This window comes from Vigna unguiculata, chromosome 4, assembly GCF_004118075.2.
Source record: "Vigna unguiculata cultivar IT97K-499-35 chromosome 4, ASM411807v1, whole genome shotgun sequence".
Lineage (NCBI taxonomy): Eukaryota > Viridiplantae > Streptophyta > Magnoliopsida > Fabales > Fabaceae > Vigna > Vigna unguiculata.
In genome coordinates this window covers 24,297,160-24,369,248 of record NC_040282.1, presented here as the reverse complement: position 1 = coordinate 24,369,248, position 72,089 = coordinate 24,297,160, and the positions used below count along the sequence as shown (strand labels likewise).

Below are 72,089 nucleotides of genomic sequence, written 5' to 3'. Positions count from 1 at the left end.
GCTTGTGTGATATGTGTCCAACATGCACTAATGAATGAGAAAATTTTCAAAAGGTAAAAACAACTCACCAGCCACCTGGGAGAATCAGGGATGAAGGGAAGAGTCAGAAGGTGCACAATAGAAGGAACAGTTCCTGACATAAAGACAAAAAATTATATCAGTTACATGGAAACCTTTTTAATTTGGTTTTGTGAAAAAGAGCAACACAAGGAGGGCGAACCGCGCGCGGACAGCTCGTAGACGGTGCACGGAGGACGAGCGAACAACTAGCGGACAATGCGAACGGCACGCGGACGGCATGCGAACAGTGCAGAGGACGCGCGGACAACTCGTGGACGGTGCGGGGAGGATGAGCGGATAGCTCACGGACGCCGCGCGGACAGTGCGGACGGCACGCTGACGGCATGCGAACAGTGAAAACGACACGCGAACGATGAGCGGATGGCGAGCGGACGACAAGTGGACAACGAGCGAACGACGAGAGGAAGGTGAGCGAATGGCATGAGAACGGTGCGCGAATGATTGTTTCGAGAAAGAAACTATGCTTCTGAATGTTGGAGAAAATAAAGACGAGAAAGAGAAAAAGAAAAGAGGGAAGGAAAAAAATTAGGGTTTTGAAGATATTATGATAGGTATCCGTAAATCTGTCATAATATATTTTTAACATAATTTCAATTTTGCCACCGTGCCCATCAACTATGATAGGTCCTCTACACCTGTCATAATAAATTTTCCCTTCTCACTTATTATGATAGATTCCTTTTTACTAGTCATAATAACTGTTACTTTTATTACAAAAATGCCACCGGTGAACTTATTATGATAGGTGGCTTATACCTGTCCTAATAAGTCGTCATAGATTCCTCTTTTCCACTAGTGTGGGAGTTTTGAACTCAGGAAATGCGAAGCATCTTTGTGAGTCGCCACTCAACCAAATAAAAAAAAACGCTTCCCCTTTTTGATGTTGTGAAGCTATACAATGTAACCACAAAGATAAAACGCCCGGAACCTTAGCTGGGACATGAAGAACGCGTGTCTGGAGCAACCGTGTGTAAGTCCCTTCTGTTTTCATTGACCGTATATTACGATTGGAAAATCAAAGTATACCCAGAGGTAGTAAAAAAAATGGGAGTTTATATTCTGATTGTTAAATAGATTGAGGTCTAAAATAATTTTAAAATATTTAAAATTAGAAAACAAAGGAACAGGCATCGGTTACAGAAGATAACCGAAGCTTATATTTCAATTAACGACTTTGGTTCTTCAAACATTCGAAGTTCAAAATAATTCAAAAATATTTAAAATAAAAAAAATAAAGGAATAGGCTGATACAACACGGGCTTTATTGATGAAGAGGCCCACTAGAGTGCACAAGAAACCTAATTGACTGAAGGATTTTGTTTAAAAAAAAAAGAAATGTTTTTTCAGTAGTTTAAATATGCTTGTTTTATGAACGAGGCTTTTAGGCCCAATATGCATTTTCTTTCCTCTGTAAGCTACTGGACCACAAGTTCCCTATTTAAGGGATTGGAACGTAATGGAATAGGGAGAGATAAATCTTTTTAACCTAGTTTTTTTTTCTTTTCCTTCCCTTACCTCTTAGCAAAACTGTAGCAGGTGCCTAACATTGGTGCTTTCATCGATTTCTCCATGCCTCCCAAACCACAATCCAAAGAACTAGAGGACATCCTCAATGCCATCCAGAATCGCTTGACCGCCATCCAAACCCAGATGGAGACCCAAGAACAATGCCAATCTGCCCTAGAAACCAAAAACGAGTCCCTCCACTCCTCACTTTCATTTCTCATAGACCAGGTATCTTCCTTACCTCCCCCCAACCCAACAACCATACCCTCACCCTTTCATAGTTCATCCATGCATTCTATCCATAACTACCAGCAACCCCATATAGGCACAACCTCTACGTCCATCCCTTTTATTCCTGACTCCTTCAATAGTCATCTCCACACTGCTACCACTATGACTACACAACCTATTACCAACCAACCCCCACCACCATTCATACGTCCCCCCAAACTCCAACTAGCCTTCTTCGAAGGTCCTGATCCACTAGATTGGTTATTTCAAGCAGACCAATATTTCACTTTTTACCAAATAACCCCAGAGAAACGTCTCTCTATGATGGCATTTAACATGAAGGGAGAAGCCCTTAGCTGGTTCAAGTGGATGCATCACGACAATCTGCTCACCGATTGGCACTCATTCACCCGCGCACTTGAACTTCGTTTTAGCCCCTCCTCGTACACGAACCACCAAGCCGAACTCTTCAAATTACAACAACACGGGTCAGTTTCTGAATAACAAACATGCTTTGAGAAACTATCTAATTGCGTTATTGGTTTATCCTCAGACACCATCCTAAACTGTTTCATTTCTGGCCTTCAACCTGAAATTCGAAGGGAACTTACCATCCTTCACCCATACTCCATATCCCAAGCCATAAGGTTGGCAAAATTAATAGAGGATAAGATTAAAGATTCTAAGCCCAAATATCCTCGGCCCCAACCCCATAACCCTACCCATATCCACCCGCAACAAAACCCTAATAACCGCATTCCTCAACATCAACCAACCACTCCTCACCTACCAATCAAACGCCTCACACCCGCACAGCTTCAAGAACGGCGAACTCAAGGACTATGCTATAATTGTGATGAAAAGTTCACCCCAGGCCATAAATGCTCCACTGCGCGATTCTTGCTGCTAATGGACCATCCTGAATCCCCAATTGACCCACCTATAGACCCACCACCAACTAACCCTAACATTCCTGAAGTGGAAGACACCATTCATTATCTCTCACCCCAGGCTTTCTCTGGTAACCCATCTCCAAAAACCCTTAAATTTACTGGGCTCATACACAATCTTCCTGTTACAGTATTGGTTGACTCAGGCAGCTCCCACAATATTTTACAACCCAGAATTGCTCACCATCTCCATCTACCCATCAAACCTACCCCACCTTTTTCCGTCATTGTTGGCGATGGTGCCCTTATTAGTCAATATCTCTATCTAGGATTTCCTATTCACTATATCCCTTTTCAAACATTCGAAGTTCAAGATAATTCAAAAATATTTAAAATAAAAAAAATAAAGGAATAGGCATTGGTCTCGTGGGATAACCGAAATCTATTCGTGATTATATGTTTTCGTTCTCTAAAAAAGAAAAATATATGATTGATCATTGCCTATGAAGAATCGATAGACAATATTACTTAACAGATTCATAATCTGTAATTTTTGTATCAATTATTATGGTTTATTATTATATTATATATATATATGTATGTGTTTAACTATTTGTATTTTCAACTTTTGCAAAGTTATTTAATGTTAACTGCTCCATATCTTCTTCCATATACGAAAATCTTTGGCATTTAATTACTGTCAGACACAAAAATGTCATATCATCTCTCTGCATTTTTAAAATTTATTATATTAATTTAAATATAACACTTTCCAGAAGATTTTTCATACACATCCCTTATAATACTTATTTTAATTTCTAATTATTTCAAAAACTTTTCAAATATGGTTTTTCAATGTCGATTGATATGACATTTTCCACTGCTTGATTAACTTTATATATCTTCCACCTTCCACGAGATTTTTTTCTGTTGTAACCATTCGTCATTTCATTACATATTTAATTGTACGATTTATATTAATTTTTATTAAAAAATTTAACGTTATTAACTTAAATAATCCAACACAGTTGCTTCTCCTCGAAGTTTCTAGGTCTTTTGTACAACACACTTTTTTTTTTACTTTTTGTAGAATTATTCATCCAAACCACGTTTCACACCCATTAACGAATTCTTACAAGCCATTAACGTTTCCAGTCATCAAAGGTATGTACTTCATTTGTTTTTATATACAAATATAGTAGTGTTGCTATACAGAAGAAATGAATTGAGCTTTGCAGTTCTAAGTTTTCGTCTAAGTAATTAGGGTTTGCTATAACTTTTTTCTACATTAATTCTTTCGTGAATGCTTTATACACCAGTATGTATTTGCAGATTTTCATTCTTTCCACATTACTGATTTAATTAACGGTTCACTGCTCAATGCATCACGCCAACAATTTATGTAGTCACTTTAAAGTAATATGTTTCATGCTTCATCTTCATCAGAATGCTTTTCTATTAATTTTCCTTTTCTATGAAACCTGTGAATAAATCAATATGATTATTTAATTTCTTCTGACATCAATAGTTGTTTTTTGCAGTTTTCACCAATATATATTGGCATGACTTCTGTCAAGATATCTATTTCTATTAACAACGTATGGTTATCAGTTTCTCAAAAGGTTACTACTCCATGTTTGAAGAGTCCTTATTTGAATATTTTGTACTTTTTGCTTTCTTCTACCATTTCAAATTTTATCAGCGACTAACATCTGAACCTTTATTTTTTTCAAAAATTGCCATATCCATGTTTTGATTAATCCTTACACTTCTTTTACTATCCTTTGACCAATCAAAAATATATTCTTCTATAGGTGCTTTGAACCTTTTATTTAGTTCTATTTTTTTAGTTGTATGAATTGCATTTTTGTCTTATTAGTTCTTATTTTCTCTATGTGAGTATAAATATGTCACGAATCTAATACTGACTTTTTTACTTCTCATTTTTCAATATTGTTGTTGTGAGTTCAACATGTCTCTCTGTGAAGTTCCAAACCAAAGCCAGAACGTAAGCAAAGTAACTCCACAGAAGGAAAACTGGAATATCATCGTTAGGGTCATTCGTTCATGGTTTGTTCCTGATTTTAGTAAACAGAGGTGTCCTTTTTCCATGGAGTTGGTTATTCAAGACAAAGAGGTTATTATTCCTATAATTCTTTACATGCTTCCATTAGACGTACTTTAGTTTACAAATTCGAATGAATAAAATATGTGTATGTTAAACATATTTATAGTTATATTTATATATCTTCTATTCATCTGTTTCAGGGTTCTAAAATACATTCTTCAATTAGACGTACTCTAATTTACAAATTTCAGAAGAAATTTCTGAAGGCCATGTTTATGCCATACAAAATTTCAGTGTGGCTCCGAATTCTGGAATATACAGAACTACACACCACCCTTATAAGATAAATTTCCAGTTTGGTACAAAAGTTTCTTTGCTTAATGTTAACTTGGTTCCTGATATGAAACCACAATACACACCTTTGTCCTTATTAACAACCACTGGATTTGATACTGATTATTTAGTTGGTAAGTTAATATTTTTAGTTCTTCTACCATTCATATTTTTTTTTATAAACATTTATTGTTAAAGTATATGATATAACATTTATGAATGATATTTTAGATATCTCGGGATTACTAGTCGGAGTGGGGACTGAAAGAGAATTGCAAGTTGATGGAAAGACAACAAAATTAAATGTCATAGCAATAGAAGCTGATGGTTATTCTATATCTATACTATACTACATTTCTTTTATATTTCTGTTGAAATAATGATTTCACATAACATTTATTGAATCTTTAGGTTTCGAATAGAATGTACTTTGTTTGGTATTTATGTGGATGAACTGAATGTATTTCTTTCAAGTGGAGAAGTACAAAATGCTGCTGTAAGTATAGAATTTGCGAAAGTCAAAACTTTTCAAGGTAAAATTTTGTTATTACTTTTACAAAGTAGATAGTACTACTTATTCCATGTTACTCTCACATACACTATATTTTTAAATATAGATAAGGTTCAAGTTCAAAATTGTAAGTTCTGTACCCGTATTAAGTACAATGTTAACTTCAAGGAAGCATCTGAACTAAAATCAAGATAATATTCAAATTGTTCTTCAGTTTATTCAAACTTTATAATCCATTTTTGTAACTATATTTTGGTAACTTTATAATGCAAGATTATCCTTTATTACCTCAACTTGATCTTTCAGATCTACATACATTCAATAATAGATTTATTGTTTATGAGAACAACTATATTTTGTATTCCACAGAATGTTTGAGAACAATGAATCTCCCTCTCAAGGATTAACGCAACTTTCTCAGAGTTCCAAAAATACTATGGAAGAGGACTTTTTAACACTTACACCTAGGACCACCATTCAAGGTCTAAAAGATTGTAAAGAGGTTAGAATCATTTTTTTATTTTTTTATCAAATTTTGTTGTTCACAATAATGTCTTCATTAATGTTTTTTATATTGAAAGGTCACTTACATATTGTTTGGAACAATTAAGCATATTTTGGGTGACGATGACTGGTGGTATACTGCTTGTGTGTGCAATAAAATTGTTTATCCAGATTCCAAGATGTTCTTTTGTGAGAAGTGTAACAAGCATGTTATAAAAGTCTTTCCAAGGTTAACTTATTGTTTATTAATATTAATGTTAATTAAAAACAACATTGTAATTACAACTTTTGTTCATTAATTTTTTTATTCAATTTTCAGATATAGGATTAAGATCCGAGTTATTCACTCTTCCGATTCAACCACATTTGTTCTGTTTGATAGGGATGAAACCACCCTTTTTAAAAAAACTTGTGCTGATATGTTAGACACTCATGATAAGGTATACTCTTCAATATATCCACTTATATATGTACATACACAATTGTTCTGCAAATGATATTAAATTATTTTGTTTTTGTAGATTAATGCTTCTAGAAATTTGCCTAAGGAGTTTGATCAATTAGTTATAAAAGTCTGTTGTTTAAAGTCGAAAGTAGGAACAATCAGAATTTTGAACTTGAGCAGTCTTTCAGAGTGAAGAAAGTATGTGTTGATGATGATATAATTCAAAAGTTCAATGATTCTTCCATGAAATCTGTGGTAAGATATAATTTCCGATGTAATTCGGTAGATTAAAGATTTCACTTATCTTTGTCTTTTTTATAATCTCATTTTTTTTACCTATTTGAAGGATGTTTATGCTGGGAATGGTGAGTTTAGCAGGGAAAAAATGCGTGTAGTCAACGAGTCCACCGTTCATATTGCAGAGGTATAGAAATGATATAAATTTTATTTTTAATGATGTTTCATTTTATTAATTTTATTAATGTTAACAATTTATAACATGTACTGTAGGATTTATTAGTCCGATTTACCAAAGAAATAATTGAGTCTGGATCCCAATCACCTGACCTAATCGAAAATAATCCAACCAATGATGATGCTAACAGTTCACTTAAGAGAAAATCTGGAAAGAAGACTGCATCACTTGACTCCATCGAAGAAGACAATGTTCCATTGAAGCTTCTAAAAAGAAATATTAAGAAGGAAAAACCAGTTAATTGAGATATGATTTTAGTTATTCAATTTCTAGACAATTTTTTTTATGTCTTTCCTTTTGGGACTATAATATGTCTACGCATCGTTTTGTCTTTAATTTCATCTGAACTACAACTTCTATGTTCAATTTGATGATAACTATTATGTGCTTATTGGTTACAATATTTAGAATTATATTTTTTTCATCGTTGGTCCATAAGATATTGTTGACATTTTTAAATTTTGGTCAACAAATATGACTGCCAGCTACATCAAAACTTATCAAAATTGATGTTATTTTGTATCATGATGTAATTAAAGTCATAAACACAAAACTTTTGTGAAAAAGGAATTTATAAATTTCAAGTTAGTATTTATATTCATTTTCATAAATAACATATATCTATTTTTTCTGAAAACAAAATTTATAAATGTTGATTTTTTATATAAATTCCTTTTCATAAATAAGATAAATCTGGCAAAGCAATTATCTGTTGACAAATTTTAAGTTGTCACAACAAAATTGGATGCCATATACAATTTTGAGTCAGTTATCTTTCTATTCATTACTAACTTATTAAATATTCTCCATTAAAATTTTGATATATATATATATATATATATATATATATATATATATATATATATATATATATATATATATATACAAAAAATTGGAATGAAATATTATATTTTAACTTAGTACGTCGATTTATATTAGATTAATCCTAATATTATATTTTAACTTAGTACCTGATTTATGTTACTGTATTATATTATCGAGATTTTATGTTATATATAAATATCTAAATATCTAAACTTCAGAGGTTGAAATATAGTTGGAAAATTGTTATATATTACATATATTATATTATGATATTTTATAGCATAATAGAATAATTTAATATATCTTTATAATGTTATATTCTCTTTTTAATCATCTGCTCGTTTGCCAAGGCAGTAATAATTACATTACTGTTTAAGAATCTAATTGTAATCGTCCTGTCTTTTCATGTGTCATTTATCTTCTATAACTATTCATCTCCATTCTACCATCAATATCACACTTAAAGATCAGTTCAATCATATTCCACATTCTTCCAACTCTTTCTCTACTATCACTCTCAAAGTCCAAGCAAATGGAATACAACTTCAATGAAGAAGACGTTATTAATAGAATGAGTAAGTACTAGTTCTCTATTATTCACCTTCAGGATGAGGTACGTTCTTCGTCAATTCTTTTAGACATTTTTCTTTTACAAGAACTCTTCTACTCTTTTTATTTGTGTGACGGATTTCAAATGAATATCCTCATTTTGAGGCTGTTGGTTTTGGGGATCGTGCATTCGCCATTCTTTATGATGACGATCTTGAGCGTCAATGGACTTTAACAGATGTCGAAGGGAATAGACATGTGGTCACTTATAACAAGAATTTACAAAAACCAATGCTAATTGGAGGATGGACTGAATTAAGGCACCTTTATCAACTACACGATTTCCACACTATTTATTTTGGATATGTCGGTCATTCTTGCTTCCACATCACTGTTTTTCCCAGTAAATGCAAACCTTTTTCTATTGCACGGTTTCTTAAAAGAATTGAGGCAGATGAACCCCTTTTCAATGGACTGAAGTTGCATTTCTGCATATTTCTAAATCCAAACCAATGCAATGCTAGCCATCTGTTGAGATTCATTTCAATTACTAAATGGATGTTTATTTGATATTTATATTTATGTTTCCAAATTATTTAAAACATTTAATCCATATATTAAATTGATTATTACTTTATATTTAATTATTTCATTTCATTGAATGTTTTAGGATTTGCCAGCTGATTTTGGCAATTATCTTCGTCAAAGAAGATTTAAATACATTTTTCTTTATGGACCGCGCAAAACAGTCAAGTGCAAACTACTGTTGAGAAATCATCCCAAGAAGTCTAGCAAAATTGGAAGTGGTTGGAAGGAATTTTGTACTGCTCGTGGATTTCATCAAACTATTGACTTGGTGTTTGAAGTTGATCACATGAAAAGCAATTAGAATGTCAAAGTGCTTACATATTGTAATTTTTAATTTACAGTTAGTTTTTTGGTGTTATTTGGAACTGCCGAGTATAAATAGTTTTGATTTTATGTCTGCTACTTATGTAGTTGTCAACCTACAATTTTTATATTTTCAGCAATGCATATGTATAGTTCTATTTTCTTATCAATGAAATTTCTTTGAAGCTTCTCTCAAATTCTATGAATGCAAATAGAAATTTAATTAAACATTGATTTAAAGTGAGACATGTTATGGTATGATATTCATAAATAAAATAATTTAGTTTTATAATTGAAATGAAATATATATGATGGTATTGAAAGATGAAAAGTTGGACGATGGATTTTGGTCTGTTCTATATAATTATTGTATATTTCATTCCTATATTAACATATAAGCAATATTAATTGAACTTCTTTTAATGTAAATATTCAACTTCAATTCCGATTTATGTTTCTGTTGTCTGTTATTATATTTTTAATACTTATGTATCAGATGTATGGATGTATGTTGCTTTAGTATGTGCATACACTGATTGTATGTTATCATTTTCACACATAATGAGGTTAAAATTGCAGATACTTCCTATGAAATAGTCCTCTTTGTTGTACTATATATAGTACTGCATAAAAAAGACGTCTTATTGTACCTACATAAAAAGAAAATGTTTTGTTAGTTGCAAGAACAAATCCACTCTGAAAGAAGTGCTGTATATATGAATGATTCTGATCTATTAACACTCAGCACTGCATGCTCTTTCTATTTTTAATCTTTGTCTACTGCTAAAAACTTTTTGTACTCTTACAAGTGCTTCCTATTATAATTACAAATATTTATGTTTCCACAATTGTGATTAGAGGTACAATCTACCCAAAAAAGTTTAACAAAGACATTTACGAATATAGTAATAAAACAGTAAACAATTTTGCATCCATTGAGTCAACTTATCTTTGTTTTTGCTTCTTCCATTGTAACCTTTGAAAGTATTCCATATTTTTTTGGTACTGTAATGGAGCAAAACGATTGTAAAAATGCAAGGCTGAGAAGGAAGCTGGTGATACAACAAAGGTTCAACGCAAGAAGTAATCAAGATTCATGTAAGTGTCTAACATCTTACTTAAAGCATTTATCTTCACAAATTCTTCATCAAACATTTATTTACAAATCATGCATTTCTATCTTTGTATGTTTTTTTATGTTGCAAATGACAAAGAAGAGAATGCAAGAAAGAAAACTAAATTTGCAAACCATCCATCTCAAAGTAACAAAATTTCAAGATTTCTTTTTATAATTATATTTGTATATGTATGTTTTGGATTGTAACTTGACAACACAGATGCAAAATCAAACATCTTTGTTGTTTTAATCACAGATCAAACAACTGAATTTGAAAAATCATTTCAGAAAAATATACACAGGAAGTCATTACAAGAGTTGAATATTAGTAAGTATTCTTTTTTTAAGCTATCTCTTTACATATTGTTGTTAAATGAATCACTGAAGTATTGTTGTTTATTGTTTTAATGACAATGCTTCTATAATAATCCTTTTTCAGATGTTGACAACAACAACAACAACCTTCAGAATATGAATTCAATATTTCATAGAGAAATTGGTCAGTTTTCAAGTTCTTCCAATACTTTATTTCAACATGATTTTTGAATAATATTAATTCAGTCTCACTTTAAACTAAGCTTCATTTCAATGCAGTACCTGACAACAATATATCAAGTTGTTCAAGTACTTTAGTTCAACAACAAATCCAAAAAAATTGTATCACTTCACAATCTGCAGCTTCTACTTTAACATACAATAGTCCTTTCAGTATATTTCTACATTCATCTTAATATCTTATATACCTATTGTAATTAGATGAAACTGACGAATTTTAAATTTATATCAATGTTTTTGAATGACTACCACTAACACAAAAAATTCTTTTAACGTCCAATATTTTCAACCTTTGACGTCTGCTCAGACATCGACATCGTACTAGGTGACGTTGAAATAACGTCAGAAAACAAAACAGACGTCACTTAACGTCGGGGCAATAGGGGTCCGACGTTATCCAACGTCAGGACCAAAAGCAACAGACATCAATTTTCGCACTAAATGGAGCTAAAAAACAAAGCAATTTGACTTCTGTTGGGCTCTAACAGACATTAAATAATGTCGGCCATAATAAGCTCAGACGTTAAATAATGTCTGTTAGAGCACCACCAAATGTCAAACTGCTCTGTTTGTTTTTTAAATTTGATTGTTTTTACAACATTCCCACACCTAAAAATCAGCAAATTCCCAAAACAGTTTCATAATAATTTCAGCACAATTCTGAAGTTACAGTTATATCTAATAACACTTAAGTTTCAACATATATTCTAAACTAATATACACAATTCCCATGAATCTTCTTGCTTGTTACACTAAACATTACAAATAAAATAAACACATATTAAAGTCATAAGTTGACATACAGAAATTAATAACTTTAAACTAAATGAGTTCTAACCTTTGGATATAATACTTTAAGTTGTTGGCCTCTAGGCTTACTCACAATTCTAATGAAATTTTGGAAACATAAAACATATGTTAGTTTTTATAACTAAGTAGATACATAGGTTAGGATTGAAAAAAAAAATCATACTTACTCTTGTAACATGTTTTTCAAAGCAGGTGGAATCTTCTTATGGCATAAATAAAACCATACAATTGTGCATTGTCTTGGAATGATGACACGTAGTTGCCAATGATACATACCATCAATCACAAGTACTTAGCAGAAATAATTAATCATACTTCATAAAATATTACTAGAAAAAACACATACGCATTAATGTATGGTGCAAAGTAGATCTCTCTATTTGACTCAACCATCCATGTTTGCAAATAAAGTTTGATGTGGTCATGTGAGTTTCCCGAAGGTTGAATGGTTTGAGGTTCAATGAATCCATAGATGGAAGATCGACCTTGGTCCACAATGAATCCATAATAAATATACATACATAAAATAAAAATTAATGCAACAATAATATTAAAAAATCAAATACAATTAGTCTAATTTTACAAATAACAATAAATATAATTTTATTTCGTAATTTTACAAATATTATTATAAAAATTCAATTAAAAAAAGAAATAGGCCAAAAAAAATAGTTTAAGATAAAAATTATAATTGCAAATAAAAAAATACAAACAATTATATACATACATTGAAAAAGAGATAACAAGCAAAATAATCTCAAAACAATGCAAAGAGGGATGAAAACACACAATATTCGGTTGAAAACGCCTAAAATCAATCCACAATCAAATCCCAACCAGTTTGGTGGTGAAAAATGTTCGAAACTCACCTAGAGGAGGTCAGAATAATGGTCACCGACGGAAAGAATCGCGAAACACCGCAAATGGGGATGAAAACGGAAAATATTTGGTTCAAAACGCCTAAAATCAATCCATAATCAAATCCCAACAAGTTTGGTGGTGAAAAATGTTCGAAAATTACCTAGAGGAGCTCAAAATGGTGGTTACTGACGGAGAAACTTCACGAAAAATTGGTGGCGCAATGAAATAGTTAGGGTTTCTGCGTTTAGTGCAGAGAAAACGCAAAAAATTGACGTCGGGGTTGCGTGGTTTGACGTTACTTAACATCGGTGCAGAGGGGTCAGACGTTAAATTAAGTCAGGGCAGAGTGAGTCAGACGTTAAATTAAGTCGGGGGCAGAGAGCTCAGACGTTAATTTTTACATAACGTCGGGGTACTGTGGGTTAGACGTTAAATTACGTATGTGTTGGAATGGGCAGACGTTAAAAAAGTCAAATAATTTACAAAAATACCACCGATCATTTTTAACGTGGGACTTTTTCTGGACAGACGTTATATGGATGACGTTATAAGTCTTTTTTGTGTTAGTGTACAGTTCTTAACAATAACAGTCAGAGAAATTATGGACAAAATAATTACAATTGCAATACAGGTAAGTAGGTTCTTATTCATATATAACGATATTCATACTCACAATGCCAATGAAGGTAGGACAATTGTTTTCTGCTCTTTTGCATAGGTGGCAAATCTGAGGTTCTAAATGATTCGCATTCTGTCTCTAATAATAAAGTTGTCAAATATCCTTTTCAAGTCATACAATCACTTCAAAACAGATTCAATCTTGATGATGAAACAACAACACAACATAATTGTTCAGACACAACAAATGATGATTCAACAACGATAATAGATGAAGGTAATTCATATATTAAACTTATTGATGTCAATAAAAAAAATTTTGAAATCATGAATTAATTTTCATTTTACTAATATTGAAGCAGATACTACAAGTACAACAACTACAAACGAATTGTATTGCAAAGGAGAGTTACAAGGTACAGAATCTCACACAAAATTGTATATAACTGTAGATAAAAAGATATGCATTTCATGCTAATGATTTTTAATGATGTTCAGAACTTCTCAATATTAGAGAACCTTGCTTGGAATGCCAATACTATAAAGCTGAACTTTGGTATGAAGAAAGAGTAGAAAAAATGTAACACCTCAAAGGAAGTTCAATTCTCATTGTGTTATCAAAAGGGAAAAGTGCAAATTCCACTATTAAACAAACCACCTAATCTTCTTGAAGGTTTGTTAAATGGTGAAGATCAGAGAAGAAAATCATTTCTACAAAACATAAGAGTATACAATAACATGTTTTCATTTACTTCAATTGGTGGTAAAATAGATACTTCAATGAACAATGGTTCTGCTCCACAACAATTTATTCTTAATGGACAGAACTATCACCGTATTGGCAGTTTATTGCCAGAACATGGATCAAAGCCAAAGTTTGCACAATTGTACATATATGATACCGAAAATGAAATGAGTAACAGAAAGAAGCATTTCAGGTCAGTGAATATATGAACTAATTTGGTTATATGAAATATTTAAATACATTTGTTGACATGTATTCTCTTTATTATGTTTTAGGTTAAACACCAAGGAATCTGTTATAGATGAATCATTTGTTGCTGATTTGATTCAAATGATTGACAATCACAATGTTCTTGCGAAATCTTTTAGAAGAGTAAGAGATTTGTCACTGGAACATATGGAATCAGATTTCACGCTAAAACTATTTAGAGGCAGAAACAAAGACCGTAAAGTCTACAACACACCTTCATGTGATGAAATAGCTGCACTAATAGTTGGTGATTTTGACAATATGGACGTAGGCAGAGATATAGTGGTAAAAAAATGTTCTGGTGAATTAACAAGACTGTATGAAACTCACACAACTTTCATTCCACTACAATATCCTCTCATGTTTCCATATGGAGAAGATGGTTATTAAGAGGATATCCCAATAAGAGAATCTCATTCAAGAACTAAATCCAGGGTAAGAATTAGAATTTCTTTGCGAGAATTTATTGCATTTAGAATACAACAAAGATCTATAGAAGTAGGAAATATTGTGAATGCATGCAGATTGTTCCAACAGTTTCTGGTTGATTGTTATACAATGGTTGAAGCAGAACGGTTGTCTTTCATCAGAGCTAATTAGAAGTTAATTCGCTGTGATATTCTTAATGGATTACAAGAGGCTGTTAATAGAGGAGAGACAGATCCTTCTTTAATTGGAAGACGTATTGTCTTGCCTGCTTCATTCACTGGTGGTACCAGATACATGTTCAACAATTGTCAAGATGCTATGGCAATTTGTAAAAAAATTTGGATATCCTGATTTGTTCATTACTATAACATGCAATGTGAATTGGAGTGAAATAAGAGAATTTGTCTTAGCGAAAGGGTTATCAGCTTTAGATAGACCCGATATTGTATGTAGAGTCTTCAAAATGAAGCTGGATGAAATGATGACAGATTTTAAAGAAAAGATTGCTTTGGAAAAACCACTGCAGGTATGTTATATATGAAATAATATACATTATATAAATGTTTATTAAATTAAATTCTGACAACTATTTTTATTATTTATTTATATATGTAGGAATGTACACAGTAGAATTCCAAAAAAGAGGTTTACCTCATGCACATATACTTTTATGCAAATTGAAGAATTCAACTGATATTGATAAAGTAATATCAGCTGAATTGCCCAATGCGGATTTGTACCCCAAATTGGAAAAAGTTGTCTCAAGTTACATTTGTTGATATAATTCACCTTGCATGAAGGAAGGAAGATGTTCTAAATTTTATCCTAAAAAATTCACATCTTCGACTTCAATTAATGAAGAAGGATATCCATGCTATAGAAGACTTGATAATGGTGAGAAGAATGGAATTAAGTTGGACAATAGAAGTGTTGTTCCTTACAATCCACCACTTCTAATGAGGTATCAACCTCATGTCATTACAGAGTATTGCAACAAGACCAATTCAATAAAATATTTGTTCAAATATGTGAACAAAGGTCCTGACAGAGCTACTCTTAAAATAAGCAATAACTCTGCACAGTCTGAAAAATCAACCATTATTGATGAGATCAAAAGCTATTACGATTGTAGGTATCTATCACCATGTGAAGCCGCTTGGAGAATATTTGCTTTTGACATCCATCACTGATGGCCTCCTATTCAGAGATTGACATTTCATCTTCTTGGCCAACAATCAGCTTTGTTTAAAGATGATGATGATATTAATGTGGTCTTCAATAGATACGAAAATGCTAACACAATGTTTCTAGCTTGGTTTGAGGCTAACAAAGTTTATGAGGAAGGAAAAGAATTGACTTATTCATAATTTTCAAGCAAATTTGTGTGGTTTGCCAAAGAAAAAGAATGGAAACCAAGGAAGAAAGGCTACAACATTGGTAGACTTACTTATATTCCTCTTGGGTTTGGAGAACTTTATTATTTGAGGATATTACTGACCATTCAAAAAGGTTGTATTGATTATGAAAGCATTAAGACCATTGATGGCAAATATTATGAAACATACCAAGAAGCTTGCTATGTTTTGGGATTGTTGGCTGACGACAAAGAATATATTTATGCAATAAAAGAAGCAAGTGAATTTGCTTCTGGGTATCAACTTAGAAGATTATTTGTTACTTTGTTGTCGATGAATACAATTTCTAAACCAGATATAGTTTGGAATTCTATTGGAGTATCTTATGTGATGGAATTTTGTACCAAAAAAGAAAGGAGATGAACTTACCAAGTATTTTATGTTGTTATTTATTTAATTTGCTATAGATATAAATTTTAATTGCATTATTTACCTCATGTAGGTCTTGAAATTCAGACTGCTGAATTACAAAAAATATGTCTGTTGGAAATACAGGAAATGCTAATGTCAAATGGTAGAAGTTTGAAAGATTATCCTTCATTACCTCAACTTGATCTTTCAGATGTACATACATTCAATAATAGATTTATTGTTGATGAGCTGCAATATAATAAAGAAGAGATGGCGAAAGAACATGACAGTTTGTTTAAAGCACTGAATGATGAACAAATTCATGTATATCAGGATATCATGACAGCAGTTCTTTCAAAGAAGAGAGGTTTCTTTTTCTTATATGGCTATAGTGGTATAGGGAAGACTTTTATGTGGAAGACATTGTCAGCTGCTCTAAGAAGCCAGGGCATGATTGTTTTAAACGTAGCATCAAGTGGAATTGCTTATTTATTACTTCCTGCAACACTCTACCTTTTGCATCCCACTATTAATTAATGATGAATCAACTTGCAACATAGCACAAGGTAGTCTCAGAGCAAAACTTCTTATGGCAACCAGTTTGATTATTTGGGATGAAGCACCAATGATGAATAGAATGTGCTTTGAGGCATTTGATAGAACACTAAGAGATATTATGCGAAATGTTGATGATGCCAATAATGACAAACCATTTGGTGGCAAAGCAGTTGTGTTGGGAGGTGAATTTAGACAAATTCTACCAGTTATCAAGAAAGGATCTAGGTTTGGTATCATCAAATCAGCAATAAACTATTAAGAGCTATGGATTTTTGTAAAGTGCTAAAATTGTCCAAGAACATGAGATTCAGTACTACATCAAATACTCAAATAGCCAATGAGATCCAAGAATTTGCTGATTGGATATTGAAGATTGGAGACGGAAAAATGGATCTAAATGAAAATGGTGAGTGCATGGTTGAAATTCCAGAACAGCTCCTGATTACAAATACAGATTTACCTTTATTGGCATTGGTTGAATTTGTCTATCCTCAATTTGTGGTTAACATGCTGAAGCCTAATTATTTTCATGATGGAGCAATTTTGTGCCCAACAAATGATTTTGTAGAGCAAGTAAATGATTTCATGTTGTCTTTAATCGGTGGTGAAGAGGTGACTTATTTAAGTTCAGATACACCTTGCCAATCTGATGAACAAGATGAAGTCCAATCTGAATGGTTTACATCTGAATTTTTAAATGATATCAAATGTTCAAGGATACCAAATCATAAACTCAAGTTGAAAACAGGTGCGCCAATTATGCTCTTGAGAAACATTGATCAAGTGAAAGGTCTTTGCAATAGCACAAGATTGCAAGTGAACCATTTAGGCAAGAATGTAATCTCTACAACTGTAATTACTGGAAAAAAAATTGGTGACAAGATTTTTATACCAAGAATGGATTTAGTGCCATTTGATTCAGGGCTACCTTTCAAATTTCAAAGAAGACAGTTTCCAATATCGTTATGCTTTGCAATGACGATTAACAAAAGTCAAGGACAAACACTTTCTAGAGTCGGCCTTTATCTTCCACAACCTGTATTCACACATGGTCAACTATATGTTGCTATTTCTAGAGTCAAGACCAAAAGAGGATTGAAAATACTTATATTGGATGAAGATGGAAAGGTAACAAACACAACTAAAATCGTTGTCTACAAAGAAATTTTTGAAACTCTTTGACAAAGAATAAATTATAGGTATGTCATTTCTAATTTTGTTTTCATTTCAAAGCTGTTATAAATATATATCAACTTATTTATGTTATGCTCTGCCATGCAGGAAAATCATGGTACAAAAAAGGTTGAATAAAGAAGTCGTTGTGTACAAAAGGAATTTGTGTACAAAAGGAATTTATGAAGTTGATTAACAAATAAGACATTCTAGGTATGTAATTTATTCTTTTTTTATTCTTATTTTAACAAAGTAGTGTATTAGTCATATTTTTGTTGTTGGTTGTTGAAGATAACAGAATAGACAAAAAAACATAAAATGAAATAAAATATTAACTTGACATACCACTTTAATTACATTCTAAATTGATTTATTCTATTTATACACTTCAACATCTTTTAAAAACATTAGATTCTCATCATATAGATTATTAAATATCCAAAAACCCATTGCTATTACCACAAATATTACATTTAAAAAAATTTAACGCACGTTGCACGGGTAGAAAGACTAGTATGTGTATAAACTTCAATTGATCAACCCTTTTACAAGACCAATGGAGCCCCTAAATAGGTGATCATGAATGGACTCTTTTCAAATGCAAGTCTCTAAGTTGATTCTACTTCCAACATGCTTGGATAGCCAAAGGTACATGAACTATGGCGGTGAACCTTGCTCTTTACTTTATGCTTTCCTCTCTCCTTCACATGCACCACCTTGGCCTTGCCATGTAGATAGGCTCTAATCCAATACAATTAGTGTTCATCCTCTACTAATTAAGCTCAACCTACAAAACAAACAAAAAAAATAAGTTAATATGTCAACTTAGGTTAAATCAACTCTAATCAACAAGTCAACCCTAATCAAAGGTCAACAAATCAACCAAGGTCAAGTCAATTAAGGTCAAGTCAACTAAGCCAATTTAGAAGTCTCTCTTCTTGTCATGTTTCTTATAACTCTTCTAAAGAGGGCCTTCTATAGCATCATGCATGGTCAAGGATCCATCACCTAGGGTGGTTGTTGTTTCTTCTAAAAGGTGAACCAAGGTTGCTAGGCGTGTGGTGTCTTTGTGGAATTTTATGCATATACGATTTCTAATATTTTTCTATTTATTTTTCAAAAGTCATGTCGTAGCACTTTGACTACAAGAAGTGGCGAGGTTCCTCTGGGGTGGCTCCTTCGGCAAAGAAGAAGGCTAGTTCAGGAGCTCCAGATGTTGTTATGGCCTCTCCAGCCAAGAAACAAAAAGGCTGACTTAGGGACATTGGCCTCTACTCCTCCCAATGAAAGTCTTGCTTCTGCTTCGGGTGCGAGTGTGTTGACGCTTGTGGTAGATCTGATCACCAGTGAAGCCTTGGGTGACCAGGCGGCATCGACCGAGAAAGACATTTTTTAGCTTGAAGGAGCCCTTCGTCTTGAGGGATCATCGTGAGTGCAACCCTAAGTTCGTGTGACCGAGCTTTCAATAAGTGAAGGTCGTGGTGATCCAGTGGAAAGTGCACAATCCTCCAAGTCCTAGGTGTCCAGTGCTTTTGTACAGAGGAGATGGGTTGTCTTTTCTAGTGGAACATGCGTCGACCTCCATCCCATCGCTCTAGCACTTGAAGATGTGAGGGGACTTCGTTCGTCACCATGAGGGCTCATTCCCCACTCCTTATGATGTCGAGCTGATGAGTATGGCGGGCCTTGAGAGTTGTATGGACTCAGCGGAGGTGATGATGGTCCGATGCATGGAGATCTTGCATCACTATAAGGGCCATGTGGTTGAGAAAGGCCAGTCGATGATTAAGCTGGCCAAACTTGAAAAGGAAAAGGCTTAGCTTCTAGCCAAAGTTACAGATTTGGGGGCACCAGGGTAAGCGAATTATCGGTCTGGAGTGCCAAAGGGAGAAGGGGAAGAATTTTCTAAAGAAGAAGGAAGAAGAAATGAAAGATAGGGGTTTATGAAGCCTATGAAATCTATTATAAAATGAAAGTTAATGAAATTTTACCACATATTTGATAAACATGATAATAATATTAATATATTATTTAACCATATTAACCATATATTATATTGGTATAAAAGGATATTTATTATGTAATCAAATTATTGATATTTGACCATATATTCTGTTAATATGTAGTAATTACACCAACAAATATTTCTGTTAATATTATTTAGTCAATTTAGGTTAATAACTTTGATTGGGTATGGTTGGATTTGTTGGATTGAGTAGGTTCATAGATCATGAGGAGTTTAATTTAATTTGTATTCAATTCATATTATACAAGTTTATATAATAGATATATTATTGATTGCATACACACGCATAATTTTTGGGGTGCTACTTAAATATATGTAGTTCTTTTAGACGATTTTTCAAACTTTCGCGCAGATTTATAACCAATTTACCCAATATTTGGTAACATCACCCTAAGCCTCCATGTGCTTGCATGTCAATGAGCAACTCTGGGAAGTCTTTACAAGAATCATTTCTCTTTAGTTATTAGTTTGGAAGGCATGTATACAAAGATGCAAGCACTAGTTTGTTACACGTAACCACAGTACTACAAAGGGAAAGTGCATAACACCATATATGTAATAAAGCAATGGCGGATCTTTACCGATATTTGTAAGGAAGCCAAAATAATATACTTAAATTTTAAATATTTAATTATTGTTACTAATACACTAAAAATAATATATAATTTAGTATAATGATAATTATAAAAGAAATCACTCATATTTAAATGATTGTCTTTCGTTCCTTGAAATTCTTAAACTCATCAATAATTAGAACTAAAATTTTCTACTATTTCTTTCTCAATGTAAATAACCATATTGTCGGCAAGAACTTAAAAGGGTTCCTCTACTTAAACAATTGAATCATTAGTATCATGATTCATAATATGTGAATGAGTTGAATTTGTCTCGTTTTCATCTTCACGACTAGATTAACTTTTATCACTTTTTAAAAAAATGATTCTATTTTTTTTATTCTTCATCAATATACTTATTTTAAAAAAATAAGACTACAAAATAATTTATCATAATCTAATAAAAATTTGAGAGATGTAAATACTTAAAGAAAAATCTATAATAATCAACCCACAATTAAAAATCGGTTATGAAAAAACACATAATACAATATTTTTTCTTCTACATTCATAAAAAAATGAATATTTAAAGACTCATGAGATATTATGTTAATTATTAAACTAATATTTTACTATCAAGCGAGACAAGAGAGAGTTATCTTTTTTTTTTCTTCAAGAGAGAGTTATCTTTTTTTTTCTTTAAGAATGAGAGAGAACAAATGAGAAATGAGAACAAAAATAATGAGTATTTTTCTCTTCAGAAACAAAAGAAAACAACTGAGAGTGGAAGACGAGAACAATATGTTAAAAACTCAAAAGACAACAGGAGACAAAATAAAAAAATATTAATAAATTTTTCTATTTTTTATTATATTTGATTATGTATTTTTATTTATTAACATTAACTGTTGTGTTTTTTAAAAGAAATAAAAAGATATTTAATGTAATTCTCATCAATTTTCAATATACTACATATAATTTAAAAAATTTAACTTCTTTTGGTTACGTATAATCTAAAAAAGGATTAATTATGTCCTTGGTCCCCATTTTTGGGTCAAAATCTCAATTTGGTCCCTCTTTTTTTAGCCGTTTCAATTAGGTCCTTAATTTAGTTAAAATATCTCAAAGTTGCTCTTTTTGTTAAATTTGAGTAAACACCGTTAACTTAACAATGACCTGGCATGATTGACCAGTACTGAAATAGTGATAAGGACCAAAAATCAGTGGCGTGGCAACAAAAAAGAAAGTTGATTTAACAATTAAAAATAAATTGAAATTAGGGTTTGTAGCCGGATTTCTCCTTGGCACTGTGTAATGGCTGGATTTGTGGGAGGAAAAGACAAAAGTGTGGTAGAAGGAACTGTCACAAGCACTCCAGCAGAATTGGAAGGGGAAATTGTGACAGGATTTGTGGCAGGAACTGTGATGATGGTTTGTGTATTTGGGGGTGTTATTATAGGAGTGAATGATGTTGGATTTGTGGGGAAACTACATTTGTTGGATTGGTTGTATCATCTAGACTTCTCCTTTTGTGGGTTTTACTTAACATCTCTCTACGGGAGACAGGAAACAATTCTTCCTCTTCCCTTGTGAGTTCCTTACTTCCAAAATCTTTACATTCTTGCGTATGTCATCTTCCACCACATATTCTCATCTCATTCACCTTTCTTTTTTTCATCTTTTTCTTCCCAACACTTTTATTTTCCCTGCCATTCTTAGATATTGTAATAAAGCTATTCTTGGACACTAAGTGACATACATTCTTTCTCTACCAACTTCCAATATTGATTTCTCTACACTTTCTTTATTTTATTTCAAACTCAATTATACAGAGTTCATGCCTTAATATAAGCTATCCCACTTTTTTCATGAGAACAATGTTAAAGATCTATTATTTAAGAAAACAATTAAGTTTCCTAATAAAGAAGTTACATTTAAAAGGTAATTAAGATAACAATATGGTGTTACTAAATATTAATTGATAGATTTTTAACAAATAAAATAATTGTTTTACGGGATACAAATTTTGTGAAAATGGTTGGGTATTCATCATTTTTTAGATAATAATCAATTATAAAAATATACTAGAATAAAGCACTTTACTAAAAGAACAAATCTACAGAATATTGTCTATAATAATTTGTCTAAGTTGGGCTTCTAAAGCTCCTCACTGATCTCGTACCTGTTTCAAATCAAGACCACGCATTTGTTTTCATCTACATATGTTTCTCACGCCAGTTCAAACATTCTAAATTATAGGCAGCTTTTTGAATCTTTTCTAACACCTTTTTTTACTCCTTTTTTAATCTCTTCTAACACCTTTTTTTACTCCTTTTTGAATCTCCTCTAACACCCAACTTTCAGCTTTCCAGATTCGCTCCCACAAATTTATCCAATACGTTATTAAACAACGCTTGAGCCATACAAGTAAAGAAAGGAAAAGAATCAATATGTTTGATATCGTCTTAGCATATGTTGAAGTGTCTCCCCTCTCACGGTAAGAAAAACCCACCAAAGATCACGCAAAGAGTCAAACAACAGAATGATATGGGTCAGATTGTTCTCAAATTCAGCAAGGTGGGAATTGTTACAATCCAGTTATAAACCATAATTTCAATTTATTTTTAATTCTTAAATCGTCTTTCTTTGTTGTTGCCACGTCACTGATTTCTGGTTCAGCATTGACCAACCATGCTAGGTCACTTGTTCAGTTAACGACTTTTACAAAAACTTAACAGAAAGGACAACTTTAAGACATTTTAACTAAATTGAGGACCTAATTGAGACAGTTAGAAAAAGAGGGACTAAATTAAGATTTGACCCGAAAATGAAGACCAAAAGACATAATTAAACCTTTAAAAAAATTAAAAAAAATTTACCATTATATATAAGTTAAAACCTCTTAACATTCGTCCTTGATAAAGGACAACTAAAATAAGGAAACTTATCATGGCCTACTTTACTTTGGGGGCTTCTTCCTACACCACCAAACACTTCTCCTAAACCCCTAAAAAACACACTTCTCCTGTATACCAAAAAAAAAATTAAATTCTCACTTTGTCCCTCGATTAAAAGTAACTATATTTTTATCCTTTGTAACCACTTACTCCCAAGTTTTTTTTCCAATAGATGTCGACATCAGTACCTTATTTTGTTTTATAGATGTCAATATCCAGTACTTTATTTTTTGTTTTTTTTTTTTATTTATTTTGTCCTATTACAGATGTCGACATCCATCCAAAAAAATGGAAATTTAATAATTTGTTTAATAATTTTTGTCTTGTACACCTCCAATTCATTTACGGATATTGACATTTGTGAAACATTGAACCGGATGTCGACATGCGGTATTTTTTTTCAACCGAATCTTCACATCCGGTGTGCTTTTAAATTTGTTTTCGGATCTCCACATCCCGTCCTCCCACAGTTTTGTTTCATATAGCTTAATTACCTAATCATGAATGTTCTTATACATTGTTAACATTCCCATCTCATTAATAAAAAAGAAAAAAAAAATGCAAAAGGTTAAGCATAAGATGAAGTAACCTTTTAACAATTTAGTTTGTAACTTTTCATCCATACATCTTCATTGATGCAATATTGCAATCTCCTTTGCCACTTATTAACTCACTGTATGATCAGAAATCACATTTCAAGATTTTCAAACAAAACCTCTCACCTACTTTCCACTATCTCTCGCTCCCTTCCAGACATGATATCAAGTGCACATTGCATATACAAATCTTACCATTTCCATTCCTTTCCAATATCTTCCAAACCATTATCATCTAACAAAACCAAAAGATGATAAAAAACAATGTGTTTTGCCTTTCTCAGTAGCACTGTTAGTTTCATTTTTGTATCACCACTTTAGCCGAATTATTATTTTTATTTTTGAATTAAGTCATTAATATATTATTAAAATAAATTTGTCGATGCTTATTTAATAAAGAATGTTAAAATATATTTTTTCTTTCGCAAGAGACCTATATATACAACAGTGTATATATATATATATATATATATATATATATATATATATATATATATATATATATATATATATATAATCTTTTATCTACCTCCATATTTATTAGCTCAGCAGCAACTAAATTCTGAAAAGTCGCGTCCAGATGTTCTAATGCAAGGAAAGAAAGACAAATTCTATCTGTCTATGTCCCTGTGTCCACCCAAACATGAGGCAGCCCTAAATCTTCCACATAGGAAACACCAAATTCAGAACATCTCATCCATGAAAATATATAAACAATTTTTTCAAGTAAATACCGAATGTCGAGATCTAGTTCTAAATAAATAAATTTTAACAGCACACTGGATTTGGAGATCCGGTTGACTTGTTTAACCACAATGCTTCTCCTTGCATGTTGTTCGGAAGCTCCTTTATCGTGGAAGAACACAAAGGGTAACCCCTAATTTGGACATTGGAACATTGGAGAAAATTAGATCCGGTGACATAAAAGTCGTTCCTAGCGAAAAAAGTTCAACAATGGTTGCATGGAGCTTGTTAATGGTGACAAAAGACAGTTCCGGATGTCGAAATCCGTAGACCAACTCAAAGAAATGGATGTTGACATTTGTAATGTCAAAATTTTCAAAAAAACGCAATTCCAAATATTGACATCCGTAAACCAATTCAATGAACCGCATATCAACATTCATAATGTCAAAAGAAAAAGTTGCAAATGTCAATTTAACGAACCAGATGAAAGCGTTTGTAGCACCATACACGTTTCACACATACCGGATTTGGACATTCAGTACCCACTGAGACAACTTTTTCGTCTAGTTCATAAATCATACATAGATTGATCTAACAAACACACGAATTTAAAATACATACAGTTAGTGGAAGCAAACAACCATGTAAGCCAAGTAAAAATTAAAAGGAGAGTAGCTTGTTGTTTCAAAAGTGAAAAGTAAAAAGGAGAACTTGCACGAATGTGGGGAGAAAGAAAATGAGAAGTTGCATATGTGAGAGTGAAGGAAAAACGGCGTAGAGCTAGGTTTAAGAAACTTGGAAGTGTGCCTATGTCACCCTTTAATTAAATAGGAGAGAGAGAAAAGTTAATTTATTGGCTTAAATACCTTTTTCGTCCTCATTTTTTGTAGTGTTTGTTGCGGATGGTCCTCATTTTGACAGAATGTTTAAAATGGTCATCATTTTTACCGAATGTTTAAAATGATCCTCATTTTCGCAATTCATGTTTTATTTGGTCTTTTTCTGTGACGCCGTTTAAATCAGTAACGGAGCACTGTACAGGTGGAATTGTTTGTATTATGTTACATTGGGGTGTGTTACGTGTACTGTACAGGTGTGGTAATTTAGAAATCTTGCAGAACATCACAACAATCCAAGCACAAACAAACCCAAAAATAGAAATACGAAAACCCTAACCCACGAGCAAACACAACCCAGAAAATCCTAAACCCACTTACCTCGTTAATGATAATTAACGGGAAAATTGAAATGAAGAGCGCGACTGCAATCCAACGATGAAATGGCAAGTATTAGTTGCTTCCTCTGCAAATCCGAGCTCAAGAAAGATGAAGATGAAGAAATCGCCTACAACGATGAAGAGCGCGACTGCAATCCAACTCAAGCCCTAATTGCAAAATTTCCCCAGATTGAAAAGTTAACATTAATTAGCCATCTGTGCAATACACGTAACACACCCCAATGCAACGTAATACAAACAGTGTCGCATGTAAAGTGCTTTGTTACTTTTTTAAACAGCGTCACAGAAAAAGACCAAATAAAAAACGAATTGCAAAAATGAAGAGCATTTTAAACATTCGGTAAAAATGAGGACCATTTTAAACATTCTATCAAAATGAGGACCATCCGCAACAAACACTACGAAAATAAGGACGAAAAAGATATTTAAGCCTAATTTATTTTAACTTAGGGGAAAACCAGCCATTTATAAATATTTTTGGATTGCATGAGAACTTATTGGGGGTGCAGGGAGAAACCCCTTACTTTGCTAGGATTACATCCATATAGGAAAACATAAACAATAGGGATTAAAAGCCCAATAACTTCTTGTATGGGGAAGTTACTTTACATCCCCATAAATTTCTTCATGCACCCCAAATAAATTCTTGTATTTTGGAGTGTATAATCAAATATAAATTGTATTCTGAAATTTATATTTTGAAAGAGAACTTTTTTTGTATTTCTAAATAAAAAAATTGTATTTAAAATTATACAATCTAGAATACATTTATATTTTGAATAATATAATTTGAAGTGTAACATCCTGACCGGATATTACGGGTTTAAATAATATAATAGAGAAAAAGATAAATTCGAGTTATTTATTATAACATCATTTCTTATACAATTTAGAATACATTTATATTTTGAATAATATAATTTGAAGTGTAACATCCCGACCGAATATTACGGGTTTAAATAATATAATAAAGAAAATGATAAATTTGGGTTGTTTATTATAACATCATTTCCCAAAAAACACAAGAAATTTAAAACTTTACTAGATCAATAAATAATCTAAAATCCATAAAGTTCAAAACTCGAAATCATATAAAAAATATCTCATGAGTGTTTACAATTTATTTCACAATAGTAAAACATAAAAGCTCCCATGTTATCCCCGCGTACACGATCATCGCCAAACGCAAGCAAATAGGGTAAGCTAACAGGATAAGACATTTATATGTATCAAACAATCACACCAAAGGAATTTCATCCTTTTATTCCATACCACAAGGCCACAACCATGTTAACCGTGTTCTACATCTTCTAGTGATTACCTTTAGGTGTCTTGTTGTCATACCTATCGGCCACAATCGATAGAGCACGTGTGGGAAACCATGCTACAGATCATACACTGTAACGCCAGGTGGAGTTCCCAAATACGAACATAATTCATAACGTCCCAAGATTACCAAACTCGTCACCTAAATACTAAGGAGGGCAATCTATCTGGACTCATCCGTACTGGCCACAACCAGCACACTCACACTGGCGCACTCGCCAACCCGAGCTCAACTCAAGAGTTCCTCGTGTTCATCCGCCATCCCGAACTCAACTCGAGGGATGCCACGAGGCGCCAGGCGTTGCCACTTCCAAATCGCCTAGTGGGGGACGCGTACCACCAGGCGCACAACGCCTCAGAACCACCAACATTTGTAGGCACCGTCGGGTGGGACAGTTGACATTGCCAAGCGCACGCACTTCAGAAGCCCACTGATTCTACAGTTATCGCCTAGCGGGACCTCCCTTCCCGCCAAGCGCCACTCGCACCAGGACCCCACTATTTTCTAGCTATCGCCTAGCGGTTCCAATACCCCCACCTGGCGCCACACCAGTACTTTTGAAGTACTAGATTTCAAGCACTTAGAACAACATACAACCCCAAACTTGGACCTACAAATCTATAGCACTTTTACCCCAATTCAGTTGGTTCACATCTATACTATTTACACTCAAATGGATTTGGTTCAAGACCACAAGATCAGTTTCTTAACTATGTTTCTCTATATATTCTGGTTTACCAACTTAGTTCACAACCCCAAAGGTTTCACAAGTTCACACTTCCTGTTTCACAGTGTGTCATCCACGATCATACCACTTGTATACCAACATTTTCTACTATATTACCTAAATCTCCAACCAATCATTAATGCCATGTCCAGTGTACTCAAACTTATGGCTATATCCCTTGTACACCTAAATTTTTAATCCCACATACTCTAATTTACTCATACTTCTACTACAATATGTTTATTATTAAACTCCATCAAATTTCCAATTTAAACCCCAAGTTAATCCATACCATCAATTCATAACTAAACAAATCTTAGTTTTTGTCTAAGGATTCCTACCTACTTTTCTTAAAATTTTCACTTCCATAGGGCCCCACCTTGCCAGTATAGCTACAGAGCCACACAGGGACTCCTTCTCTACTCTATCGCTTGGCGGCACCTAGCCTGCCGTTAGGCGGTACACCAGTTCTAGGCAACCCAGAATTCTGCTCTACACCAGCGAGAATCCAAATTTCCCCATTTTGTACATGTCTCGTAACTTTCTATCCAATGCACTTTAATCATACGCTTATGGGTACTATTATTAAATTGTACTTACAAGTGTTCAACCCTAGAACGAGATTATGTCGGGATCATCCAATTTTTCCCTCATCACCTCATGAAATCATAATTGATCACTCCTATTTCGTCAATTAATGATCTAACTACCCTTTCCACCGATTAAAAATCACCAGAACGGGTCAAAACTCAAAATCGAGTCAAAAGTGGCTAGCATCGCCTGGCGAGTGTTCATCACCGTCAGGCAATTCAACCAAAACCCAGAAAATTGGGTAAGCAACTTGTGTCGCCTAGCGGCTAGGGATGTGCCGCCAGGCAATTCCTCCCTTAGGAACCCAGAAACCACTATAAAAGCATGAGTCGCTTGGTAGGTATGAATAGCCCGCCAGGCGATTTCTGGAAAATTTTTAGAAACTCAAAATTCATAAAAATTACTGCACCCTTAACCTATTTTCCTTAGCTTAATTTGGAATTATTGTGAATTCACCCCTTGATCACCAATGATCTTCCTTTGGCTCTCTCAACATAGCTCCTTGCCGCACTTAATCCTCACAAAACCCTCAATTTTCGCACTCTGTTCTCTAAGCACAATGGAAGCCTTGCCCAATAAAATTTTGGCAAAAATAAAGTTTAATTTGATTCTACCAAGGTTTTAACCCATAAACATGCCAATGTTAAATTCCATGCACAACCATTTAATCAATTCATGTTTCGTGATGACTAATATAATTCTATGATTACATTATTCCTCAACATGATCAAGCATAATTATAAAAATAATTATAAATTAAATAACACATCAATGGCATACATAGGACTTGAACCCAAGTCCCTTCACACAATCAAATACTCTCAACCACTTGAACTAGTACTTTTTCACATCACATAAATTAACATTAAATGTCATAAAGGCTCCTACTATCCACATTTATTAATTATTTATTTATTTAATTAATTAAATTCCACGGGTCTTACATGAAATGCATGTTGAAATTATGGAGGTACATAAAGAAATGGTCCTTGGTCTAGTATTATCTCTCACTCTTTAAATAAAGTTCCACATCCAAAGGAACTTCTTCCTACACCTCCATATTTTCTTCCTACACATACATAAACAAGGTTAAAATTCATTTTTGTTATAAAATTTTGGATTGTCCATTGAGTTGCTGACAGTTACAGCTTTATTACTATTGATGATATTTACATTATTTACATTAAGTATGTAACCCTTGAGTTGTACCCTTTGAGTTGTCTTTTTTACCTATAAATGGGGACTTTTCCCCCTTGATAATGATACACAGAAAAGTAGTCTTTGATGCTTTATTCTCTCTCTTTATTCTTCTCTTTTATTAACTTTATTTTATAACATGTTATCAGCACGAAGGTTATCCAACTGAGTTAATGGAGACGTTAAGTTAGTGGAGACGTTTTCTCTTTAAGGACGGTGATCTAGGTACCTCCATCCAGACTCTTTCTAATCCTTTCTTATTGACAATTTTGTCTTATATTCTTCTTTTATGTGATAAAAATTATTTGACTTGATCAATTTTCATATTTGACTTATTATTATTATTCTTATTATTATTATTATTATTATTATTATTATTATTATTATTATTATTATTATTATTATTATTATTATTACAACTACTATGATGATAATGATTAATATTATAATTATTGTCTATATTAATTTTATAGTTTTTTAAATAAAATTTGATTATTATCAATATTTTACGAGTCAATTTTAAACAAGTTAAACATTACAAAATTTGGATTTGTGACTATTGATATTAAAAGGAAGAATTACTCATCTTCTTGAGTATTTCACAAATATTCTCAAATTATTTCATGCCTTCTATGGCTAAACAAAACAATGAGTTTTTGTTGAAAAATCATGAGAATAAATTGGTTATGCTTCATTCTTAGAAGTGAATGCAGCAATATCCATGAGACTAAATTTGTTATGCTTTGTTCCCATAAGTGAATGCAACAACATCTAATTCATATTTTCATGGTCATAAAAAAAATTTCAAAGAGATATTTTGTCATCAGAAATGGAACAATAGTGCGAAGAAGGTAATAGAAAAAGATGAAAACAATGACAAATAATATGAAAATATAATTTATCATTGCGGTGGTAAAGGCCATTTGGGTCGTACTTGTCTTACATCAAAGTATCAAAAAAAATAGGGAGAAAAATATAGAAACACACCTTGTATTTATAAAGATGATGATTTTGATTTTGGCCATATGAATGTCACGCATTTTGATATTGTTGTTTATTATGTATTTTTTATAAAATGGTAGAAGAAGTTTCTAGTGATAGTATAAAATATAAATTTATATATTAAATTATTTTTATTATAATTTAATTTAAGGTGAATTTTGTATGACATTATTACTATATAAAATATGCATGTTTGATGTTGGTTATGTATATGTAAAAATCAATTTTTCTTTTGTGTTATGAGATGTATATGTGAAATTAGTTTATAGTGAATATTTATTATTATATATATCTTATATGATAATTGTTATAAAAGTGTGAATGTATAATATTGATATTTTTCTAATATTGGATGTCTCATGAATAACATTATTAAACTTGAATTAGTATTACATAGGGAATATGGATGGTAATTGGAAAGTCATCCCTAAAAGAAGAAATATATATATATATATATATATATATATATATATATATATATATATATATATATATATATATATAATGTCGCATTATAAAAATAGAAACGTTGAATTTTATTGATTGCAAATTTTTAAATGTTGAATAGAAAGTCATCACTTGTGCATTTAAATGGAGAACAACATTGGATTTATGGTGCATTAATTGATTAAAATTGAATTGGAGGATGCATATGAATTTTTGCAGAAAATTAACATAACAAGGGGCAATGAAGTAACTTTAAAATAAAAATAAATAAAAGGGATAATGCTTTTTTGGGTGCAGGAGATTTAGGTTTTGGAAGGTAATAAATTTGGACTTGATTAGTATTAAAATGTAATGGATGAATTAAGATTGCATTAAATGATGTATTAGACAAAAATATATTTTTTTAGTGTATAAGAATGTGAAGTAAGGTTTTGGTATGGACTTGTGGTTCTAATAATTTATTATACTATACATATATAAAGGTTCACAGATTTTCAGAGATGATATTTTATACGTAGTTTTATTTAATATTATTTGATAATATATGACTTACGAAGTTGATTAATTTTTTATGGTACCTGCAACAAGTTAAGGTTATTAAGTTCATTAAAATTTAATATATTGATATTACATTGGATAGACTAAATATATTGTATTTTTATGGTAATGTAATAATTAAACCCTCAAGATTATTAATTTATTTTTCTCTTGTTTGGTTATTCGAGAAGTCTATATTAGTATTATTTTTATATCACAAATAATATTTTGAAGGCTCCAAAAGAGCTAATACACTTCTATGAAGAAGTCTAATAGAAACTTATTAGTTCTAAAAATAGATATTATATTGAAACAAACAATGAAGGAGATATAAAATATCTTTATATCAATGGACTTGAGTTGAATAAAAAAATAAAATGTGTATTGGAGAAATTATCAATCTTCTCTTATGATTTGTACTAAACATATATTAGTACATTTGAAATGCATGTCATTGTAAACCTAAAGTTTATGAATCAAAAATGAATTTCTTTTTTGGCATGATCAGTTGGGTCATCCTAGATCTATCACGATGCGAAAAATAGTTCAAAACTCTTGTGGACACCCACTTAAGAGTCAAAAACTTCTTCAATCTAATGATTTCTCATGTAATAGATTTTTACAAGGAAAGTTGGTAATAAGACCATCATCAGAAAACTTTAGAAATGAGTCAATTTCATCTTTTGAAATGAATACAAGGTGATTTTATGGTCCAATGCACCCATCATGTGGATCATTTAGATATTTATGGTTTTAATTGATGCATCAACTAAATGGTCACATGTATGTTATTATCAACTTGCAATCAGACATTTGTAAAGTATTAGCATAATTAGTTAAGTTAAGAGATCACTTGCCAAATTATTCGTTTAAGAAAATTTGTCTTGATAATGCTGGTGTATTTACATCTTATGCTTTTCATGAGTATTGTATGTCAATTGGAATTGAAGTTCAACATCCAATAAAACATATCTTGATGCTCAAAATGGACTTGTAGAATTATAAATAGAACATCTAAAGTTGGTTGCAAGACTATTACTTATGAGAGTTAATCTTCCAATGACTACTTGGAGATATACCATTTTACATGCTACAATATTGATTCGCATCAAGCCAACAAGTTATCATAATTACTCTATCATGTAGTTGGTTTTTGGTTAGTAACCTAACTTTCTCATTTAAGAATTTGTGTATATGATTGAATTTCCCCACCAAAAGGGACTATGATGAGTCTTTAGAGACTTAGAATATATGTTGAATATGATTCTCAAATCAATAATAAAATATCTTGATCTGTGAAGAGGAGACATATTTACAGTTTGATTTGTCAACTATCATTTTTTATGAATGAGTTTTTCCAACATTTGGGGGAGAAAGAAAATAATTGGAAAAGGATATTAGTTGGAATGAATTATCATTGTCTCTCTTGATCCTTGTACAAAAGAATGTGAACTCAAAGTTCAAATGATAATTCATTTACAACTTAGTCAATCAATTATCATATGTTTTTATGATAGAAATAGGGTAATTAAATCGCATATACCAACTGCTAATGCGCCAAATAGAATTGATATTAATTCAAAACACGATTGAAGCGTGGTAAGCCTATTAGTTCCAAAGATAAAAATCCTTGAATGAGAAAATGAGGTAAAAAAGACAAGATGACCTAATCGAGGAGGTGTAAATCACAAAAGATTCATTTGGCAAAATTAATAATTTGGTTCCAGAAGAACTCCAAGTACCTGAAATTGTTGAAAATGATGAGATCTCACTAAATTATGTCATGAATAAGATAATATGGAACTAAAATGAAGTCAACGTTAACGATGCTTTACCATATAATATAATGATAAATGTTATGAGTCACAACGAGGATCAAGATTGTCGACAAAAAAATGATTGGTCAAATGGAAAGATGAAATAAAAGCAAAATTAGATTTACTTGTTAAACAAAAGGTTTTTTGGACTTGTAGTCCGCATACCTGAAGGTGTAAAACTCATTGAGTACAAATGGATTTTTGCGTAAAACAATATTATAAAGAATGATAATTATATAAAAATCCCTGAAGGGTTTAATTTACCCAATAATTCAAATTTTCTAAAGTGGATTATTCAATAAAATTGAACAAATCCCTTTTATGGATTAAAGCAATCAAGACGTACTTGATATAAATGTCTTTGTAAGTACTTGTTAAGAGAAAGGTATTTATCCTTGTATTTAATGAAAATATCATAAAGGAATTTGTCATAATTTTTGTTTATGCATATACAAACATCGTTGGAACTCCTAATGAGTTCATAAAGGCAATTGATTGCTTAAAGAAAGAATTTGAGATGAAAGACCTTGGAAGTACAAAGTTTTGTTTGAGATTACAAATTGAGTATTCAGATACAAGTGTTTTTGTACATCAAAAGGTTTATATAATGAATGTGCTTAAAAAATTCTATATGGAAAAGTTATATCATTTTTGTACTTCAATTGTGAGGTTGTTAGATGTTGATAAATGTCATTTTAGACCTCACAATGATGAAGAACTTCTTGATCAAGAAATACCATATTTTAATGTTATAAGAGCACTAATATATTTTGCTTATTATTCTCAACTTGATATAGTATTTGCTATAAATTTGTTAAGCAAGATATAATTTTTCACCTATAAGAAAACATTGAATTAGTGTAAAACATATATTTTGTTACCTTAAGGGTACTTTGAATATAGGCTTATTTTATCCAAATGATTCACAATCAAATGAGTTATGTAGATGCAGGTTATTTATCTTATCCTCACAATGATTGATCACAAACAAGATATTTCTTCACATGTGGTGACACAATTATTTCATGACATTCTGTGAAATAAACTATAATAGCAACATCGTCAAATCATGTAACTTTTAGCATTACATGAGAAAAAAGGAAATCAACAACCATATATGAACACAACAATGCATGTATTGCTCAATTGAAAGAAAAATATATTAAAGATCTATTTACAAAGTCTTTACTAAAGAGAACTTTGGAGCAATTAGTTCACAAGATTGTGCTCCGATATCTTAAAGATGAAAGTTTACATGAGGGAGAGAAATAGAAGAATATTATATCAAATACTTAAGAACAATGTACTCTTTTTCATTGACTAGGTTTTTGTACCAAATGTTTTTTTCTAGTAAGGTTTTAACGAGGCACGTTCTTTGATCAATAGACATCCAAGGGGAGTATTATGAAATTTACGGATTGTCGAGTTGCTGACAATTACTCAGCTTGATTACTATTGATGATATCTACTATATATCTAAGAAAATGTTAGGATAATGAAGTTATTGAAGTAGACATTCTCCTTCATTGACACGTGTGCTAGAGTAATGGTATTTTGGTCATTTTCCTGTTGTAGTGTTTTCGCGGTGTAGTGTGTTAAATGGTTTAATAGACATTTGCTGTCAGATTTCAAAATCCTTCTTCTCCAAGCCAAGTTAGTTGCGTCCTTCTTCTCCAGGTAACTTTATTCTCCGTTCCTCCTTCTTCTCTATTTCTCCTTCTTCATTCCTTTCTTATTCTCCGTAAGTTCATTTTCTTAACTTCTTAACTACTTTTTCTCTGTTGAACGTTGTTGTTGATCCTTTTTTTTTTTTATTAAAAGTTAAATATTTTCTATTTACTGTTTATTGTTCTTCATGCATCTTTCTTCTTTATCCATGGTTTTTCTTCTTCGTCATCGTGCTGTAGTATCTTTTAAAAGACGTTTATAGAAGTTTCCTTTTGTTTCAGATATTATTTGTTCAGCGTTTTTAGAAGACGTTCTGATTTTTTTGTTCAAAAGAAGTTTTTATGTTTTTTGTAGGATTTTTATTTGTTCATTATTGTGTTCCTTTTGTTTAAAACTTATTCAAAGTCTTCTTCAGTTGTATGCACATTATTTTTTGATGAAAGTTTTTTTTTTTGCGCTTTATTTTGTTGTTATTTTGTTGAAGATGATTTGTACCTTGATTTTGTGTTTCGTTTATTTTTCATTTATTTATTTGAAGTCGTTGTGTCGTTGGTTGAAACTTAACACCTAATTTATTGTCATGTATTAGATGGCAAAAAAAATTGATATGATCAAGGATATTGATGGAAGAAGAAAAATGTTGAAACTTGCTGTCAGAATCATAGATTTGTGGTATGTTGAGTCATGGGATTCCAAACAAAGTATGGAAATGGTTATGATGGATCAAAAGGTAATGTAAAGTACCATATTTTAGCATGTTCTATATTTTATTTTATAAGATGACAACTATACTTAACCATATATGTGTTAATTTGTTATTCAGGGTGATGTTATTGTTGCAATGATTAAGAAGGAAGATATGAGTGTTGAAGAACAAAGCTCAATATAGAGTTTGTAAGCATCCATTTAAGATGTTGTTTATAGGAGCAACGTCTATATGACCACAGCCCACTGCAAGCATACCTAGAAAGCTTTGGAAGTTCAAAACTATAAAGGATATCATTGATGGAAAGTATTGTGTTGATTTGTTGGTTGGTAAGTTTATTGTTGTATCCTAATGTATGTGTCCTATATTTAGTTTTTTTGTTGATTTTTTTCATTTTTTGCATGTTAGATGTCATTGGTGTGGTGGAAATGTAGAGGAGAAAGCCCATTCGAAAAATGTTGTGTTTGACCTTAAAGATTTGAGGTTGTTTTCGTTATGTATGGTCTTTTATATTTACAGTAGTGTTTTAATTATTTGATAACTATTTTGTAATGTGGTGTTGTTATGTCATTAATGCAATGGTGCTATAATCTGTTGCACATTGTAGAATTCATATTGTGAGAAATTATTGAGTTATTGGAGGACACGTAGTCAAACATCTAATCTTGTTATTATTCTTACTCAGGCCAAGATAAAGGCTGCATCAGGTATGAATAATGTCATTACTATATTTAGATTATCATTATTATTTCATCTAATTTAATTAATTTGTATAGGTCCCTGGCCAATGTCACTGTCTAATTCTTGGAATGGTTCGAAACTGATAATGGGCGATGACATACCTGAGCTGATTGATTTTAAGAAGCAATTTGCAGAGTATGTTTATATGTTAGCCATCTATTATTCATTAAAAGTTGTTTTCATAAACACTAACTATTGTGTACTATATAGAACCTCTCGTAGTGAAACTTTTAAGGAGGGAAGTCAATATAGTGGCTCTTCGCAGATTAGTCATGTTGATAGGTTTATGTATAAAACTGTTGTTAAAAGTGTTTCAGAGATTATCACTGTACTAGAGGTAGTTCTCATGTTTGTAAATTTCTTTTAAGTCCATTTTCTAATTGTTCATCATATTATTGACCTTTTTTGTGTTGATATAGGAGATTTCCTGTGTAACTGTTGCACGTACATTTAAATTTAACTTAGGAAATGATGGATGGAATTATTTGGTGTGTAACGTATGTATGAAAAGAACTCATGAAGTTGGTTCTTTTAAGTGTCTTAGTTGTGATGCTTTTAACGATTCTCCAAGAATTCGGTTAGTAAATGTTAAATTTATATTATATGCCTTATGTCAAAGTGTTAATTCTAATATAAATATCTTTTGTAGATACAAGCTCGAAATTCAAGTCACTGATGGGAAAAAGGTGGCCAATTTCATGCTTTGGGACCAAGATTGCAAGAATTTAATTAGTGTATATGCTGCTGATTTGAGAAAGAAAATGATCAAGGTAGAAGAAATGATGAAGTTTTAGAACTTAACTTATTTTACATAAAAACATTTTTGTAAACAACTTAGTAATAATTTATTTCGTTGTACTTGGTTTATATTAGCATGGTGAAGACGATCCTAAGTGTTTCCCATAGGATCTAGATGTTATTTTAGGATGTACTTAGGCTTTTAAGGTTAAGCTACAAGAAAAGAACCGACCTGCCTCAATTATGAGAGTTTCTACTGATGTGGAAATTATTGATCACGTTAAAGCACTACTTGGACAAGAGAAGGTAGTAATGCAATTTTTTGTAGTCATAACCTGAAATATGAATCATAATTTTATTATTAATTGATTTTGTTTATAACACTTTGCAGGCAAGCCAAGTTGGTGAATGTATGGTTAGTTGTCCATCTGACATGTTTCCTGATATTTGCAATTCCTCAGTAAGTATAGTTCAATTTAATTTTGTTTCTTAATGAGAACAGTCATAGTTTGTGTTTTTAAATTTTAATTGCAAATCAATTATGCAAGCAATGGTTATTGGTAAATGTAGCAATGCCAGTGTTTCTTATGTACCAACTTCTAGCGGGACTTCTTTAGTAAGTATTTCAAATATGGCCATACTGGTTGTGAGATAAATTGTTATACAATGTTTGAAATTAATTATATGTATTGGTAATTGAACTTGCTTAATGTATTGGTAATGTTGCATGTGACTTAAAAGCTAATACTGATAGTTCATTGGTAAGTATAATTTTAGTTCAGTTAGCATAGTAATATAACTGATGCCTTGAATCTGTAACATGATTGATGTTCATCATTGCAGATGTGCCTTTCTTCACCGCTGATGATGAACCTGATATAGTTTTCTGTATGACGCCTACTAAAGATGTTTGTGCTACCATTGATGATGTTCAAGACATTCCATCAAGTATCATGGAGTTCGATTTTCTAGAAGACATTCTTTTAGCTCAGTTATCAGCTACAAAGACTACAAAGCCAATCAAGAGTATCAAAAAGGAGAAATTATAAATGTATTAATGTGGCCAGGAAAAATCTGTTTAAATGTTTTTGATAACCTTTTTATCTTTTTGAACCATATTGTAATTTCTATAGTAACTCATTCCTGGTCCTGTTTTGAGAAATTCTAATTATGAATGTTCTTAATCACCTAATAGTTTTGGGTGTGCAAAATTGTAGAAGAAAATTTCGAAGAATGCTAATATAACGTGATTGTTATTATTATATTTTATATCTTTTCATTTTTTACAAGTAACAATATTGTTAAATTATGAAATTAGTGCTATCTGTTTTGAAGTAATATTTAGTAATGACTTTAGATAAAAAATAAATATAATGACTACTATGAAATTAGTCATTAATTGACATTACTATGATGCATAATAATGATACTATCACAATATTTGTTAGTTTGGAAATGGTTGAAAAGCCAAGAAGGGGGGGTTGAATTGACTTATTAAATATTTAAGCTATCTTTGCAAGTTAAAAACCACCTTTAATTGAATCAAATAGATCACCAAGTTAGGATGCAAACAGTACTGAATTGTACACTTTCAATCGATCAAAAACAAAGTTAATCGATTGATTTTACTAAACAGATTATGTTCTGGTATAATCAACCGATTGAAACATGAAAACAGTCAACTGAAATACTGGGAAAAATGCAGAAATGTGAATTTGAATTTTAAACCAGAAACAATGCTCAAGAATGATCAAGACCAGTTCCAAATGATTATACAAACATGCTCAATGCTACAAATGCCATAGAAACATGCAAGAACATGAAAAAGATTATTAAAGCACAAGTTCTTGAAACTTTAAAATGAAAATACAAGAGAGAAAGATTAGAGAAGAGAGGACACCACAAGATTTTTATACTGGTTCACTCAAACTTGAGCTACATCCAGTTTGTCAAGGCAACCTTAGCTTGACTTTGCACTATTTCAAAAGTTTTACAAAGTATTCACCCTTACACTTCCAAAATATGCAAAAACACCACAAAAGACTCTTAAATCACACAAGAATCACACCAGCATAGCAAAAACCCTCTTGCAGACCTGGAAAACCATCAAGCACACACATAAAGCTTGAGAAAGATCAAACCTTAGTGGTAGCACAGCCTAGCCTACCACAAACCACTTTCTCCAAGCTTCAAACCAAGCCAAAAGCTCCAAGAATTGATCCAAGATCAATCTTCAACAGCTGCACAACGTATGATCACGAAGGAGAGAGTTTCCACAAGTTTCCAGAACAAAATCGTGCTCTAAAATGAACAACAGACCTCTCTTTCAAAAATCACAGCTTTTATAGTCAAACTGTTACGAAATTCAACAGGTTGATTTTCAAATCAATCGATTGATTTCACTTGACTTAAGTGAAATCAGTCGATTAAAAACTAAATCAATTGATTGAATTTGTTGCAGTTTAAGACTACTGCAACCAACCTTTTAACCTGTTGAAAATTCATTCAACAGACTAAAAGAGAAATTTTAACCTGTTGAAAAACCATTCAATAGATTAAAAACACAATAAAGACCAAACTACATCTAATTAATGTTATAAGGTCTACAACATGAATTACAAACTACAAATACACTTTCATAATAATGTAACTACATAGAGAGCACACGTTCCAGCCTTGATCACCATGGATATCATCAAATCTCCTTTCCTTCATCAATGTAGGCTTCATTTCAATGGTAATGGCTTCAAGATAGTTCAAAAGAGCTTCATTAAGTCTTCATCAAATCTTCAAGAAGTAAACCACCTTGGCTTCACATGTCAACAATATTGACAATGAATAAGTGCCCCAAAATAGATTTGTTGCTTACAACTATAATAATACATTGATATTTATAATTGATTATATTGTGTCAATAAAGAATACATCCATGAAATATAATAATACAACACTCGGTCGAAAATTGTAATACTTAGAACTTAAGACATTTTTTGGTTTCGATGAGATGTTTTAGGATTTCTTGAAAGGACATTCATATTGATTGAGAGAACATGCATTTAAAACTAATACTATTGTTGAACATTTAAATTTGTCAGTGAACATGCATTTATATTTTTTATATTATACAATCCAGAATATTATACAATTTAAAATGTATTTTTTATTTTTTATTTTATATTATACAATCAGAATATAAAATCTGTATATGATTGTACATTTGAGAATAAAAAATAAAAAATATATATTGAATTATACAATTTGAAATATTTTTCATTTTTCATTTTGAAATGCAAAATAAAAAAACATTTTAAAATGCATAATTCAAAATTTATTTTTTATTTTTTATTCTCAATTATATAATTTATTATATAAATTTTATTCTAGATTGTGTAATTTAAAATCCATTTTTTGTATTTCAAAATATATAATCCATAATACAATTTTGTTTTTCGAACTATGTATTCTGAAACTCAAAATTACTAGAGAATAAAATTGGGATTTTGAAGAGTAAGTGGTGCAGGAGGAAAATATGGAGGTGCAGGAAGGTGTCCCATCCAAAATAGTAAACAAGGGTCTCTGCCTTGAATGAGAAGTAAAGTCGCACATACGTTAAATATATAACTAAAACATTAATCTTGATCATTTTGTGGTTATCCAACTAAGAGTACATATAATTGTGACATCCAAACTCTACAATTTGAAGGTAATGGTTCGTACGACATGTTTCCTTTTCTTACATTGACTTTTAAGGGAATCGTTATCAACATTGCCAAGACCAGATAATCGGATGCCATAAGAAGCAAGACGGTTAATATCCCTTGGAATTGGAGACTGCCAAAGACCGTCCCACCAAGCAGAGGGCAGAACTGGTGTGAAGGCACATTGATTGGCCTGGTTGCGACAACTCAATGGACCACCATATCTGTTCCACACATGGCCCCAACCAACCTGATGCTTCAGGCCATCCCTTAACAAATTACTCTGGAAACTGCTAAAGAATAAAAACCTTGAACCAGACTTGTCCCCTGAAGAGTAAACAAATTTCAGGTTTCAGCTGCATGTTTCAACAAATTTTGTGCTCACATGTAGGGTCAATCCAAAGGTAAGGCTCATAAAAGATCAAGTTTTAGACTAACAAACAAAAATTATTTTTGTTTAGTTTTACGAAAAACAATTACACTTTGGCAAAAAGGCCTAACATAATAATCCTATTTAGGATCGATCACTACATTCCAAGTATTGTCCACACTTTGGGGAGTCCGCCACTCTTTTGTTCTTAGAAAACGGCTCGAAGGATCGAAAGTGGAAGGGTATTTAAACTTCCCTAGGTCTACACTACTAAATTATGTGAAACTATTGGCTGACACCTCTCTCGCTTAAGGTAACAAACATTTCTTTTAAAGTTGTTTTCCTAAGTCTCAAATATCATTGGATTGAACCTCATGCAACCTTGACTTACAAGAATAAGAGTGAATAGCAAGAAATACCTAGATTGTATGCAGCTGCCAGTGCAGCAATTAATTGAGCATACGTAGTGCCAACACGCCGGTGAGCTCCAGAAATGGCAGCAAATTTTGCACGAGAAGCAAGAAAAAAATCGACAAACGCAACCCACCTTGGCGCTGAACCCCAATCCTTCCTTCTAAAATCTGAAATGCGCATACCTTTAGACATACTTCCTCTGAATTGGTCATAATCAAAATGAAGAACCTGGGGGCAAGTAGATATGGACAAGAATTAGAGATTCACAAATTTTACAGCATTTATAAGTTTATTGGATCATGAACCACCGTATATTAAACAAATGGTTGAATAATGAAACAATAAAGCATTAAAGAAAGATTGGCAATATTGAGAATATCATGTAGACAGTACTTCATATAACGCAATAATGTCGTCGTTAAAAAGTAATAAATTAATAATATTTCTATCTGCACATTAAAGACAGTATTTGCATGCAGTTTAGCAATCAGGACCAGAATAGTTTACCTCTGCAAATTCACTTATGTTAGACATAGACATGATATTTTTAACAACAGCAGGTGTATCTGACACCAATACAACCTTTGGTCTTGATGACATTAGATGCTGACTTTGTATGGCTTTTTTCAGGCAACGCAACACTGCCTGCACAGCTCTTGCAGACCTGAAAAGGGGATGCCAAAAAATGAATTTCATTTAAACCCTTACCAAATATGAAGGTTGACCGTTGCTAAAGAAAATGCTTTTATGCTATTGGGGAGGCTAAATTATTTGACATCTTTGGAGTAAAATATTTATCTAATTAGGGATTAGAGAAATGGATGAAAGCCAAGTAAATAGATGGCAGAAGAATGGAAGTAAAACCGATAACGTGATACTGAATTGAATTGGCAATACTCTTTGGCCCCTCATAGCATTCTGTCAAGATATATAAATTTAACTTTCCAAAAGTAGTAAAAAGTAAAACTATCTTAAGGTTGATATCAGAAACTTATTCAATTAATTCATCAATCAAGCATGATTATTCCCACTCCATGAAATTAACGCATACTTCCAATACCTATTCATAAGCATCCGCATATGCAATGAGATGTCAGGATTCTCCCCACCACCAATAACCCAATTTACAGCTGCTTCAACATCTTCTGAAGGGGATATGAGAACCCTCATGAGCTCCCCAAAAACATTCGGTCGTAAACCAAGAACTTGTGGGTCACCAAACAAATTGAAAGCAGCAATCCTCATCTGAGAGTATATATTTTTTAAGAAAAACTGTGCCGCCACAGAATCAGTAGTGCCTTGAAACCTAAAACATAAAGTTTATGGTCATTTATGATGCTTGTGAGACTAATATATTAACAAACTTTTTTCACCTTACCATATGATGGGTTGCTTCCATTTCTTCCAGTTGCTACAGAGAACATTTGTTTCCAATGGTTTATTAAAATCATCAATTCTCATAACCAGTTCCCTCCCATATTTGCTTTCACAACCTTTCTGTCTCCACAAATGCTTAATTTCTTTCACCGTAAAAGTAAAGTTGGAATAAGAAATGTAGTCTCCAAAAGGATATTTTCCTCTGAAATGTAGCAACAAGGTATCAATCAGATAACGAAGGACAGAGCCTTGTTTTATTACAATATTTGTAACAGTGTGCTCTAGCAAGTTGGGATTCTGTCTGATAATCAAAATTATAGTCAGACCACTTTTAAATACTGTTTTAAATGCCAGTTCTTTTCTTTCTTTAAATAAAGCACATTATCTTTTCTCATTTCAAATTTTCTTCAATCTTTCATGTTGAAGCTGTGGAATATTTTTATCATGTTATCTTGTTCAGCCAACCAACCAACCAACTTATAATGATTACTCGAATTACTGGTTCACTGTCCTGACCAATTTTAACAACAATCATCATTAGTTGATTCAAATATGCTATTATTTGCAACAGAGCAGTTTCACAAATATATCAATGTCACAATGGCATTAGTTTTCAAATATCAGAGTTTCTTTGAAAAAGAAAATAAGAAAGGCTTGAGAAAGAACTAATATGCCTGGTCTGACCGATGATCAAGGAGCGGTTTAACATTACACTAAGTGCTGCAGCAGTTAAGACCTTGTACATTTCGTTCCCAAACCCTGCCTCAGCTGTCTTCCCAAGAACAAAGCCATGTCTACAGAACTGCTCTGGGGGAAAATCCCTGACTCTTGAAGCACCTGAAACAAAATGAAAAAACATCTTCTAATTGAACACGATAGCACCATCCTCCACAGAAGTGCATGGAGTGTATGTATGTTATATATTTCATCTAACTGATTACACTCAGAGAATCACAACTAGTAAAATTTTTCAGAAGACTAGAAGGTGCAGTAAGTATAGAGAAATAATCTTGACTGTAAAATAAATGTATATAAATGATAACTAGCATACTACAAAGAAGCACAAAACTTTGACTGTATTAACTGTTGCTGGAGATGTTATATCATCTAGAGATATGACAAACTTATAGTATACAAGTGTGATATGAAATAAGTTGGAACAATAATGTAATTCAGTAACAGTTCCCAGTTGTTGAACTGAATTAGTTAGATTTGGTTTAAGTTAGTTAGATATTCCCTTTTTCTTATGCAAATTGTTAGGTTCAGTTTTGGAGGTTAACTATAAACAGCATTAGTTTATTAGCATTCATTCATGTATCTTGATCATATTCTTGTAAACACTCTCTTACTCAATGATAGTGGCTGGTGGCTGGCGTCGAAGGACTGACAGTGGGCTTAAGAGATTGATTATTTGTGGAAGAAAATTACATCCAAGAATATCTAGATATTTAATACTAATAAGTAAACAGCTCATAGTCACAGCACAAGGCATATTTCCATCACAACTTTTAACTACCTATATTTAATACCTATTCTAAGAACAACATTCCAACCGTCTTTAAGAAAGTTTTGAATAGTCTTTCTTTATGACATTCTCATCTACAGTAAGAACTTGCAACATCTGAATCACCTTAAATTGGTCCTTGTAACTCTAAGGGATAACTGCTTGTTTGTTAGAAGATCCAAATGATATTTTGTTGTGAATAGAGTGGAATATTTGGATTATTTCGTCTTAAATGAAGGAGTGGTCACTGACCCTATTAAAGTTGAAATTATGGTTAAATGGCCTTTACGTCATCCTAGCTTTAGCGGGATATTACATAAAGGTTGTAAAGGGATATGGAGCTATAGCTAAATCTCTAAATGATATGTTGAAAAAGGACAATTTTATGGGGACCCAGGATGCCAAATTAGCATTTCAGAAGCTCAAAGACTTGTTGAGTAACACTCATGTCTTAGCACTTCTAGACTTCTCCAAAGTCTTTGTAGTGGAAGTTGATGCTTCAGGTGGTGGAATTGGAGCAGTACTTACTCATGCAAGATTTCCACCTTATTCCTTACATCAATAAGATCTTGAATCTACAACAATAGTCTCTATCCACATATGAGGAGTTGTTAATATTAGTTAGGCTGGTTTGTTAGGCTGTTTAGTTTAGTTCCGTTCTGTTTCTTTTAGTTTCTTTTTTCTGTTGTTTTCTGTAGCCTCTGTATCATAAGCTATTTAGGTCCTTGTTTTCTTTGTAAAAGCACTTTACCTTCTCACCTTTTCACAATACAGAAAAGCTGTTTCTTTTTACCCTCTTTTATCTGATAGTTAATTGTGGATTTTATAGTGCAAAGTTAGAGACAGTACCTTCTGAATCGATATTTTACACCAAATATATTTTGGATCAAAGACTGACTACAACTTTCCAGCAGAAGTAGTTAGTTAAGCTTATGGAGTTTGACTTCTCAATTGAGTATAGGAAGGGTCAAGAAAATGTAGTAGCAGATGCCTTGTCCAAAGTGGGCCCTGTTGAATGCAGTAGATTGATTACTCAGCAACTGCAATCTTAGTGGATAGCATTCATCAGTCCTAGCTTGCAGAATTTGATCAATGAAATGCAAAGCAATTTGGTTTCACATAAACATTACATGTGGCAGAATGGTGAGCTAAGAAGGAAAGGAAAACTGGTAGTTTATAAGTTGGATCTTCCTATGCCTCCAAACTTTACAATGTCTTCCACATTTTACAGCTCAAGAAGCACGTTGGAGAAGCAGTAATTTTTACCAATCTGCCATATCAAGCTGAAGATGCCTTTGCAGAAAAGGAGGCTGAAGAAATTCTGGATAGGATAACAGTATAAGAAAGGGAGTAGCAATAACTAAAGTTCTAGTTAAACGGAAGTACCAATTTCCGGACGAAGCCACTTGAACTGTGACTTGAAGAAGAAATATCCTACATTCAATCCTTAAGGACAAGGTTGTTGACCAGAAGGGGCATTGATATGAAATAAGATGGAAGAATGATGTAATTCAGCAACAGCTGCTAGCTGATTCAGTTTGAGTTAGTTAGATATTCCCATCTTCTTAGGGAAATTGTTTGATTCAGTTTTGGAATGGCAAGTAATTGGCCAAAGACATTCATTTATCTTTTCTCGTAGACACTCTTGATTAATCTTTCTGAACCTTTTCTCCTATAGGGTTTCCAATTTCCATATATGTTCTTCGAGTTGCGTCTAATTCCTAGAATTAAGAAAAATCACATTAGAATGCAAATCTTCCCTCATAGATGTAAGGTTGAGTTAGGCCTAAACTTACTTTCTAAAAACCATTAAACATTTATCTCAAAATAGTATTGTTGCTCAATCCCCAGACGCCAATGCTCCCATAACATCTCTTAAATAATTTCCTATATTTCGCAAGGAAAAAGCACCTATCAAACTTCATATACGTGTTACATTGCATGCATTCTAATTCACAGTTTTCTCTGTAGTACTATACATATCTTAAATCATAGATCCTATTTCAACAGAGAATATCCAAAACATGCTGTGGCTAACTTTCCTACAGAGAATTTGTACCATATAAGAGACACAGAAGATTCGAATCCATCTTTTTGAGCAAAATTTGACACCTAATATCAAAATCAAATATATATTATTTATTACTATTATTATGATGATTATTATTATTACTATTATTTAAGTTAATCCTATGCGCCAGATATACGTCCAGCGCTAATTTATACAAACTTTTTAGTGTAATAAATATTTTGTTATTCTAATGGAACAAAATCCTTTCTAAATTTTTTGACCTCCTGACGTATTGAATTGAAAGATGAAAATAATAATAATAATAATAATAATTTTACAACAGTGATAATATTACTAATAATATTATAAGTTGGTGCATTTTTCCTATTCTTATACTAACTTGTCAACTAAACGACACATAACAAACTTGGCTATGTCAGTGTAATATCACCTAAGCAAAGTTCATCTAAATTGATGGAAATCTAATTAGTTTGTAACTACCACAACCAAAATTAATGAGGTTAAATTAACACGGCTAGTTTAGTCGGTGCCCAACTAAAACTAAAAAAATTGATGGAAAATACATATTTAGCAAAATAATAATAAAAAAGAGCTTTAGCCTCAAAAGTGACATATTCAAAATTAAAGAGAACGTGTAAATAAGTAATATATATAGAGAGAAAGGGAGATATTAAAACGTTAGTTCTAGTTAAATTTAAAATCATATAACATTGTCAGAACTGTATTTTTTTTAATTTGAGAATAAGTTGCTATAGCATTAAAATAATAAAAATTTAGCTGAGCAGAAAGCGAAGGATGTGTGAAGAGTGCAGAAAGAACCATTGGCAACAAAATGATTCTCGATAATCTTTCTCACTCTCAGAGACTCCTTCCCAACTCCTCTTCCGAAATCCTCCCCCATTTCCTCCACCGTCTTGCACCCCTTCTCTGCCACGCGCTGAAACGCCACCACGCCTTCCACGCTCGTCCCTCCGTCGGAAGAAGAACCGTTGAACTCCGAAGCTCTCGCGAAAGGCACGAGAGTGCTAGGGGCATCTTCCAAGGGCCTGAACGCGAGCACCAACAGTCCTAACAAACCAGTCACCAGTGCACACAAAACGACGAATGGTTTCGGCGCCACGCGCCTCCTCTTTCCTCCGCCGTGTCTCATTTTCACTCCCTCACTCTCTGACCTCACACTCAGTTTTCTGTTTCTGCTGAATGGGAACAGAGCAGACGTGGCTTTTGTTTGCTGATTTAATCATTGTTTTCGGGTATGGATTGGGTCGGGTCTGAAGTCGAACCTTTTCGTGTTTCCAACGGATATATTTATGAGGAGTGAAGGACAGCTGGCTTAGTATTGCGAAACTAAAGTATCTTTTCACGTAATAACTAATAACTTACATTTTTTTATTTAATTTATTTTTTCTCTTTTTAAAGAAGGCAGTGAGTTACTTGAACAAGTGACATTAAACTTTTAAAGATTTAATTATCATTTTTGTTTCCTAATTGGTTCATTTTAGTCTTCTTATTACTTTTTTGTTTAATTTGGTCTTCTAATGTTTGAAGAAGGTTCAATTTGATCTCTGCCATTAAGTCTATGTTAACACCGTCTTCGTATATACCACGTGTTATTTTGTGAAATTTTCAAATTTTTTTAATTTTTTTTTTAATTTTTTAATTTTTTAAAAAGAATAATTAAACGGTCACGTGTCATTTTATGGTTATGACACATGTCAATTTGAGATTTTTTAATTTTTTAAAAAATATAGTGCCACGTGGCAGGTCATGATTGTGCCACGTGTCAAGCTAACATTGGTGGTTTTCAATTTAGTTCATTTATTTACAATTTTGATTCAATTTAGTCCCCCAATTTTTTAGAATGATTCAATTTTGTCCTCTCTAATTTAATATCAAATTAGTAATTAAGCTTAATTACAACTTATATATACATGTTAAAATAATTTTTATTATATTTATAGATTAAATTACTCCATCTTGTCGCAATGGAATCGCGACAGGACAACGAGCCAAAAAAGAAAATGGGTTTGAAAAAGAGATTTGGAGTCGCCACCATAGTTATTCTGGAAAACTATGGAAATCCATAAAGATAAGACAAGTCTGCGAAAAAACAAATTTAGGATCCGGGAGTCGGTTACGGGTAGGGAAGGTGTTAACACCCTACAAGCGCCCGCCCGAGGGCGGTACCTTTAATTAAAAATGCAAAGGAGATGTGATTTTCAAAATGTTAATTTTCCCCAAAAATAATAAGACAAAAAAATGCTAAAAAGAAACAAATATATTTTTTTAATTTTTTGGGCCCGACAAGGATTGACCTTGGTCTTACGTATTCTCATTAAAAATGAGAAATCAGGATTACGTAGTTCTTTAGGAGAAACGATTTGGAAAACATTTGAGAAAAATATTTGATTTTTTTGGAGGTGAACCTGACAAGGACTGGCTTTGCTTCTACGTATCTTGCGGTGGAGAATTAAGGATCACGTAGTTCTTAAAAAGATATGTTTGTTTGAAAATGTTGATATTTTTATATTTTGAAATTTATGTTTTTTTTGGTATTTTTGAATTACTTGAAAGTATGTGTCACACGACGCGAGCGGTTGGACAGACACGAAAAAAGAAAGAAAAACTATTTTTGGTATTTTTGAAAATGAGTGTCGCGCGGTGCGGACGACCAGACTGACACAAAAAGAAAAAGAAATTATTTTTAGTATTTTTAAATTATTTGAAAGAAAGTGTCACACGACGCAAGCTGTCGAACAAACACTAAAGTGAAATAAAATTATTTTTTGTATTTTTGAATTTTCTCGTTTTTGTGAATTTTTATGATTTTCAAACCTTTTCTTGATTTTTTATTGAAATATTAAAAACGTGGGAAAAAAAAAGGGGTAAAAGTTGAAGACACAAATATGGGATAAGTAATGTATGAGGTGCATGAAGCAAATTGGGTGTGTACAGTAAAAATGTGTGTGCAACAAGTAAAATATAAAACATGCCCAAAATTGACAATAGAAGGGAGTGTGATGCTAGCAAATAACTGGGGTGCAGCAGGTAGTCACGGAATATGGGCTGCACACAGGAAACCGGTCCAAAACCAAAAAGGGGTGTAATGCTAGCAAATAACAGGGGTGCGAAGAGAAAAAAAACAGCACAAAACAGAGGGTGCAAAGATTGAAAGTGGGGTGCGCGGAGCAAAAGTGTCTCACCCATCTCCTAAAACCTAAATCCCCTCCACGCCTCTTCCTTCTCCCAACCATCATCTTCCACACAGCACAACCCCCAGCCCTGGGTCACGCGCATATGCCACAGTAAACGCCGGCGACGATGGTGGCCACCGTCGACGGAGCTGCCGGCGCTCGTCTTGCACAACGACTTCGCAAAGTCTTCTTCTGCGAGTGCTCTCTCAATCTTCCAATGTCTTCTCTCGCGAGACACGAGCCACTCTTTCCAGCCCCAATGTCTCGACCTCGCAACCTTCCCGGTCCGTCAGAGCCACCGGCGACGGCGCCAATCGCTACCAGAAGCGTCGCCGGCCTCCACTGCATCCTAAACGTCTCTCATTCTTCTTCTCGCATGAGACACGCTAAGTCTGGAATCCAAGCCGCAAGCCCCGCTGTCGCGCCCCCAACCGTGATTGAAGCCGCTGTTGCTCAGCCAGTTCGAAGTCCGACTCGCCGGCGGCATCGCCGCCGACGATTTTCTTTCTTCTCTGTTCCTCGTGTTCGCCCCTGACGTGAACCTCTGCTCGAACTCCTACTGGACCTGGCTCACTCAAATACCAAATCATGTGGCTGCCGCGACCAAGACAGTCACCCCGCTGCAACCAGCCAAAAACGCCGCCGGCGACCACCACGAACCTCGACGACGAGGGCCAAAGGATATGCGACCTTCGCTCTCCCTCTTTTCAGGTGCGACCTGAATTGCTTCCGCGCGAACCCAGGGTCACTGCCATTGGTGCGCGTTCTCCGTTTTAAAGCTCCGACTCGCCGGCGGCGAGGCCGCCGGCGTTGGTTTCTATTCCTTTGTTCATCTAGGTGCTAAGATTGGATGTGGCTGATTGGAAAAATGAGACTTGATGCAGGTGGATGTGGCTGGTTGGATGTGGCTGAATGCGAATCTGTGATTAAAAATGAAAGCCGAGGTGGATTTTGGTTTGTTTGTGTGCGAGCTGTGTGTTGGTGGAAGTGAGTATGGTGAAAGGTTAACAGGGGATGAATTTTTGATGGGAATGGAGATAGAGTGTGTGTGATTTGCTTGTGTGTTCTATTTGCAGATTGGAATGGTGTCGTGATGTTGAGGCGGTAGTTCTAAGAATGAGTGCGGCGGGAAGGTGGCGATAATGGGAAGGATTGGCATGCGGCAGAATGAGCTTTTTCGGTGTGTTGAAGATGGTTGAGGAAAATAGAGTTTGCCTTTTTTTGTTTTATTGGTTGCGAGAAGAGAAGGATGAATTTGGGGTTAGATGACGGGTTGAGGGGCTTGTTTGTTGTCTGGTGATTGTTGTGTGCAGGATTTAAATAACACACTTATGGTGGACATGGTGACGAGAGATTGGAGGGAGGAAACAACGTTTTTCAAGCATAGTGAACAAAATCCAACAGATAAGCAATATACTAACACAACACCAGTTCATGCCATAAACAATATACCAACACATCATCAGTTCATGCCAATCTCAGTTATGTTTATGCTCAAGTGTGCAAGTGTACCTGCCTATGACAGTTCCTTTCTTCTCAATGATGTTACTTTTTGCTGTCACCGATCCCTGTTGCAATCTCTCCTCCTCTCCTCATCTGTTGTGTTTGTATTGCTCGTTGTTAGATGGTTCACTTCCTCTCTTGTTGCCTCCGTTCCCCTTTTTTCGGGCTTTGTTGCTCTCTCCCCCGGTGTTCTCCTTCCAGTGTGCTGAGAGCCCCAAATCTTCCCTTGCTCGAGCTGCTTGCCTCCTTGTTTTTCAAGTGTAATGAAACTCTCTTCCCGTCCCTCCCGAGAGTATCTCCCCCTTTTCATGTGCTAGGAAGTTCTTCCTTTCAAACGGCTCTCTCCTTTTTTTTCCGTTGCTCTCTTTCTTTAATGAAAAGTCACTTCCTGCTGCCATCTGGCCATAGCCATAGCTGCATTGCTATGCCTGTCATGGCTGCTGCTGCAGTGATAAGCCAATACCCAAATTTTCCTCTCTCACGTTAAGACCCAAAGGTGAACTAAAGGTCATTAGTTGACCATCATGAAGGAAAGACCGAACAGTTCAACAATAAGTCAACTTTCATCATTTTTCATTTTTTTTTCTTTTTATATATATATTTTTTAAGAGAATAAAATAAAATAAAATAAGAAAAGCAAACAAAAAAGATTAAAATTAAAAATAAAATCAGAAATAGAACCAAAATAATAAAAAAACAAAGATAAAAAACAATAAATAAAAAAGATAAAAAGATAAAATTAAATTAAAGTTAAAATAAGATGAGAGTGAAAGTAGAATATACCAATGTTCACTTTTCTCTATCTTTTCCCCTCTTCTTAATTATTTTCAAAGTTAAAAAAATAACTTCTTACCCGAACGAAATTGGGTGTTGACACATCTAACTATTGAAATTATTTTTTGTTTATATGTGTAAAAAATTTCAAGTGTAAAAAATTACAAAGTAAAAAATGTAAGAAATGAAAAAGTAGAAGTATTTAGGGAGTGATTTGACGTATAAATGATAAGAGGACAAAATTGAATCATTTTAAAAGATTGGGGGACTAAATTGAATCAAAATTTCAAATAGAAGGATTAAATTGAAAACAACCAATGTTAGCTTGACATATGGCACAATCATGACCTGCCACATGACAGTATTTTTTTTTTAAATAAAAAAATATCAAATTGACACGTGTCACAACCATAAAGTGACACGTGGCAGTTTATTTTTTTAATTAAAAAAATTAAAAAAAAAATTAAAAATTTCACAAAATAACACATGGCATGTACGGAGACGGTGTTAACATAGACTTAACGGCAGGAACCAAATTGAACCCTTTTAAAGAATTAGAAGACCAAATTGAACCAAAAAATAATAAGGGGACCAAAATGAACCAACCAAACAAATTAGGGGACCAAAAGGATAATTAAGCCAACTTTTAAAAGTGAGGAAAATTAACTAAAAAGCATTCCTGAGTGAAGTACCTTAATCATAAAACTCTTTAAAGAGAGACATCAAATTACTTGAACTAGGAACACAAAATCCTCTTGAGTAAGATACTTTAATCGAAAATCTCTTCAGAGAGGCACCGAATTACATGAATTAGTAACATTAAGCCCTCTAAAGTGAGGCACCTTAGGCTCTGTTCTTTTGAGATGAAGGATTAGAAAAAGAAAGAGAGGAAGAGATGAGAAGGATTAGAGGGTAAAGTTGTGTGGTTCTTTTTAAGGGATTAGAAGATTATTTTAGAGTAGATTAGAGAGTGAAATTCGTAAAAGTTTGTGATTGAATTGAGTGATGTGACATATTAAAAAAAATTAATAGATAAAAAAATGAGATTACCAGAATATCCTTAATGTTAAAAGTAATATAAAATGTTATATAAATCATTTACAATAATTTATTTAATTTATATTAATTGTGTGAAATAATAAAATTTTTTATAAAAAAATGAATAATCAAATTTATTTGGTATGAAATTAAATTTACATTTATCAATTTAATGTTTACTTGAAAAATAATGTATTTATGTTATATATATTTTTTCTTTTTAAGTCTTTGAAATATAAATTTTTTTGTTTATTTGATATAAACATATTTTTTAATTTGATTATGTTTGTTAATAATATAGGTAACATTTTTTAATAATTCTTTTTTCTTTTTTACAAATTTTATAGAATTATATATTGTTAATATATTTTTAACTTTTAGATTTTTAGATGTTTATTAATAATAAAATTTTATTTATTTTTATTAATAAATTAAAACTAAAATTACATATATTTATTTGTTAAAAAATTAAAATTGATAAATATTAATAAATAAGTAATCTAAAAATTTTAAAGTAAATAATATTTTCACATGACACATAAAAAAACATATCAAAATCGAAAAACTAGAATAAATAAAAATCATTTTTTTACTATTTCATTAAATGATTATCAAATAATTGAAAACAATTTTATTGGAAAATTTATTAACAAAATAATTTAAGATTAAAAGTTAATTTTATGAACAAATTACAAAATTAAACATACAAATAGTTTTTTATATATTAAACACAATTAAAATAAATTGTAAAATTAATTTAAACATACAAATTAATTTAAACATGTTTAAAAAAATGACGAGGATAAAAGAGGTAAAAAATAAATATAACGAGAATAAAATGGTAATTTTGTATCCATCACCTTCTAATCTCTTCAAAAGTAGAGGGATGAAATTGTTTTAGTCATCCCTCTATTCCATCCCTACCATCCCCTTGCATCACCCCAAAAAGAACAAGGTGATCACTCTCCATGCCTTCCTCTCCAATCCTCTTAAATAGTAGATCCCCTCAAAAGAACAGGGCCTTAATCAAAAAGCCCTCTAGAGTGAGGCACCGAGTTACTTGAACTAGTAACATTAAGCTTTCCAAAGTGAAGCACTTTAATCGAAAAGCCCTCTAGAGAGAGACACCTTAAACATAAAGCCCTCCAAAGCGAGGCACCAAGGTACTTAAACTAGTAACGATAATAATTAAGCCTTCCAGAATGAAACAATGAGTTACTTAGACAGTAATAAATGCCCACAAATGTGATAAACAAGTTACCTAGACGGCAACATAAGTCCACAAAAGTGGCACCTCAATTACCTAGACGGTAACAAAATAAAGCCCAACTCGGCAGCACGTCCTAAAGGCTTCCATGATTGGCAGCACATCCTAAAGACTCCTATGATCGACCCTCAAACCTGCCATGATCGGCCACACATCCTGAAGTGTGCCATGATCGACAACACGTTCTAATGTTTGTCCAGATCGACAACACATGACAAATTCTGCTAAACTCCATAGTCCACTTAAAATTTGTCTAGTCTAGCAACATGAAATTCATTTGACAAGATGTCATCACACACAATGCAAGGCAACAACCTAGATCGGGTAATCCACCGGCATGGTCAAGAACGACCTCACATAACTCGGTCATTCATTGCTTAGCTAAAGCAAGCATGACGTTGATCAAACTCCCGAGACTAAGGGCTTATGTATCTACCCGACTCAATAGGTGTGCAGCTGAATAAGGCCCAATCAACCTCATGATCACAAAATATTCTCATACTCACCTATTGGAGAAGATATTCATATATTAACAATAGTCATGATAATCTCGATAGTTTGATCACATCCTAATACTAAATATTAATATATTACATCATAATATTCCCTTATACTAAATATTAACAAAATATTTAGTATATTGGGTAATATATTACCTAATTATACTTATTTCAGGTAATATATTGCATTATTATTATATTTATTTGAGGTAAGTTGTTACAGTGCAAATATATTATCCTTTTATCATATGGGTTCAAGGTTCATAGAGACCTCATGGAAAACTCACTCTAAAAATGACCACTCAAACTTATTCTCTCTTAAAAGATCCTTATTCTTTTACTGACTTAAATGTCAAGAATTTTGAATCTTTTACAGGTGGATCTTTCCTCTATTCCAACTCTAACACCGTGTTCGTTTGATGTTGAGTGGTAAAGCAAAGACAGATTATGTAATATTTTATGTGTTCGTTTGGCAAGTTTTAAGAGGAAGGCAGTGTGGTGATTAGTGAGATGTAGTAGGATTAAAATCTTGTCTAATATGCAGTGATTTGAGTGGATTCACTTAGTTAATGTTAATTTTACCCTCTTTTTTTCACGTTCATGTTGGTAAGGTAGCATGGTATGTAATGGAAGATTTGTGGGGGCTTGTTTATGAGAGATTTGATCCCCATTGTAGTGGAACAAATCTGTGGGGGCTTAGTTGGGAGAAATCCAATCTCCATGTCATGGAACGAATATAGGTTAAAAAAAATTTCTTTGATAATTTTTTGTTTCAATTTTAGTGGTTAAAAAAAATTATGAAAATAGATTTACTCATACAAATATCAATTTATACTACTTATTAAATTAAGGACAAAATGGTAATCTCACTGATACTTCTATTAAAACATATTTTTTAATCTATCACATCAATCAAATCTCTCACAAACTTTCACAAAAATTACTTCTAAATTTACTTACAATCACCTCTAAATCCCTTAAAAAAAACAACACATAATTTACTCTTAAATCCACTTACTCTCTCAAATATACTTTTCCTCAAGTGAACACACCCTAAGGAGTATTCAACCAAGATCTATTATGTCATCCGAAATCTTGTTAACTGTACCAAATTCTGAAGTCCGGTAAGAATAATTATTGAAAAATATTTTGAATATAACTAAAATTTTTAATTGTGAGTAGATACAAAGTTAAATCAGTTAAATTTATCAATATAATGAAGTTTGATAAAAAATATCAGTTACATTAAATTAGATTTCATAAATACTAATGTAAAATTTAATTATACATAAACGGGGGACATTAGTAGTTCGGTAGTGTGCTTAAACATATTGATATAAATTTAAATAAATAAAATAATAAATAGAACGTTATCTAGGGAGTTCAACGGGGCGGGTAGGGTACGGGTAGTACCTCCCCCGTACCCTACCCACTGGATAAATATTTGTCCCGTACCCATATCCGTCGGGTATTCGTTATATGGGTACCTGTCCATTTTTTTTTCATATCAGCGGGTATCCACGAGTACCTATGGGTATTTACAAAAATATTTTAAAAAGCAAATATTTAATCATAATTAGTGTTTGGATCAACAAGTCCACTTTCTCCAATTGATTCCTGAAAAACAAACAAATAAAAAATCACTAACAATTTATATTGTAGTTTATTTTTTAATGAAATATTAAAGAAATTACTAACTTCATCAATGTCCACATCTTGCAACATTATATAAAGTTTAATGTTGTCCAATTTTAATGTAGAAGAGCTTGAAAACAATCACTTAATTAAAATATCTAAGTAAAAGTGTTAATTTCATTACCTTCCATGTTGGTCTATAACCAATCTTGGAGACACATCAATGCCTCCACAGTATCTGGAAGTAATCTACTCTAATCCAATGTAGGGTAAGAATCCAACCACCATTACTAAATGAAGACATAATGTTTTTTATTAATATATATATATATATATATATATGAGGGTATTTTTGTGAATTAAAGTTCAGCGGGTACGAGTATCCACAGGTACGGATACTATGATACCCGTACCCGCCCCGTTAACATGCGAGTATCAAAAATACCCTTACCCACGGGTAGCGGGTATCCATATTTAATATCCGTTTCCTACTCGTTGCGGGTTTTATCTGTGGATATTCACGGATACGAATTTTTTTGACATCCCTAATGTTATCTGTCATTTCAAATTTAATGGCATATTTATTCAATCTTTACTTTTAATTATTAATTTCTGAAAAAGAAAGGTACTCTTAAATTTAACTGCTTATGGATTAATACGCAGCAGCGCATTTAATATAGTTATATTTTATATAAATTTATATGTTTTAAAATATTTAAGAAAATATTATTCAATAATATTGTAACATCTTATTTAAATAATAATATAATTAAATAAAACATCACGCAATATAATAATAAGAGTAAAGTTGCGGAGTATAAATATCACTCCTTACAACAAATCTCAAGTATCTTAAAGAAGTCTAGGGCACACCACGATGTCATTGACTAAACAGGATAAAAGTTGAATAGTACTTAAAATAAATACTCCAAGAGCAAGGAGATACATGGGCTACAACCCTAAAAGAAAAATTACGAAGAAGTGGGGTCTGATCCAAGTTAAGCTATGCAGTGGAATCTCCATCACCCTGACGACAACGAGGAGTTCTCACATCTGCTCACATTAATAAATTGATGATCATCGCAAAAAAGAGAAAACTACATACAAAACATACAACAAGCAGAAAGGGTAAGCTAGAGTAGGAAAAACATTTTATCATATGATTGCATACATTTTCATAATCCAAGATACATACCACAACCAATCATGTGATGACTCGCAAACAATACACTAAGACTCAAGACACGACTTATCCAGATACATATAATTAGTCGGATTCACCGGATGCTTGCACTTGTGGTGGCCTTTACTGCTCTGCAGAGCCAATTGCCAATGGGTTTCACCCTACCACTCACAAGGTTAGCCTTAAAAGATCTAAGGTCTCCTGCTACTCTCACCACTTGAGTCAGTATGCTCTACGTGAGACTAACTGACTCTTTAGAGTGTTAGGATGCAATCCTTACCTTGGATCCTTACTAAATTATATAATGAGGCACCACCACGAACTTCGTGGAATTACGTCCTAAGTATGAGGCACCACCATGAGCTCCCACTAACAGGGGTCATGGAATTACGTCCTGACTAATGAGGCACCACCACGCAACCATTGTGGAATTACATCCTAACCACTGAGGCACCACCATGAGATCTCACCTAGAGATTCATGGAATTACGTCATGGCCAATGAAGACACTACTAATTAAATCAAATAGGATCTCCCCCATGGGATCTCCTATATTCTCACACAAGCATTTGAAGACTCATATTAAAATCATACAACATATTTCTCTCTTGAAAAATAACTAATTCTTATAATTTTTATCCAATCCAACTTAACAACACATTATGCAAACGATTTGGGATTTTAGAAATAAAACTGCAGCTTGTGTAAAACTCCAAAAATTTTTTTATATTCAAATTAAATATGATTGAATCAAGAACCAAATGAAACAAGAACCAACTTAATTGAATAACCATAAAGAAAGTTATGCACCAAACAAGCAACAAAGGTCAATGCTGTCAACAACCAAACTATAGTGATCTTGCGATAAAAACTGCTCTCACTACAGAGCTCCTATTCAAGATCCGACTTTTCAAAGTCAATAACTATGTGTTAAAGTTCCGCTGTTAAAATATTAGCTCGATCCAACGGTTAACGAAGTAGGAACCTTCATTCTACGAAAAGTGTGCAGCGTTGTCAACAACCAAACTATAATGACCTTGCGATAAAAGAATTATGTGCCAAGGTTCAGCTGTTAAAATTTAGGGTCGATCCAACGGTTAATAAAGTAGGAACCTTCATTGTACAAAATGTGTGCAGTGTAGAAAAAAAAGTAGTGCCACATCAATCAAACATACTCATTTCAGAACGAAAATAAGTACATTGTATTTCAAAGAAAAAGGAGTTATAGTTTCTCTTACTTGGAAAGATGATAGCTAATAACACAAGCACTCTATAGAGGAGCACCATAGCTCCAAGAACAGTTTAGTGAGCTGAAAAATACTAACACCAAAACAAAGCTAGGTTACTACGATGAACTCTAATTGGAACCACGAAAGACAATGGAAGAATAGAAAGCATGAGTTGAGAACCAACTTAAGTGAATTAGAAACAGGGTTCACTAGCTTGACGAGGAATGGGACCAAACTCTAGCAGAGCTTGCTGTTGTTGCTCTAAGAGGGAGGAGGGGAGCTGTTTTTGAAAAATGAGACACCAAAAGTGAGTTAGGGCTGCGAGAGGGGTTTTAGGGACCCTATGGGTCAGTCTTAGATCCAACAGATTAAGACAGACCCTTAAACATTTAGAGTAAAAATAAATGGGTCTTACAAATATTAAGGGTTGCATTAATATCTAAGTAATAATTATATTTAAATAATTACTTTTTGGTGAAATATGATTAAAACCACCAAATGAAATAAATATGATAAAGTTTATGTTTTGCTTAACCGTTTATCTTCAAGTTTTAGCAAAAAACAGTCATCACACCATTTTCCATCTCATACATCACTCTTTCGTTTTTTTTTTCATTTCTCTCTTAATTCTAGAATTTTTGTACAGTATATTATACAAATTACAATTCAACCAAATTTTTCGTCTTGTAGTTTTATCATCAGGTTCATTTCTAGAAAAAAATGGTTCAGTTTTAATTTTCCAAACTATGAATCAAATTTAGGTTTTGAATAACTTATAATTTAATCAAATTGGAATATAAGATATATATTATAGATCGATGATATCCACTTAGTCAGACAACAAATATGAATAATGTTTATCCAAATGTGAAAATATACAAATGAGAACAAGAAATTGATCGAACTTGAAATTACATTACTCCTATTTTATATAATACTTTTATTTAAAGTAAAATATTTAAGTTTGCACACATCTACATAACCTAGAAAAACAGCATGCAAATGAATTTCTCCTCCATCCGTCAAAAGGGGACAACAATAGTAATCATAAAATCTTTGTTGTGCACAAAGGGAAAACAGGGTCAACGGTCAACGCCACACATTTGCCAACATTTTTCTGTCCATTGGTTTTCCTCTCTCTCCCCTTACACACAAACTAGCACGACCTTTTCAACCCTCTTTCCCCTGAGTTATTTTAGAAAACCAGCGTGAAGAAAAAAAAAAGCCTAACCAATAACAGGTCAATAACTATCAAAATCCAAAATGAAGTAATTAAGGAAAAGAAAAATCCAAAAAACAAAAACACAAGGCGGATAATTCTCCAATGTTGTCTTTGCAGCTTTTATCGTTCTGAAACAATTTTCGTTGTTTGTTTTGGCGTACTGAAAGCAATTAACACTCATCGTCACAATCACAATGGAAAACAACGTGAATGAGAATTCTAGCAGCGTTCCTCAAAAAGAGGAGAACATCAACACTGGCGATACTACTCAGTTGCCGGTTCTGGAATCTGAAGACAAATCCGACGCCAAATCCGATGCCAAACCCGACGCCGAATCCGATGCCAAACCGGAAGCCGAATCCGATGCCAAACCCGAAGCCGAATCCGATACCAAACCCGATGCCAAACCCGAAGCCGAATCCGATGCCAAACCCGAGGGCGAAGCCGACGGCAAACCGGACGGCGAAACTGAAAAGGCCACAGATTCGGAACGAGATACGGAAAAGGAAGAATCCAAAGAGGAGGAGGAAAAGGAAAAGGAAAAAAATGAAGAAGAAAAGGAGGAAACTGTGGAGGCTGAACCGGAATCTCCGATTCCGAGTCTGGAGAAGGTTTTAGATGAGATTGACCAATTTCTCGTGACATTACAACAAAAAGTCGACGCCAAAGAATCAACCCCATTGGAAATCCCTAATTTCATCCCCGTTTTCTTGCATCTGGTGGAACAGAAGATAGTGAAGTACGACACGGGTGAAACGAAATGGGGAGAAACAATTGAAGACGATTCCTCGCTTTTGGGATGCGCGAATCGCGTTTCGAGGCTGATGAACCATTTCATAGAGTACTCGCGGAGTCACGCGGTGGAAGAACAAGAGGAGGGGGAGGAGAAGGTGGTCCGAATAGACTTTATGGTCAACGGCATCAGCGTGATTCAGCAGCGCGTGATGTCGTTTTTGGAAGACGAGTTCCGTACACTGATGGAAGAATCTAGAAATCCAAATAAATCAGACTCAAAGGGGAAACAACAGGCAGACTCCTTAGAGTCCGAGCCATTCGAAGAAAGTATTCTCGAATTCCCAGGTTTCGCCGAGGAAGCCATTGCGAATCTCAACAAAATCGCTAAGGAAATGGTAGCCAGCGGTTACGAAAACGAGTGTAGTCAAGTCTACGCACTTTCGCGGAGGCACGCGTTGGAGGACGGCATGAACAAAATTCTAGGGTATGAGAAACTCAGCATAGACGAGATTCAGAGAATGCAGTGGGAGACACTGGAGCGCGAAATCCCAACATGGATCAACACCTGGAAGGAGTGCACCTCTGTATGGTTCCCCGGCGAGCGAAAGCTTGTGGAAATGGTGTTCGGCAACGAAGCTGACATCGTGGTGGGCCTCATGGGTAACATTTCCCGCTCAATTGTCATTCAGCTGCTTAATTTCGGGGAGAGCATTGCCATGACAAAGCGCGCCGGGGAAAAACTCTTCAAACTCTTAGACATGTACGAGACTCTACGAGACGCCATTCCAATAATGGAGACCTTGTTCCCGGACGACATAATGGGGGAAATCAAGACCGAAACGACATCCGCAAAATGTCGTCTCGGCGAGGCGGCGGTGTTGATATTCTGCGACCTGGAGAATTCGATTAAATCGGAGACTGGAAGAACTCCGGTAGCGGGAGGCGCGGTGCATCCTCTGACACGTTATATCATGAACTACCTAAGGTTAGCGTGTGAGTATAAAGACACATTGGAGGAAGTGTTCAAAGAGCATTCGAAAATCGAGCGTGCGGATTCAACAAGCAGGCCTCGCTATGAAACCGATGACAGCAAATCGAAGAGCGAGAACAGACACAGAGAGGATGAGTCGCCGTTTGCAGCACAATTAATGCGGGTGATGGAGCTTCTGGACTCGAATCTGGAAGGGAAGGCGAAGCTGTACAAAGAGGTTGCGTTGAGCTGCATTTTCATGATGAACAATGGAAGGTACATAGTGCAGAAGATAAAAGGTTCTGCGGAGATCTACGAAGTGATGGGAGAAACGTGGTGTCGTAAGAGATCGACGGAGCTGAGGACATACCACAAGAACTACCAGGTGGAGACGTGGAGCAAGATTTTGAGTTGCCTGAGCCCTAAAGGATTAAGCGATCACGGGAAGGTGCAGAAGCCGGTGTTGAAGGAGCGGTTCAAGGGGTTCAACGCAGGGTTTGAGGAGATCCACAAGACACAGAGCATGTGGGTGGTGAGCGATGAACAGCTTCAATCGGAACTTAGGGTTTCCATTTCTGCACTCGTTATTCCTGCGTACAGATCCTTCTTGGGGAGGTTTTCGCAGTATTTGGATCCGGGGAGACAAACCGAGAAGTATGTAAAGTACCAACCTGAGGATATAGAGGCTTACATTGACGATTTGTTCGATGGGAATGCACACGCGCGTCGCTAGCTAGGAACAAACGCACACAACACAGTGGATCAACGAAGAAAGAGAAAACTTCAGGGAAGACAGCAACGTGGCAGCACATGCGTGCGTTTTGAGGCTTTTTCCTTGATTTCGTGCTTCTGTTTCCGCCACGGGGGCGAATTGGGTCGTTTGAATGTAATCTGATGATAGTATTATTATTTTGACCTTTGTTTTGTATACATGCAGGATTAATTTGGTTAGTTTTTAGGGTGAGTGAGTGAGTTACCATCTCGTGTTCAATTCATCACCTTTTTCTTTTCCTTTTCTTACTTAATTTCAATTCTCAATTGACTTTGTATAATTAATTTTTCTTCCTCTTTAGATGTTTCATATTTCTAGTTAATAACTCATATATTTCTGTACATCGTATCTGAATTATATGGAAATAAACACTTTAATGTAATAATATATAATATAATAATATCTAATCAAATTGAATGTAATCTGAATACAACTTTTATAATTTAAATTTTCACACACACACACACACATATATATATATATATATATATATATATATATATATATATATATATATATATATATATATATATATATATATATTCATTCGGTAATAATTCATTAAATGATAATTTGACATATGTTTATAAATACCTATAAATACAAAGTAATTTTGAAGAGAGCAGTCATTCAATTCTCTCACTTTCATAATTCACAATTTTATTATGTTGTTACTAATTTCATTTTCGGAGAATCTTATAAGTGAATTTCTTTTTGGTCTTCACCTAATAACTTAATGATTAACTTTTATACGTGGAGTTCAACTTTCTTGGATTACCTTCTTTACCTCAAGAAATCTACCCTTTTTTTTTTCGATAAGAACATTTGATGTTCACTCTGGGATTAAGTAAATTATTTGTGGACCATAAATCTTATGGTGCTTATCAGAACCAAGATTGCATCATTATCCAATTCCTGAGATCGACCCATCAAACAATGGAGCCTTCACAACACACATTGAGGCTTTTCCTTAAAAAAATGAAGAAAATCTCCAAAATGAAATAGCGGAATGTAGAACAAATTTGGTAAGGATTTGGAGCTTTTAAGTGTCCAACATAAAGTCGAATTGATTAAACATTAGAATGAGTTAAGTCAACATTTAAACGAGTTGCAAGCTCTCCACGAACAATTGGCGTTACATCTACGGCTAAACTACTCATCAATCTCAATAAGTCAAACAAGGTTGAACCCCACATGGTGAACAAATTGTTGAATCCCTAGGCTAAGGGAGAACAAGGTACAACCAACTCATGATATGTGGTCTTTGAATGTAGTAGTAGAAGCTCATACTCAATGTTTTCAAGCAAACAATCAATCTTGTACTACACCTAACCAAACTCAATCAAATAAGTAAAAAATACATCAAGGCAGCCAAGTATTCAGCCTAGACCGAGTAAGTCTAACTTATACCGGACCTGGTCAATTTAACCATATAAATGATAAACCTCACGAACATGCCAAAGACAACCCAAGTACACGACCTGGGCCGCCATGTTCTCGAATTTAAATGAACAAAGGCTAAAGTAACAACAAAATGGCCAACATGGATAATACACGGCCAAGGACGGCATCTGACAAGCCAAGAAATAAACGGATCAGACCGCCCTCGAAGACTTAGTAAAATGGAGGTCCCAGCGTTCGATGGACCTTGGGGATCTGGGTTAGGGCCCAGGCCCACTCATAACCCAGGCTAGGGCCCAAACCAAGGCCCAGCCCATTGGATAAACGAACATCATTAATGCTCTATAAATACGCATGGACCCCACGAATTAAAGGTACGCATTCATTAATCACCGATTTGACTTTCTGAGAGCTTTGACTTACTTGAGCTTCGGAGACTCTTCTGCAGGTAACCCCTCCTGGGTTCAAGCTGACATGTATCAACCAGGGAGAGACCAACTGACGAGATAGCAGACTATATGGTAAGGTGATACTTGTGCCTAACACATCTTATTTGTTCTCTAAAGGAACAATTGGCGCCCACCGTGGGGCACGAGACGAACACCTTCAGTACCCGTTTTTCTCTGAAGATGGTTTCCACCCGTAGCAAGGCTGGAGTGAACAAGCAAGCGGATGCTGGTCCCTTTGGACCTCCTGGCATCACCCTTGATCTGGCCGCCATCCTAGACGGCCAAGCAAAGATGCAACAAGAACTCGTGGATTTGAAGAAACGCAGCGCTGATGAAATGGAGACATTGAGGCAAGAGAACTCTCGCCTGAGGCGAAGGATCGAGGCTGACCCCAATCTGAAGGGAAAAGCCAAAGAAACTTTTGAAGCTGTGAAGTCTCCGGCCTTCCAGCCCACAGAGGAAGAAAGTGAATACAACCACACCCCTCACACCTTCACCACCACCCAACAAACACCCGTTACCTCCACCCATCCCCATCATCTCCCATCTGGTCAACCGGGGCTTACCGCACCCCCAACCCCCGCCGCTACCATCCCTACCACCCAGATCCCCTACAACATACCCACCACCCTACACACCACACACATCCCACCATACAACCCACAATATCTTCCGCCAACCCACATCCCCCCTCACAACCTAACCTCCACCTTCCCCGCTATGATCAACCATCCCATCCCACCCCACCTGCTCCCTCCCCACTAGCCCAAGCGCCGTCACCCCTTCACTGACTTTATCGCCAACACCCCACTTCCAGCCCAGTGGGAACCTTTCACCCTGGATCGCTATACTGGCGAAACTGACCCTGACGAACACCTTAAGGTCTACATCACCCATGTCGCCCTTTACACATCCCAAGACGCAGTCTTTTGCAAAGCTTTCCCCACCACCCTTAAGGGCCCTGCCCTAGAATGGTTCACAACCCTTCTGCCTTACTCCATAGACAGTTTCGACGTCCTTTCCCACATGTTCTCCACCCATTTCGCTGGCAGCCGCCCACATCAAACTACCACCATATCTCTCCTAGGCATCAGACAGGAACAAAACGAACCACTCAGAGCGTTCATAGATCGCTTCAGTAAGGCAGCCCTTCGTACACCACACCTCAATCAGAAGATGATCCTCCAATGCATGGCCCTTATCCTACAACCCGGCCCCTTCGCCAACAACGTCTATCTCCACCCACCTGCCTGCATGCACGAGCTCAAGTTGCGTGCAGCTGACTATGTCCGCATGGAGGAAATGCAAACCCTGCACACCAAATTCTGCAACGACTATGCAGCCACCCCCACCAACCCCAACCCACATCCTAACCCACGTCCTGATACCCGTTCACGCGAACCCCGCCAACCTCGCTTCACCAGATACGCCCCCTTTACCGTAGCCTGCTCCCGCATCCTCGACGAAGCCCTCCAAGCTGATCTAATCCCTCCTCCACGCAAGACAACCACATCCCCCAACGCCGACATGACCAAATATTGCCGTTACCACCGCAACCATGGCCACACTACAGACGAATGCAAAGCACTCCAGGATAAAATAGAAGAACTGGTTTGTGCTAGCCACTTCCGTCGCTTCATCCATAGAGACGATCATTCCTCCTCCTCTCGATCCCGTCACCCCCTCGATCCGTTAATAGACGTCCACCACATGACTTCCGTCACGACAGGCACCCCGCCCAACCCACCAATCAAGAACCGGAGCCGGCCCGTACCGACATCACCTCAGCCGACCCTCCCTTACGTGGCACCATTAACACCATCTCTGGTGGCTTCGCAAGCGGAGGCTCCACCTCTTCTGCCAGAAAAAGACACCTCCGCCATATACAATCCATCAACCATATCACCCATTCCCACCACAGACGCCGTATGCCCCCTATCATCTTCACAGATGATGACTTCCACAGCCTTGACCACCAACAAGACATCCCCATGGTCATCACTATTGAAATCGAAAATTACGCTGTCAAGAAAGTCCTTGTTGATCAAGGCAGCTCTGTCGATATCCTCTACTGGACCACCTACCAAAAACTTCAACTCCCTGACACCGCCATGGTCCCATATGACGAGCCAATATATGGCTTTTCTGGTGAACAAGTATCCACCCGGGGCTACATTGACCTCTACACCGTCTTTTGGGAGGGAACCCAAACTAAAACCATCCCAATCCGCTTCCTCATCGTCAACGCGCCAACATCCTATAACATCCTCCTGGGCCGTCGTTCCCTCAATACCCTTGGCGCCGTCGTTTCCACCCCTCACTTAGCCATGAAGTTCCCTGCCCCATCCGGCGACATCCTTACCATCCATTAACCCTAAACCCTATAACATCCTCCTGGGTCGTCCTTCCCTCAATACCCTTGGCGTCGTCGTTTCCACCCCTCACTTAGCCATGAAGTTCCCTGCCCCATCCGGCGACATCCTTACCATCCATTGCGACCAGCGCCTGGCATGAGAATGCTACATGGCCAGCTTGCGACCACAACTACCAATCCAACAAACCAACCATATCGAGAGACCCCCTAGCTCCAGCGTAGCCCTATCCGGCGAAGACCTTGACCCCAAAATAGGCCGGGATGTTCGCCTCGAACCAGTCGAGGACACCTCTCCTCTATAACTTTCCAATGGTCACTCTATTAACCTAGGCACCGATTTAAACTCTGATGAGCGTGCCACCATCACACCCATCCTTATCAACAACACCGATCTTTTTGCCTGGTCGGCCACCGACCTCCCTAGAGTGGACCCCCAGGTGGCATCCCACAAACTATCCATATACAAGGAAGCCCGTTATGTATCCTAGAAAAAACGCAAGCTTGGCGAAGAACGTCGACAAGCAGCCAAGGTCGAAGCCGATAAGCTGCTGAGCGCAGGATTTATAGAAGAAGCTCAGTACACCACTTGGCTTTCTAACGTTGTCTTGGTGAAGAAAGCCAACGGCAAATGGCGAATGTGCGTAGACTACACAGACTTAAATAAGGCTTGCCCTCGTGACGCTTACCCCTTACCCAACATTGATCGACTCGTAGACGGCGCGACAGGGAACAAGGTGCTTAGTTTTTTGGATGCATATTCATGATATAACCAAACCCCCATGGCCGAATCAGACATGCACAAAACCGCCTTCATCACGGACGACGCCAACTACTTTTATAGGGTCATGCCCTTTGGCCTCAAAAACGCTGGAGCAACTTACCAACGACTAATGGATAAGGTGTTCAGCCACCTAATGGGACACTGTGTCGAAGTGTACGTCGACGATATGGTTGTCAAATCCCCAAGTCATCACCAACACACTGAAGACCTATCAGTAGTTTTCTCCGCGCTATGCCGATACAACCTTTGGCTCAACCCCGAAAAATGTGTATTTGGCGTTGACCGGGGCAAGAGGCCAACCCAACGCGGCATAGAGGCCAACCCTGAAAAATGCAAGGCTATCATCGAAATGCGCAGCCCCACTACCATTAAAGAAGTCCAACGTCTCATTGGCCGTCTCACAGCCATTTCCCGTTTCCTACCCAAACTAGCCGAACAAACCCAACCCATAATCCAACTCCTAAAGAAATCCACCCGGTTCACGTGGATAGATGATTGTGAACAAATATTCCAAAAACTAAAAGCAGCCCTAACCTCCCCACTTATCCTCCACAAGCCGGACACCCATCAACCCCTGCTCGTATACATCACAACTACCGATTATACAGTTAGCGCCGCACTAGTCCAAGAAATAGAAGGCACACAACATCCTGTGTATTTCGTGAGCAGAACGTTACAAGACCCTGAAACCACATACCAAATGGTAGAAAAACTGGCCCTATCTTTGGTCCACGCGGCACGCCGCCTACGCCCATATTTCCAAAACCACACCATAATCGTTAAGATCGACTACCCAATCCAAAAAATATTACAAAAACCAGATCTAGCCGGACGCATGTCATCATGGGCCGTGGAACTATCCGAATTCAGCATCCGCTATGAACCCCACGGCCCCATCAAAGCCCAATGTCTCCTAGACTTCATCAATGACCTACAGCAAACACCTGCGGAGGACCAGTGGACGCTTCATGTAGACGGTTCCTCAAATCCAAGGGGTGCCGGCGCCGGCATCGTCTTAGAAAGCCCCAACGATATCCTCATTGAAAAGTCCCTTCACTTTGCTTTCAAAACGTCAAATAACCAAGCCGAATATGAGGCCATCCTCGCCGGCCTTTCCCTAGCCCGCGAGGTAGGCGTCAAGAGATTAACCTGCAAAACCGACTCCAAACTTATTGTCGGTCATCTAAATGACGAGTTCCAGATCAAAGACCCCATCCTTCTACAATATTACCATCTGGTCCGTGCAGTCATTCAAACCGCCTTCGAACAGGTCCGCGTCGAACAAATCCCAAGAACCGACAACGTCAGGGCCGATATCCTTTCCAAATTGGCCAGCACCAAGCTCAAAAACCGTCACCGATCCTTACTACAACAAACACTATCCACACCTTCCATCACACAAACTTGTCAAAATTTAACCCACACCCCAGCTAGTAACGCCACCCCCTCCCAAAGCCAAAACTGGACCACCCCCTACATCCAATACCTCAAAACCGGCAACCCCCCCAAGACGCGGACAAAACTTGGCTGGCTAAGGTCGCCAGGTACACCATGATAGGCGATGACCTCTACAAGTGCGGATATGGCCAATCCCTCCTTAAATGTGTCACGACAGAGCAAGCCCAATACATCATCAAAGAGCTACACGAAGGCATTTGTGGTTATCATTCCGGTGCACGCACCATGGCTACCAGAGTTCTTAGAGTCGGATACTTCTGGCCGACCATAGAAGTAGACTGCCAGGATCATGTCAGGAAATGCAAGCCATGTCAAAAATATGGCAACCTTATTCACCAAAAACAAGAACAACTACACCACATACTGTCCCCATGACCATTCGCTAAGTGGGGAATGGACATCCTTGGACCCTTCTCACCCGGCAAGGGGCAAGTAAAATTCCTAATTGTAGTCGTCGATTATTTCACTAAATGGATCGAAGCCAAGCCACTAACTACCATCACGACCCAGCAAGTTCAACAATTTGTGTGGAAGGACATTATATGCAAATATGGTGTACCACACACCATCATCACAGACAATGGCCGACAATTTATTGACAAAGAGTTAGCCAAATTCTACACTGGCCTAGGCATCAAGCACATCACAAGTTCTGTAGAACATCCACAAACAAACGGACAAGCAGAGGCGGCAAATAAAGTTATCCTCGAAGGAGCCAGCTCGAAGGGTCAAGGATTGAGGTAAGTAATTATTTGTGTTCCCTAATATCTCTTATTTGTTCTCCACAGGAACAATTTACATATTCAAAAACTGATAGTAGAACCCATTTACAAAAATGAACATTTAAACCATAAAATAAAACTCTCATGTTGCCCTTCTCCGACGCTGTGTTTCACCAGCTCCACCTGCAACATCATATGCTCTAGTGTAACGAATTACACGATCATTGTCAAACACAAGTAGATAGAGTGAACTAAAATAATAAATAGTTAATAACATAATAAAGTAAACACACTCTCATTGAAGAACCTTAATTCTCTGATTCCAGAAAACATGGTCACCACCATGTTCATACACATTTTACATTTCCAAATGACGACCTCAAGGTATCTTTTGCTACCACAAGCCACAACTCATGGTTCCACCATCTATAAGCCATCACTCGTAGATACACGTGCAAGACTATCCTATTACGAACCACTATCCATAATGTCAGGTGGAGTTTTAAATACGAACCATAATTCGTACTCTCGACACCAGATTAACAACATCACTTGGCAGAACCTATGATTGCCTAATCAATTGGAGAGCATCCGTACGAGCCACAACTCGCACACTCACATCGGTTACCAATATCATAAGGCCACAACCCGGTATCGCCACATATTTTACCCTCCATTCCGAGCCACAACTCAAGGAATGCTTCAACAAGTCTCCACCTTAAAGCCATCATCCGAAACATTTAAAAATAACTCAACCCTTTCTGAGGACTACAACCCTTAGACCCAAGCATTCACTTCTTCCATTGCCCACCTCCTGATCCTACACCCTTTGATGATATCCTTAATATGGTTCTTACCGCCACAAGCTCCAACTCATGGCCTCTTCATCTAACAGCCACCACCGATAGATCACACGCACGAATTATCCAATTACGGACTACAATCTGTAACACCGAGTGGAGCTCCCCAATACGGACCACAATTCGTATTCATCACAAGACTACCAGCCTCACTGGCTCCAACCGTGAATGGAAATCGAGTGAATGATCTGTACTAGCCACCACTAGCATGCTCACAACGAAATTCCAACACCGTTAGGCTCCAACCTAGAATGGCCACGTGTTTAACTCCCAATTACAAGCTACAACTCGTAAAGGGCCCTCAGCAAGTCATCTCCTCAAGGCCTCCATCCAAAGATGTGTAGAAATTCTCCCTCGCAACCCAACTCTACACGTGAAATCGCCTAGTGCAACACCTTCGTCGTCAGGCGAAACAATGCTCTAGATCGCTTGGTAGTTACCACACGTCGTCAAGTGCTATGCAATTTCCAAAGTCCCTATCTGAAAATTTTCGCCTGGTGGGACCACCCTTTCCGCCATACGAGACTTACTCTAGTGGTCACTATTTTGGCCGCTATCGCCTGGTGGCTCGTCCCGCGCTGCTAGGTGTCATACCAGTAGCATTAGTGCTACTAGTTTTTGGAACTTTGGACAGGTTCTAAAGAACCCAAAACATCCTATAAGCAATCCATAACACCCAAAGTGCATATTCAGTCATCATAACATGACTGAATCACACTCTAACACAATCATCCTTATACCCACAAATAACCACAATCAATATCATGCCAAAAATTCACTTTTATCACAAATCGACAGTCATGATCTTTGGTAACCCAACCAGAAAACTAAATTGTACATTTAGCTCATGCCAACACAAAAAATGCTATCAAATAGTGCCCA

General features: G+C 34.8%; 3 protein-coding genes across 4 annotated transcripts; 2 read left to right on the top strand and 1 right to left on the bottom strand.

The window, feature by feature from the left end:
- The first annotated feature begins 36,149 nt into the window (after positions 1–36,149).
- LOC114180624 lies at positions 36,150–38,794 on the top strand. The gene is made up of 13 exons (XM_028066928.1): positions 36,150–36,290; positions 36,384–36,425; positions 36,508–36,572; positions 36,675–36,768; positions 36,874–36,973; positions 37,043–37,142; positions 37,218–37,344; positions 37,427–37,584; positions 37,657–37,777; positions 37,944–38,051; positions 38,137–38,205; positions 38,500–38,506; positions 38,589–38,794. The coding sequence occupies exons 1-13, from the start codon at positions 36,150–36,152 to the stop codon at positions 38,792–38,794; spliced, it is 1,338 nt and encodes a 445-aa protein (XP_027922729.1).
- A 2,556-nt stretch (positions 38,795–41,350) lies between these two features.
- LOC114180396 lies at positions 41,351–48,367 on the bottom strand. Of its 2 annotated transcripts, none has more exons than XM_028066707.1 (7): positions 47,960–48,367; positions 44,279–44,441; positions 43,606–43,806; positions 43,288–43,533; positions 42,810–42,891; positions 42,233–42,455; positions 41,351–41,770 (listed from the first exon to the last, which is right to left on the bottom strand). In XM_028066707.1, the coding sequence occupies exons 1-7, from the start codon at positions 48,288–48,290 to the stop codon at positions 41,436–41,438; spliced, it is 1,581 nt and encodes a 526-aa protein (XP_027922508.1). In that variant the 5' UTR covers positions 48,291–48,367; the 3' UTR covers positions 41,351–41,435. The 2 variants fall into 2 exon arrangements, with proteins under 2 accessions (XP_027922508.1, XP_027922507.1); XM_028066706.1 differs by having other exon boundaries at positions 42,735–42,891; positions 47,960–48,364.
- Positions 48,368–60,879: 12,512 nt separating this feature from the next.
- On the top strand, positions 60,880–63,452 carry LOC114180623 (exocyst complex component EXO70B1). Its single transcript, XM_028066927.1, has one exon. The coding sequence runs from the start codon at positions 60,880–60,882 to the stop codon at positions 63,121–63,123; it is 2,244 nt and encodes a 747-aa protein (XP_027922728.1). The 3' UTR covers positions 63,124–63,452.
- The last annotated feature ends 8,637 nt before the right edge of the window (positions 63,453–72,089 follow it).

Excerpts from the sequence above, each read along its gene's own strand:
- LOC114180623 (XM_028066927.1), top strand. The coding sequence starts at position 60,880 with ATGGAAAACAACGTGAATGAGAATTCTAGCAGCGTTCCTCAAAAAGAG.
- LOC114180624 (XM_028066928.1), top strand. The coding sequence starts at position 36,150 with ATGGCAAAAAAAATTGATATGATCAAGGATATTGATGGAAGAAGAAAA. Across the intron at positions 36,291-36,383 it reads TGGTTATGATGGATCAAAAG|GGTGATGTTATTGTTGCAAT; the intron begins GTAATGTAAAGT and ends TTTGTTATTCAG. Across the intron at positions 36,426-36,507 it reads TTAAGAAGGAAGATATGAGT|CCCACTGCAAGCATACCTAG; the intron begins GTTGAAGAACAA and ends ATATGACCACAG.
- LOC114180396 (XM_028066706.1), bottom strand. The coding sequence starts at position 48,290 with ATGAGACACGGCGGAGGAAAGAGGAGGCGCGTGGCGCCGAAACCATTC. Across the intron at positions 44,442-47,959 it reads GAATCATTTTGTTGCCAATG|GTGCTTCAAGAGTCAGGGAT; the intron begins GTTCTTTCTGCA and ends ATTTTGTTTCAG. Across the intron at positions 43,534-43,605 it reads TGGAAGCAACCCATCATATG|GTTTCAAGGCACTACTGATT; the intron begins GTAAGGTGAAAA and ends TTTATGTTTTAG.